General features: G+C 42.4%; 2 protein-coding genes across 7 annotated transcripts; one reads left to right on the top strand and one right to left on the bottom strand.

The window, feature by feature from the left end:
• Positions 1-31,840: 31,840 nt before the first annotated feature.
• Positions 31,841-37,253, bottom strand: LOC105453657 (potassium/sodium hyperpolarization-activated cyclic nucleotide-gated channel 1-like). Of its 5 annotated transcripts, XM_011695794.1 has the most exons (7): positions 37,077-37,253; positions 36,353-36,505; positions 36,145-36,273; positions 34,772-35,283; positions 34,498-34,662; positions 33,131-34,333; positions 31,841-31,939 (listed from the first exon to the last, which is right to left on the bottom strand). In XM_011695794.1, exons 4-6 carry the CDS (start codon positions 35,002-35,004, stop codon positions 33,142-33,144), a joined length of 1,590 nt encoding a protein of 529 aa, XP_011694096.1. In that variant the 5' UTR covers positions 35,005-35,283; positions 36,145-36,273; positions 36,353-36,505; positions 37,077-37,253; the 3' UTR covers positions 31,841-31,939; positions 33,131-33,141. The 5 variants fall into 5 exon arrangements, with proteins under 5 accessions (XP_011694096.1, XP_011694099.1, XP_011694095.1 ...); XM_011695797.1 differs by lacking the exon at positions 31,841-31,939 and having other exon boundaries at positions 32,866-34,333; positions 37,112-37,253; XM_011695793.1 differs by lacking the exon at positions 31,841-31,939 and having other exon boundaries at positions 32,866-34,333.
• A 96-nt stretch (positions 37,254-37,349) lies between these two features.
• Positions 37,350-38,897, top strand: LOC105453659. Of its 2 annotated transcripts, none has more exons than XM_011695798.1 (2): positions 37,350-37,726; positions 37,877-38,897. In XM_011695798.1, exons 1-2 carry the CDS (start codon positions 37,703-37,705, stop codon positions 38,186-38,188), a joined length of 336 nt encoding a protein of 111 aa, XP_011694100.1. In that variant the 5' UTR covers positions 37,350-37,702; the 3' UTR covers positions 38,189-38,897. The 2 variants fall into 2 exon arrangements, with proteins under 2 accessions (XP_011694100.1, XP_011694101.1); XM_011695799.1 differs by having other exon boundaries at positions 37,350-37,511.
• Positions 38,898-72,089: the final 33,192 nt, after the last annotated feature.

Consider the following 72,089-nt stretch of genomic DNA (forward strand, 5'->3'; position numbering starts at 1 on the left):
CGGAAATCCAATTTTCCTCGGTTTTCTCGTAACTCGCGATATCCTTAATGTTCTCGCGACGTGCGTATACAGGATAGATGCGTTCGCGCCCAGGCTTACACGCACCGTCGTGGTGCATCGCGCGTATCGGTCGGAGGCAGAGATAGGTGAGTGTAATTCGCGCGTGTTGCACCGCGCCGTATATGCGTGTGTATGCAACGCGATGGGGGGGCAAAGCAGTCACTGGGCGGGTTTGCGAAGGGAGGGGTGCACGGGGGAGGAGGAGGACTCGAGGTGGTGTAATCTACGTACCGAGTAGGTAGGATGGGCGCTGGATACACCGGGTACGTATAGGTATAATGACTGGCACTTCTATGCATTATCATACCGCTGGGGCTGGGGCTCCGTTGGTGCCGGAGAGACCGTGTGCGGCGCGGTGTGCGCCTGGGATCAGCCGTGGTCGGGGAGATGAATAATTTCAGGACGGGCACGCAATTACGTGCGCGTACGTCTCGCGTACCAAGTAGCCGGTCGACGGACCACGCACGCACGCACACGCCGACACGAAGGTGCGCACCGACGACGCCGTGGCGCGCCCGCGTAACCCCCCCCCCTCCTCCTACCGCCCAAACCCCGTCTCCCCGCGTCTCCCCCCGTGGGTTCGCTCATCCTGGACGATCCACAATCTTGGTATCATTTATATTTCACTGCGGGCAATTATTTCGGGCCCCGGCCGTGCCCATCGGGTGTCCGATAAGTTCGAACCGCGCGCCGAAGCCACCGCTCGCGGTGATGCTGCGCGCCGCCGCCGATCTCGGGAACGATACGAGGTGGACCTCGTCCTATCTCGGTCGACGGGCCTCGTCGACGAGTGACGCGCTCGTGAGATATCTTGGAATTTTTGCGATGGGTAGCTCTTGGGGAGGAAGATAGAGACGCTTTTTTATGAACCGCGTGGCGACGGTCGGGCCCCTGTGCGCCTTAACGCCCGGGAGCACCCGTAGCCTTTAATCTCTCTCTTTCTCTCTCTCTCTCACTTTCTCTCTGTCTCTCTTGATCCTCTCGGGAAGTCTAAAATTGAAGGTGCATCCGTTGCCGGATGATCGATCGCGAAGACTCGGAAATAAGCGGCCGAGAGTTGCTGCGAGCGAGAGACGAAATATTAGGATCTTGTGTGCGCGCGCGCGTGCTCTCTGACGCGCGGTATTGCATTGCATAAGCGGTAATAACTCCGGTTCTCTCTGCCGGCGCGCGCTGCTCACCTTAACATCGGGATATTAATTATCGGTCTATGCGACGGTCTCGCCCGATCTGCTAATAGCGGACGCGCGAGCGAGCGATCTCGGGCGGCGCGGCGCGGCGGCAGCGGCGGCGGCAGCGACGACGGCGCGTCTCGCTCTCGGTTTTAAATGTACGACCGGTGCGCTCACGTACGCGCGGGCGGGGCCGATAGTCAAAGTTCGTTAATTTCCGGTAGTAAAGTTATATCCGGCGGCGGACTCGAATGCAATTAAACGTTAGATGTTATCGCGGGGACGAGTCAAAGTGCCATCCACTCGGCTAAAACGGGAGGGACACTTTGAATATCAACTCGCTCGTGAGCACGACGAGAGGAGCGATACCGCCCTGGCGGAGGGGAAGAATACTTGCACGGTTCCTTTAATGATTTTATATCGTCGGTCTCTATACACGAGCGTCTCTCGAGGGTTTTCTTCATTATAAGTTTCCGAGGGCGACGTCTGGTATGCGTCTTGTGGAAACGCCGGAGACGGCGGAGAAGATCCGGAGGAGGGCAGGTCCTAAGACACTTTTACGTGAACGCGATTACCCGCGCTCGTTTTCGAGTGGTTGCGCGTCAATTTCACTTGGCGCTCGTATAGCATGCATGACTTACCAACATGTCCTTTAACAAATTGCCAAGAAGGGGAATCGTCGGTTACAGTCTTGCTGACACTCCGCAACGCGAATGAAAGTTTTTTCCTCACGCAAAAACATGTACCTCTCTTCCTCGAGTTGCGCCGTTTAAAAATATTTCCAGTGGCACCAAATAACGATATAATGAATTTATCCAAAGTCAATCATAAATCTATATTATTATTGTCATTAAGTCACTGAATATAGATTATTATCATTGAATCTTTGCTGTACTTTTTCGTGTCAGATTTAATTATTATTACAGACAATTATATATTGTTCTGTAAGTTTTCAAAAATCGCGAATGATTATCACTTCTTATGTGAGCGTTCCATCTCTACGAAGAATCTTTTCGGTAAACTCCTTGAATTTTACACACATACACACAAGTCGCGACTACCGATTCCTCAAATCGTTATCAGATATATATCGAGCGAAATGTCTGGCTCCCGCTAACCGTACTCCCTAACTGGCTGACCGAACAATGTCGGCAGATTGTTACATTCGTATCTCTCTCCGTCCCCATTCTTCCTCAGCATATACCTCTCCCTCGCTGTTCGCTCCGATCTCGTTGTCACGTCGCACGCGGTGATATCGGTGTAGCGTGGAGGATATATGTATAATATATATTATAATAATGCGAGCCACAATGGATTCGCGTCATATCCTGGCTCTGTCCCCAACTCCGGGCATCAATTAGATCAACGCGCCCTAGCCACAAGCGCAGATATCTCTCACACCCACCCACCCGCCTGACGCTTCGACCGCGTTTCTCTTGCTCTCCCGCGTGCTCCTCGAGTCATCGCTCTCATCGTCTCTCTCCCTGGATCACCGCTGTCTCTCTTACTTTTGTTCTCTTTCTCCTTCGCATTCGAGTGGCGTGCAATAGAGCTATTACGGGCAGACAAGCGAGAAACTCAATTTAAATTATGACTTCTTGCTGTTGTTACGACCGTTATTATAACGTTAGCGTTTCACGGCGATTCCCGTGCACACGTGCATGCAGCCGACGCGCCGATATGTCGTATCACGTTCGACGTTCACGGAACGGTCTTCCTTACGAGATATTTCTCCGTCTATTGTTAGACATGTCGATTGATAACTAAAAACCGTTGTGGTTGGTACAATCAAGCGCGTTAATAAGTGTTAATAAAGTTTAAAGTTACTTTACGATGAGCGGGGGATTCCATTCTCGTAATAACTGCCCATCAATTTCTTTTTATCTCAGAGAATTTCATGATAATAAATTCTATCAGCATGCCGATTGGTCAATCCATTAATTTGACTTCAGTGTATCACATTTGTCTAAAGATTTCAATATAATATTAACTTTTTTGATATGTATTGCTTTTTAAGATGTTGTTGAGAAACTGTATTGTACGCAATCGACACATGTAAAAGTGAGGAATGATCAGATAAAACGTTTCTTCCACGTAAGCAAACGCTTGTATGTAATTTGATTTAGCTGCGTGTTGCCGCCCATTCGTCTGTGGCATCACAATGTCTTATTAAATCCTCTACGTAAAAAGATAAGGTCATCTAGACAAGATGCCGATCATTTAATAATGATGCATCGTTTTTTTCTGGCTTTATAATAATAATAATAATAATACACTACTCTAGTAATATTTATTACTATATAAATGTAAAAAATTTTATTAGGAAGATATTCATAATAATAAAATCCGAGATGAACATTTTTATGTATTTATGTGCGAACATTTTTCGCACGTTCTTTAAATTTACATTAACAGTTAACGCTGTTTACCTACTTTCGAAAGAAGTCAAGGTATAATTTGCATACCTTTTCGGACACTCAGTTTTCAGTTTAATATTCTAAATAGTTGAAAATAACAAGTAACAAATATCAAATTTTATTTTTATCTTCTTATAACGACTCATGAAATAGATATTGTATGCACAAGTCATGTCTCATTCATTGTCAAATCTCATTGTGAATCTGGTGGACCATTCTTCTCGGCGCAATATACTTGCGGCAACAATACACTTGCGATAGCGGGTGGTAGCGGTGTATGGATATTTTGGTGCATTATAATGGCGACTACCTGACAGAGGTACGGGGGAAAAAATGGCCAAAGAGAAAGGATGCTGCCGCGAAGGAAACGGAGGTGGAGAAGAGATGGTTAGGCGGGCGAAGAAGAAGATGATGATGAAAAAGAAGAAGAAAATGGTTACGCGGAAGGAAAAGAGAGAATATGAAGAGGAAGAACAAGAAGAAGAAGCGCGCGAGGAGATTGACCCTCTGCTCCTCTGCTCGTCGCACGCAGCCAACACGCACGCGACCGGTTTGTTTCACCCCGATGCGATGCTAAACGAAGTTTTAGCTGGCGGCAGCTCAGCCGAACCGCTTTACTGCGTTCTTATCGTCAGGTTTTCTTTAAGAATTGACAATCTCCTTTATATCACCAAGCACTCGCGGCAAAATGACGTCGATCCGCATCGGAAGAGATGATTTTATGCAATAAAACATGAAATTCGGATTTCTTGTGAATTCGATAACATGTGTTATCATGATGTGATTCTTTGAGAAATCATATCATCACGTTATCTCATAGATCACAATATATAAGTAGTGCTAAAATTAAATGACGTTAAACGTGTGAAATTGCATATTCATATAAGTAGATCATTTACACACAGCAGTGTATATTACAAAAATTAATATCTTATCATTGAATACGCGGCAATTTTCAGTTAAAAGTAACTGGTATATGTAAAAATTTTAAATGCGGTAAAACTAGTTCTGTTTCACCTTGTTAAAATCAATTGAAAGCTCCAACATTGAATTACAAAAGAAACTGACAAACTGAAGTGTCATTGATTCTAGATCAGATAAAATATTCATTCGTATATGATGTTAATGACATTTGTTGATATTATCAATCATTTATTTTAGTGTAACTAATTAGCATTATAATAGCTCGTATTTGACGTGATGTCGATAATTCAATTTACTGATTGAAGTATATAACTTTCTACATAAATAATTTATACATCTTTGACATTCACCTTTAATCGTGATTCTAATCACAAGAAGCAATGAAGAAGACGATGTATCTAATTAAAATATGTACTTATTATAATTATTACATTCAATTTTATCTCATAACAACTCATCCTCGTCTAACAACCCCCTTTCCATTGTCGCGGAAAATGCTCTTATTATTTGGGATGCTTTTAGTAGCCGAATAATTATAAAATGCACACATCACAAGACATTTTATTACAGAAAATGAAATTTTATTTGAAAGTTTTATGGTATTAACGAAAGTCTTGTGGCATCTTGGCAGCCACCTGTTTCTGACGTTCGATCATTTTTTTCGCATCCATTTGTAGTTTATAGCGTGAGAGATATTCGGCTACTAAAAGCATCCCCAAACAATAAGAGCGTCTTCCGCGACAATGGAAAGGGGGTTGTTAGGCGAGGATGAGTTGTGCTTGCGTGTCACCCTGTCGAGTAAGCCCTAAGTGATGTCTAAAAATATTCTTTATTCAATCGCACAATGAGCGCACAATACGGGATGGCATAATGCCTCCGAGCGGCACAATCTGGATCCTCGGGCTACTGAGCATTTGGGTTAGCGATTCATCGTGAATCGGAAAAACTCCCCGGAGTCTACGTGGGAACGGCACACGCTTTGAATTCTAACCGAATATTCCTGCGGGACCGCTGCCCCTTCCTGATCGTCGTAGATAAAGGATGATCGGATTTAACGTGGGTTAATCCTCGCAAAAGTTGTTGCTGTTTATTGATATATATAATATTTTTTTCCATTTATCGCCAATCGAAAGACCAGTAGATCTTAATGATGTGCGATTTTAGGTAATATTATTAACGAATAATTAATCTATTATTATTAAGATTTAAAAAATTGTAATAAAGTTTAGAAAAAAATGTTCACACAATCATCATGTCGCTTCAAAAACCTTGGTACGAATAATTATATAGTACGTAAAAACTGCAGCAAAGTGTTGCTTATACGTGTGATATAATTTTTATTGTATTATTAATTGTGCCTGCACAATTTCAGTCTAATTGACATACAGTAAGTGCAACGAAAGGATATATTATGAAAGAAGCTGAGCATGCGAATAATATATTCGTCATTACTACGCGCGAGTTTAATAATACATCATTATTATCTCTGCCACGGGATGATGTAAGACGTCCCATTTTGTTAGGCGCAAGACTATCTATATATCATTCAATAATGACTTGAATTGCATTGACGTCCATGCTGTGACGTATAACTTATATTGAGGATTGCGTCATGCGTAACAAGTGCTTTATAACGAGTTTCCACCTGTATACACGGGGACAATAACTATATGTTCTTTCATGTCGCAATTCTTAATGACGGCTTCTAAGATCTCGCTTTGCTCGCACGCTTGTAAGGATGCACACGGCACACATAGACAAATCGGGACTTGTATGTTTTAATTAGTTTGGACGAGCATTTGTTCGCGCAGAACGCGGTCTTACTTTTCTTGATTGATTGTGTGAATAAAGCACACCACTTCACGACGATGCGAATACATTGATTGATCGAACGATGATGAGGTCTTCTCGCGGGGGGAGAAAAAAATACATTTCATTTTTCTTCAATCGACGCATCCTTCGGCGTTTTGTCCACCGTTTTGTCCACCGCAACTAATGCCAATGTTTAAGACGTTATTGACTACCAGGATTACATGCCGCGGAACTTGTAAGGCGATTAGAAGTACCTACAAATAATGTAACATTGGTTACGTACCACCGTCCGCAGGCAGGTATATGAACGGTAGCGTGCGATCAGGTGGTTTCTGATCGGGAGATTGAATGGAGAGCGAGCATGAATGAGCTATGTGGACCGGCCGAGGGATGACGGTGCTGCTTTAAATATCGACGGCAGCCACCGGTGTGCTGACTGCTTGACAGTGACAACGGTGACTACGCTGAAAGTCATCGTTATCGTATGCGAAGACGTACCCGTCTGCGTTTAGTAGCGTTAATGATGGGAGAGACGGAGAGAAAAAGACTCAGGGGAGGAGAAAAAGTTTTTACAGGCAAAGTTACAGCACTTAGTGCCAATTATCGAGTTGCACTTAAAATGATTAACGCAGTAGTTAAAAGAGATGATACTTTTCAAATGTCGCACGGTGTCGATTTCCAATTAGCGATCATAAAATATAGCTTTGCCGAGCTGTAATTGCCTCCGGAATAAATTACGGGTAATGTAGAAAGCACGGTCGTTTAAATAGTGTACACCCGTACCGATGATGCGCGCAACGCCGGCATTATCGCCATTATTTACATTAAGTGCATATACAATCTGAGAAACGCGTAATGTATTCACGAGAACCGATTCTCCCTTCACAGGATCGACACTATCAGCAGAATGAGAATTGCAAATTCTCGCGAGACGTTCGCACGACGCGATTCGACGCAGCGGAAGTGCGAATAATCAAATGCGCGGCAGCTGTAACCAGCAAAATGCCATTCTGTCGTGCCGTCGTTTCGAGTTCTTCGTCGTGGATACGCGTCTAAATCACTGACGTTACCAATTTGTCACCGTGCGTCCAAACAGAACCGTTTTCATAAGTATCTTTCTACGTATCTTTCTACCAATCTTTCGTATCATTAACCAGCGTACGTGTTCGTAATTAATTATTATGAGTAATGACAGTAAAAAATATTAATTTATTATTCGAGATATCTTTCCCGTTCAAAAATATTTCGCATACTTATATCTATAGAATTCGCACAGTCATAACGCTGGTGTGCAAGTCAGCTTCGGGAAAATTATCTTACAACAAAATTTCGTTTATCTGCCATGTAGACATAAATTGAATATCCTTTATTATTGATACAAAAAATCGTATTTATTATTACTAATTGATTCGAGAAATAATTGTTTATCACAATTGCAATATAAGCTTTTCGCACATTATTATGTTGATGTTGGCCATCGCTCGGAGAGTTCCTGAAGAAATGATAAATGAGAAACAGATAGTGACAAATGTGTTGCGCCGAACGATAGACCTCTGTAAGACAGGTGGATGCAGGCAGTGCGACTTCCGTGGCGCCGCTCGGGACTGCGAGAGAGATACCCGGCCACGATGCTGGCGCCGGAAGCATAAGCAACCGGGCGTGTCAGCGCTGACCAGCGCAACGCTACTTCTTTCGCCGCTGCTCCGTTGCGCTGCACCTGCAGTCTGCAATGCACTGTGCTCGCGCTACTACATCCGCTCCACCCACGCGCGGTCTCCGTGCCGGAACAAGTCCTCAGGGTCCAGGGGGCACCTGAAACCGCGCGCGCCTCAGCCCGGACCTTGACCTCGTGGAAACGTTTATCACTGCAATGACAACCTACGATTATCTGTCTCAATTATCCGTCGCAGCAATGTCGATGCTTTATCTAAATCAGAATTGCTCTCGTGACCTCGTGTCAATTTTTTTCGCTAAAGGAATGCGAGGAAAAAGAGAAAGAGAATATGGTGTAAATAAGAGACAATTGCAAAAATTATTGAACGCGCAGCCTCTAGACTTAATGCTAAAATGACAGGTCGCATAGACTAGATGTAATCGATAACTGTAATTACTCTTTCTATAAAATAACTGCTGTATCAGATATATAAATGTTTCCTTTTACAATTCGTCCGTAAGATAGAAGTACCTAAGTAGAAGGAAACCGAGACACAAGACGGTATGTCGATACCTACAACGTCGGAGGGGTAGCTAGTGAGTTAGGAGGAAAGGGTGGTGGGAGGGTAGGTAAGAGCGCGAGCGAGCGAGGGAGAGAGAGAGAGAGAGAGAGAGAGAGAGAGAGAGAGAGAGAGAGGGGGGGGGAGAGAAGGGAGTCACCGGAGGAGGGAGGCGAAGACAGGGTTGCAAGGGGTACGGATCGAAGTACGTCGGACAGCAAGGAGGCGCCGGCACTGCGCGCCACACCCCAATGCAGTAACTCCATTGATTATTGTTGCTGGTGCACTTTCCTCCCCGCCTTGACGTACGACAAGCATGCCCCGATTCCGGGTGCTCGCCGTCCCAGCCGTCTACCCGGCAGAATCGATCAACCTCAGGCAAGATTTTAGCTTGAAAATCGTTGTCATTCCAGATTGTGCGCCATATTGTTTTATTTTTATACATATCAACGCGAAGAGAACGCATAGAGATATACGAAAGAGATAGTGAGAATATAAGTGTAGATATAAAATGTGCACTTTTTTTTTTAACAGATACGTGAATTGATGCTCGATTTTCAAGTCTTAACAAGTTAGCAGGGAAATTTTCTAAAACCAGTCTGCTAATAATGATAATTTTATGATGGAGTACTTTCTAATCAACATGTCCAATACTATGACTTACCGTTAAAAGCAATTGACGATAACGGTATTCAAAAATGTCATATGACATTCCGCGAAGTATTAACGCTTTTATTAAAAAGAAAAAAAAAAGGCCAAACCGGTACATACGATTATGCGGTGTTTTTCGCGTCAGAATGGGGAGGCGAGGATCGCGCAGCGCGGCTTGAAGCGTGTCAAGCTGCGCTTCTGTTCCTGTTGAGTTAATTCCGATAATTAGAAAGCGTATCACCTACTCGTTGCACGCTCCGTCGACTTCGAGTGTTTCGCTTCATTCGCCTCATTCACCAAACTCGCGTTATCCGCCCACGGGAGTCGCATACCTCACTCACGCTACTCCCTAAACCTTCCTCCTCTCATTTCCTCCTCTTCTCTCTCTGTCTCTCTCTCCTCCGCACTCCTTTCCACCTTCGTCACCGCCACTGCTACATGCCACCAGTCATTCACTTCGTGTGGCACCTGCTCTCCGCGGCGCACCTATCCAACCTGCGTAACTGCAAGTACAGCGTTATACACCGAGTGTCGCTGATGTAACGCCCGAATACGTTCGCCAGAGTGTCGTGTCAAGAAAATGCACTACCCGAAGCTTGAAAATTGAAGGATAATCCTACTCGGAGGAGGTCTCGAGGGAATCGTCGCTCTTAAGCTCCCCCCAAGAACGGCTGTTCGTTTTCTGCTCACCCAATCGCCTCTCCATAGAAATACATGGATCACCTCGTAAAGACTTGCGCTCAGAATTACTTGAGAGAACTTGTAATTATATTAGAGAATGAAATTTCACGAAAATCCAAATTGTGAAGAAGAAAGCTATATAAAAAAAACTGTCAACGATATTCATCAATAATAAGTAAAAGAATTACAAAGTTTATTATTGTGAGGGAAAATATTTTAATACATTTTCATAGCATTGTAAAATTAATAGCAAGATTTTTTTTATTATAAAATCAGTAAGGGAAGCAAAACTGTCCTTGCAGCCAAATATGCGATCAAACGCGGTCTGCCCGAGTTGTGTATCCAGAGCATCGTGTCGTTGCGTGGTACGAACGAGAACGACGAATGCCGATTCTTCTCTCCGGAGAAGGCGCCGCTCGGAGTTCCGAGAATTCCAGGATCGTCACTCGAACCATTGTGCCGAGGCAGACGAGCGCACGAGCGGCAATTACGGCCAGACTAGCGATATTATCAGGTGGAGGCGTGCACGTACGTTTGTACTTGCACACTTGCACACTTGCGTACCGAACTGTCATTACACCGCGCGGGTAACGGCGGCCAGATCGGGTGTCGGGGTATGTACACGACGCCGAGGCCGGAAGGGTCGCGACTTAGAGCGCGTCAGGACAGAGAGATAGGGAAAACGTGTAAGGGGTGTGTGCGAGAGAGGTGTAGGCGAGATGAACGGGGAGGGGAAGAAGGGGCGGGGGGGGAGAGGGAAAGGGGATACGACGGAACGGACGAGAGAAACGCGTGAGAGCGGAGAAGGGGGAAGTAGTCCGAGAGAAAGAGAGAGGCCCCCTGAAAATTACAAGCTATACGTTGTTCCAAACCGACCATCTAAGATAATACCTGCTCACCCTGCAGCTATAATGAATATGTAAGACAGATTGTAGGCTAAGAGGGAGCCTCCGCTGCTACCGCAGCGCGATACGGTTGTCCATGCGCAGATTATATTCCAAACCGATTACGCACGGCCGCCCCGATAATTTATTATTTGCCGCGAGTAAAAATCAGCCGTGGAAACGACCTGCGGTGCGTGCGCGCTCGCGTTGATTTGCTTACATGAAGGGCGTATTCATGAAAGTACGCATACGCGAACGTGCGTACATCCTGCGAGTATACGATCTGTATAAGCGTGCTCAGCCGTGCCGGGGATAGAGTACGAGATCGCGGTAGCCCCGGCATGCCAACCGCGATTAGATAATACCGAATCGGAACGCACCACCGTGATGCTGATATACTCACGATCGAGACTCGCAGGCGGGCACTGTGAGACCGATATACCGACGGGCCGAGAGCCGTTGCCAGAGCATCGCGCCGGGCCCGGGATACTGGAGTATAAAACGCGAGATCGATGAATGAAGCGCGCACCACACCGGGTGTACGGTAGCGCCGGAATGCTGCGCGAGATCTCGAATTATCGTTATTGCTATCGTACGTTAATTATTGTGCACGCCCGGCCGTGCCCCGTGGGGAACCGGTATTTCATGATCATCAAGAATAAATAACGCGCCATATAATGATCTGCCGTCGGAAACGCATTTGTTTTTCTACGGGTTAGGGGAGGGGGGAGGGGGTTTGCGTAACTTATCACCCCATGGCTCGATGCTATCTCGGCGTTGAAACTTAGTTCGGGTGGAGGATGCAGCATGGAGAGAAGGAGGGAGGGAAAGGAAGAGTTGGTTGAAGAAATTACCGACCGTTTTTAATTGCTGCGAAAATACCGTCTACTCGCGAACGCGAGGCACCGTGAAAATCTTCATTTACTCGACCGCGTTGCTCAAATTTTATATATCAACGACGATCGCACTTACTCGCTGGACGTGTCTCCGTACTAACGAACGCGTATAGAGGAAAACTGTTTCCTCTTTTCCACCGTCAGATATTTCTTATGACATTTTTCAAGGCGTACTTTAAATACGTATGCGATTAACGCGCGGAATATCGGCATGTATGATCTCGTCAACAGATTTTCGCTGAACAAATAATTATTCAGTATATCCTATTTTTTTGCATAAGTTATTTTTTTTCATCAAATTCATTATGGTATCATAGCATTTCAACGTTCCGATTGATCGAAACGATCGCACTAGCGCATTATCCTGTAACATGAGCCGCGCGTGCAACAAAAGGAACGATGGCCCCGCTCACACGAGAGACAAGCCAATGGGAATCTTTTTTTAGTCATATTCGTGGAGTCGGATGTCGTTCTCTCAAACGACAAGAAAGAGAAGAGAGAAAGAGAGAGAGAAAGAAAGGCGGCGAGGTTCAAGGGATGGCAGGTGACAAAGTCGGGTGTTTAGGCGTCTTTCCAGGCTAAAATTGGGACTCGAGCGGTTGACAGGTGGGGCCGACCGGCGAGGCGGGTGGGGAAGGTTTAAAGGAGTCAGGGTAGCAAAGGAGAGAGGACGCACGGCGATACAAAGGGGCGGGAGAGAGAGAGGGGCCGATAAGAAGAATGAAGAGACGACTCGCTCGGTGGAAGGAATGCCGTCGGACGAGCGCCGGAGGGCAGCCGCGCGCGGCTCCTCTCTCGCATCCAGAAGGCCCTCCCGCCCCGCTGTCTTTGCCCTCGCGGTATAAGAGAGAATACCCTGTCTCCCTTCCCCGGTTGACTGTCTCAGTCGCTCCCTCTTCTCCCTTCCCTTGCACACCGAGCCCGCTCGTCTCCTCACCATCGTCGTCGTCGTCGTCGTCGTCGTCGTCGTCGTCTTCGTCGTCGTCGTCGGTCGATCGCTCTCCGTCCGTTGCTCGCCACGTACGGGCGCATGAGTGAGTCCACGCGATTGTGGTGGTTGCTGATACCTCCTGGGGCCTCACTTGTCACACACGCAGCGCGGGTCTCACCCGTGCCTCCTTCCCGATCCTCTTGTGCTCCTCATCGGAGTCTATCCTCGCGTCAGGCCCACGCTGCCCCTACCATCGACTTGGGATTCCCTTTTCCCCCTTTCCCTCTCCCTCCTTCTCTTTCTCTCCTCCCGCTTCCTCCGTCCCGCAACGCTATACCGGCACGCCAGCGGCGATACCCGTGGGCCGACACAGGTGATGCACGGGCCTCCTTACATCTTCGATCCACTCTTCGGGCTCTTCTTTCCCACCGGCTCGAACGTACGATGCCTCTCCCGTCCCCGCCGGCTCTCTTACCACCCCTACCCCCCTCCGCGCGCCCTCGCTCTTACTCCTCGCGCTGTCGCGCGCTGGAAAGATCACGATTGTCCCCGTCTCTCTTTTGCGCGCGCTCTCGGTTTCTCCTCCCCCGCCCCTCACATCCCTTTCATCCTCATCTCGGCCGTGTGTGCAACACGCCGTGCCTTCGAGCGAACATCTTTGGTGCACATCGGTAACGCCTGTTATTGTCCGCCTTCTTACAGGTATGTACGCGAGCGACATGCTGGGGTCTTCGCGGCGTGACGGCCCGGCGTGTGTGCACGTGTTTAATCGGGCGCTACGCGTGACCCGGGGTCGTGTCGGAAGCCTCCTCCGCCCGACGGCCACGTCGAAATCGGCCCTTTCCGCGGACGGCATTGAGGCTCGCATGACGCCGCGCCGCGCCGCGCCGGCATGCGCGCGCGCAAGCGTCGTTTATGCCGCCAGTTAATCGTGAGCTTGGCAGAAACGGGGAAGTGAAATCAGAATTGCGCTCGCCTCGCGACATTGATTTCTTAATTCTCTTCTCGAAAATTCCAATTTTAATTTATGCGACACATATAACACAGTTGAAACTCTTCTTTTGCAGATTTTGCGTGTTGTTTTTATATTAACATCACATGTAACGCTTAGCGAAAGGCGGCATACTATCGAGCATTACCATTAAACGTTACGACATGTGCATACTTTCGTTTTGCCATACGATGGAAGAACCGGAAGCGTTGCGCAAAACGTACCGGTGATTTATTTATCAAATCGCGGATGCCATCTTTTCGAATATCATCTTTCTAAATAAAGCACGTAGTTAATTTTCTTAATTGATAATTTAATTGATACACCAAATTCGATACGCAAAGATCGTGACATTTCACGACTGCATCTCGCGTTTGCAATCAAAATGGAATACGCGAGATTAGTTTAATGCTTTCTCGGCTTTAAAAGGAAAAGCGGGAATATAATGAAATAATGAAAGGCAATTGGTTAAAGAAAATTATTGTTATTAAGAGATAATGTAACTGGAAGTGCGCAAGTGTAAGTAACAATTTATTTAAAGAGATTAGCGAAAGTTGCGGCGCATTGCCAGAGAGACAGGATAGCATTCGTTGCATCGTCGCTTCGACGAATTGACGATTAGCGAATTACGAACTGCTCTCGGAGCGAGAGAGCTTTGTGAGCGTGTAAACGTCCACGTCCCGCGCGCGGCGGCGGCGGCAACTAATAATTATCCGCGCGATTGCGGGAGAGGACGCCGGAGAGAGTTTTAGAAAGTAACGTGAAAATTCCGTGAATGTGCATACGCGCAAAGCGCATCCAAATAAACGCTGCACACACCAACGCTCCAAATGAGCGCTTTGCAAAATCTCCTATAAATCACGCGCGACGAAGACGCGGCCAATGCGACATCGAGGGGATCGATGACGTAGATTTATGCAGTCGTAAAGCAATCGATGGTATCGCACGGCGGTATCACACGGTGATTTAGATAGTAGCAAGGATATACCAGCATTAATCAGCTTCCGTGCAATATATATCGCATTCCAGATACGCGTGCGGGCAATATTATACATATACCTTTTGTGTACGTCAACGCTAACATGTATATATACATATCGTAGACGCTTTCCTCTAGTCGAAGTGGTTATTCGCGCTTGAAAATTACAACTTCGGTAGTCGCAATTGCGGTAATGCGATAACACCTGCCGGTACATCTGCGTGCGTACTGGTCGGCCCGACGCATTTTACTCGCCTGTACACGGACTTGGCACGAATTTTCATCCCGGTAGGAGCCAGTATGTGTGTCAGGAGATATAGCGGCCCCGGTGGTATTGGGCTATCGGTATTTTCTCCGTTGTCGTACAACGGGATTATCTTCTGACGGAGAAATATTGTGCGACGTGAGAGACACAGGCGAACCGATAGCCGATCTTATTCCGTTGCAACGGCGAAGTATGCGAGCTTGACAAACGTCATCTCTGTCACTGGTGTTTTGTCATTCTAGCGAAATCTCGGCGTGCTTTCCAATTGTGTAAGAAGCGTAACTCACATGTGCTGCTGTAATAAAAATTGTTTGGATATTTACTGATTTTATATAGATTTATATTTTGTACAGATTAAGAAATTTAAATGTTTATACAGCGCATAATAATCATTTATATCGATGTAATGAAATGAATTACCAATTAGGGAATTACTGTGGACAGGATAATTGCGGAATTTAAAAAAATTCACTTATTGAAACAAGGATTGTCTACACGACGGTCCTATAAAAAGACCGTGTTGCGTCAACTGACAACTGTGAACCGAGTTAGAGATGCTATATGGACGGCGGCGATTGTGTAAAGCCCCTCATTCGTAATGCAGTACATTATCGGCGGAGAGGACTTATACAAGTAGCTTCTGTCGCGGCTCTTTCATAGCGGTCGAAAATTAATTGGTCTTCTTGCGGCCCGTGCATACCTCTATGCGGTTATCGTACATTGCATCACACAAAATCTTCGTGATCTTATACCTATTAGCATCGCGAAAACGCAGCTATTGATAGCCAAAGCCACGCGCGCAAAGTGGTAACAAAAAGTCGCCAACAAATCTGTTAGCGAGAGCTGCTTTTTTGCTATCTCATTATGAAACGTCATTGCGTTACTTTTTACTGCAATGTATTTTAACCAGCAAATACATAAATATCTTTAGCTTACGTATATAATATGATAGTGCTAAAACATTTTAGGCAAAAAATATGAGAGAAAAAAAAACGGAATGAGAAGAATAAATCACACGTCAAATTTAAAATTATATCGTTAAGAGAACGAGAGATGGTTTCTTTTCGGAATTATTACAATTCTTTTATATCCCCTCGCGATGAAAGCGGAATGGTGAATTCCGGTAGCGTGTGCTCTCGGATTTCAATCGTTCCCGCGGATATCATTCCGCAAAGCTACTTGTTACATTATTACAATACAACGGCGACGGACAAACGTCAGTTGCGTGAAGAGCGCTTCCGGAACGTACCGCGCGAACGTTCCGGGCGCGTGAGAGGAAACCTCCGCTCAGATTCCGCGGCATCATCGGGGATGATGTCTCCATTCTCGACCGGCGCGGCGACGGCGGCGGCGGCGGTACGGAGCGTCGTAACGAGGGGGCCTCGCTCTCTCACTCGCTCGATCGCGCGCGCTTGGTGTGCGCGCGTATTCCCAAGGCACAGGCGTGGACTAGCGAGAGACATTGGATCGCGCGGGACAGATAGCCTGGTCCTGACGGGCAGGTGGACGACCTTGATCCAGGACCCTGGTCGCATCTCATTGACACCGATAAACCAATCATTCTCTTTCGAACCTGTCGCGCGCTTGCTTTAGCTATAAGTATGGTTTAGGTGGACATCGACTGGAATGGTCAACACCATGGAATTCCGTGATAAGGAGTTAATTTTAATTTTCTATCATGTCGTAATTGAGTGCGATTACTTAAAGTAATTGTCACTTACTATATGTGATACATTGATACGTGAATTTTCATTGCTTTTAATCTTTCTCATTTCTTTATTCCAGCTCATTTTATTCTTTGGCTTTAATTTTCTGATGATTTTATCTTTTCGTGTATCACGATTATATCGCATCGTGTACTACATTATGCCAGGAAAAAAAACGCATATTGGTAATATCAGTGTTAAAATAATTCGACATTATCGTAACGCTGGAATGACGTTAATTGGTCGTGCTTCGCTAAGCAACGCGCATTAGAGCCGCGAACGTTTCCGGTTTTACGGAGTGCAAAAAAGCACCGAGGAGAATAAATCCGATCTATATCGCGCGCGCAGCCGAAGGTATCTCTCTCGCTGAGAAAAAAGAGAGAATTATTATATGATGCGCATAAAAATGCCGCTCATGGTCGCTCGCGAGAGGGTTCCGACAGTCGAGGAAGGACCGGCCGCCCCATCCCCAGCGTGTCTCCGGCGAAATTTACCACACGGATCACCGGGGATCGTTTTCTGTCGCGGCAGCTGCCCGGCAAGGCGTTGCTTTTCGGGATCTCAATTAACGATAATTGCCGGCTACCGTGGCGTAGCCGCGTAAAATCGGTACCAGTCGACGTGAACCACTCGCTCGGATCTTTCGACGGCAAGTCGATTGACGCGCACGCAAATACGACTCCGACTTTGCTCTCCACGTGTGCAAACAAAGTCCACCACCAGCTGCTGCTACCGCCGCCCGTATTCGTACGGCCCGCACACGCATCGCGACCGTTTTCGGACTAACCGTGAGTCGCGCGACGAATCTTGAGTAATTGTGACTTCATATCTTATAAGTAGAAGCCGCTTGTGCTGACGGGATACCTTCGTGACAATCCACACAAAGAACAAATCGGGCCCTGGTTTGTCCGGCCTTTATACGAAAGTCCATTTAGGCAAATGACCGAAATTGGGAATGTCACTGAAGCGTGTGTCAACTTAATCAAGGACATTTGTTTAACGGAATCACCGAGGGGATTGACGTCGCTATATATTTTTACGACGATGTATACCATTACAGTAAACTACATAAAAATTATATTTTAATATACACAAATAATATATTTTATAAAAATAAATAATGATAAATAATGCAGAATCTTCTTTGATAAAAACAATCAGAATTAGATTGTAAATTAAATCAAAAGATCTTTTGGTAGTAATTACAATGATCATTTATTATTTGACACTAAAAGGATTTTCACCGTCGACATCAATCAACTTCAGTACATATGTCACACTTGGAATTAATTCTTTTATGTTTCCTAATCTAGAATTAGATAAAAATGAAAAGTATGTTAACTACCTACTCTGAAAAAAAAAGAGACGTTGATGAAATCGGCTCTAAATACATTTCAACAGGGCCCGACCGGCCGAGAAACGGCCGTTGCCAGTCGGACAAACAACGCACATTATACCGGAGGGAATAACGAGGTAACGCATGCGACCGCGAGCGAGCGTCCAGCGCGCTAGCTCGCCGTACGCGGCGTATGTACCTATACGATGCAGCAATCTAGCCGCGTTGATTAGAGTCGTATGTAGAATCGAGAACCGGATTCCAAGAACCTGTTTCCATGTTCACGTAAGATCCCCGGAGTAATCGACTGACGGATCGGCGACCGTTCGAGTCAGCGACCCCGACCGACCGACCGACCGGCCGGCCGCCGGCCGGCCGACCAGCCGATGCGAGACGCGGCGCTCGCCACTCCGCGCGAGGATCCTCTCCGCAGCGTCCGAGTTGTTGACGGCGCGCTCTCCGTATTCTCTCCTCACGCTGTACCGTTTCCGCTCTAATCGGCTCGCCGCGATGTCGCTCCGACGACAGGCGCTTGTAATCGAGAGGATATCGGCCGATATTCCGGCAGATTCTTTTATTTACTTCTGGTTCATCCGCTCGTTTCGCCGATCATTAGCCTCTTAAGGAAATTTAATATGACATTTTTTCTCGAAGAAAAAGAAACATTTTTATTTTAATGCGACACAACATTTGAAAATAGGAAAGCCATTTTTGTTGACTATTGATACGTCAGCAGTGCATTAGCTTATGTTTATGATTATTTATATTTATTTCGTACATATTTCATACGTTATATATTATAAGTAACAGAGTAATAAATTGCACTTGAAATTACTTCCCGTCAACGTAATTAAATCTAGACAGACTGCAGCTTTTAGACTTGTCCTCTATAAGTTTACGTTAATTATCGATATAGGCTTACACTTGGATTTTTCTAATATATATTTCATATACATATATAGATTTGTGTAAAAGATTTTTCTTAAGAATATGCGCTTTTATTATTTTAATTTTGTTTATTAAAACAACGTCTGGTACAGATAAAAGACGCATAAAGTTATCTTAAAGAAACTCTCTTTGCCTAATTTTGCTTAATTTTACGAAGATCCGATTGACATGAAATAGACCCTGTTGACGTACTTCTCGCTGCAGCCTTCAACCTGTCCCGAACGTCCTTCCAGAGGTAGATTTCATTCGTCCTGTCACGCGGCGAGATTCCATTTCCAAGCGTGCACGTGCGCGCGTGTGTTGGTGCGCGTGTACTCGCTCCTAAACGGATAGCATCGCTGTTAAACGCTGTACCGACTAATAGATTTTCATTATTTTGAGCCACATCCGTAATTACCGGCTCGTACCGAGCGCCTATCTGTTTGTGAAGTACGTGCAAATATGTGGTAGCGTGGCAGTACGCCGCCGCGGGCTGGTTTCTGAAAAAGGGATAGTCGCCTTCTGGCATGTGCACTGCCTTCTCTATTAATAAGCCTTCGTTATACCCGTGCACCCGTTTGTGCCGTGAAAACGCAAATTAACGCTCGTTTCTGCCGTGATTTCTGCATTTCTTCTCGATATGCGTCTCTCCCAACGGCGCGTCCTTTACGCCAACCGGGATACGATAAAGTAACTCGCGCGATCATTACAGGAAATTCAGCATTTCTAATTAACATGCTCGAACATCGATGATTTTTAAATCGATATTCAAAAACTTTACGAGCGTGCATAATCCATTTTTCGCAAATTGAATTTTCCATGCGAATAAAGAAGTAATTATTTTATAAAGGTTGATTTCTATAATTGAATTAACGTTAACACAAGAAACTTTGAAAGATCTTACAGATATGAGCGTCGTTTCATTTTCGTAGCTGAATTAGAAAGAAGTAGACCGAGAGGAGGGATTAATCGCGTTTAACAAATCGCGTGCAAATGATCGCGCGGAATCGATCGGTAGGTCAGCACCGTTTGGGGCGATCTCGGTCGTTGACTATCGGCCAGGTACATTTTAACCGCCTGCCGACGCCACGGGGCGATCTCCCTGTTATTATCTCGATGCGAGATCGGCTTCTGGATCGACGTGCCTTTGGCTTTGGAAGCGGCGCTGGACGGCGCGTGATACTGCCGCGCGCGCGCCGCTGCCGCCGGTATCTGGTCTCGGAAAAAAATATATTCCGGCTTATAAGCTCACCTATTAATAGAGCCACTTGAGATACGCTTATTTACTCTCGGCGAATACACTTACTAGAAACCCGCGCGACTCGACTGCATCTATTAGCGTTTAACGCGTTTGCGATTCTAACGTCCGTCCGCGGATTATCATCCGGGGGAAAATAAGCGGCTTACCGGCGGGCCGGGGGTGTTAATTAATTTTCTGGAAAAATCACGCGGGGCATTTGCGTAAACACTTACGGCTCCGATCTCGTGAAAATCTCCGCCGATGCCGGATGTGAAAATGCGCGCTCGCGCGCGATTCCGCTCTAGCACGTTAATGCGTTCGCGTGGCTTAAGACGAATCGATACGGCTTAAACACATTTCGTCGTTCCCTCCCCACCACCCCCTCCGCGAATGGACGCTCGTCAAAGTCACCGCGCGTGTAAATAAGCACGGACGCGGCTGCGATTTATCGCGACGCGCTATCCCCGTCGAACGGAACAGAGCTCGAATGTTACAAAAATCTCACGCTAACAGCGTACCTCTCACGTTGATTGGTCTTTCGTGTTGCCCCGCTGATGGACGTTAGAAGGAAAACAGCATGGCAGCGGACGGGGAGCACCACGAAGGGGCGAATTTCGCGAATGAGAATAATTGCCGGCCTTTATTACGAGCCGCTTCCTCCGAATTTGGTGCAACAGCGAGCTCGTATTATGACGACGACGTCTCTTTACCTCCGTGAATAACGGAGTATCTCCTTCTCTCTCTTTCGCTCCCCTTTCCGACAGCGAGGAAGCGAGCGTTAAGCTCCTTTTCTCCAGCGAGCTGAAGAAAAAAAAAGGGCACCTTCGCTCGGAGTCGTCGGAAGCTAAGAACCGACGGACCTCAGTCTCCCGTACTTATCTTCCCCTCGCAATCGGTGCAATATATTCAGGGCGCAAACCGTCGTTGTCGTTCGCTGAATGGACGTTTTCACTTAAAGTCGCGCTCACTCGCCGGACAAAGGGATCATTACCGGGGGTAAAGAAAGGCAGCATGGCGCAACGGACACTTAAATACGCGGAATTCACGCCCCGATCACGTGAATACGGAAATGCGACAGGCAGAGGCGGAGGACGGATTCGCATGCGAATCCGTTTCTGTCTCCAATTAAGGTAACCCAATTTCGGCATCCGCCCGGGCGGTCTTCGCGAGCAATAAAATAAATCAGACGCCCTTTTTCTCGTTTGCGTGCCGAGTGTGTAATTTAATTATAATGTTAAATACGAAGGAATATAATTGGAATACGGGTCGTGTGTCGATTCCTTAAATCGCGCGTAAAAATGTCCGCGCGGATAATTAATCAGCGAAACGCCGTAATTATCATTATCGTGTGTTGCTTACCGCGGCGGTTGTTAGCTGCGCGCGCGCGTGCACGAATCGTACTATTAGCTTTTACAAGTATTCGCGTGACCGGCTCCGATAACTCATCGCCGAGGAAATCGTTGTCAATGGACGCGAAATGCTGAATATTCATTTCTAATTGACCACCCGCGGCAGCCTGTAACCAGTCCAGACTTGTCCCCTTGTCATTCCTCTCGTCATGCGTGGCAGGTTGATAGGTCAGCGGTTTGATAGAGTACCGCGTCGAACAAAACGCACCTGGTATCGCCGCGGATCGATGCGCGTATTCAATTTGCTGTCAGTGCCCATCCATTAACATTTACCTGCGCGCGTCGGCGATTACCGCGGGGGACGTCGAAATAAATGGTGATCTCTCCCATCAGTGGTGCCTATTTTCCGGGACCTCGATTTCGTGGATGGGTCGTCGCGGGTAAACGACGTTAAGAGTTTCCTGAATTACAGAATCCGCAAGGTGATCTATGAACTCTCGCCTACTGTTCGTAATTGCTCGGATGGGTTACGAGCGGAATATATAATTACAGCGTTAGGTTACTGAAAATGCATGCTTTAAGCTATTTTACCAACTTATTTCGTGTAATTAGATTCAATTTTGCAGACAGAATATATAGAATATTCAAATGCGGTATCTCTTGGAAGAAATATTCCATTTTCCTAAATAACACAATCAAGGATTTCAAGAGAGAAAGACAAGGATATATCAATTTTAGTCTTATATATATATTGAAGTTTTTATTCGAACAACTCCGAGAAGATGATCGAGCCAGTGTACCTGCGTGCAAAGACCAATGGAGAGAACGATCGGGAGGTATAGTGGCGTGGCTTCGACAAGAGAATCGCATGAGACGGCTGCATGCATCTTCCGGAGATCCGCTCATGGTTTATCGAGGTTCCACGTAGAGCATTGTGGTTGCTGCATAATATTAACATTAGTGGTGATTAGTGGCTTGCCGACCACCGATACCGGGCAATAGCTCCGAACGCACTACTCTCTTCTACACGCGACCTTCCATCCATTAACGAGACTTCCAACTCGACTCGAATTTCTGCTCCTCCCTTTCCTGTTTGCTTCACGGAACAGTGGCACAGTATTATATATGCCCTTTTCTGTTTTCTCTATTTACAATATAAGCTAGAATAGAAATAATTAATACACATACATGTATATAACAAGCGTTCCGTAGATATTGCGTGAAAGAGATAATTAGATGCAATTAATAGCGGTAGATAGAAAAATCGTTATACTAATTCATTTGGCATTTGTAATTATAAGTTTTATCTCGTTGTATTATTAATGGCATTATTAATAACTACCCGTATGGTAGTGGCTGATAAGATGCTATAAAATATAATATATTTTAAGAGGAATAATATATTCAATTTGGATTGTATGTATACGATTTAACAATCAAGCTTATCATCATAACGAGTTATTTTATCTTTTAGCAATCAGTTATACGCTAGTTTAGCTTGCATTTGGTGTATTTATGTAAATGTTTCAAAATTACCTCATACTTGCAATGTAAATATTACAAAATACTTGCACGTGGACTAAAATTTTGTCAAAATTTATTCACATTTTTATACGGTTTAAATATCAGAAAAATTGCAAGGCACTTGCATTTTTTTTTTATAAACATTTCAATCCGTCAAAGTAATTCACAGATTTTTAAAACGCAAATAAAAAAAAATTTTCAAGGTATAGCGAACATATGATGACATTAGCATCAGCATCGCGATATTTTAGACTCGCATAACTAATCAAAGCGATATACATCGAGGGGGCGGGGGAGGGGAGGAAATTCCCGAATGAAACCAACCCACCGACGATATCAGCGACGGTCAGTCGATTGCAGTTAAGATACTGGACGTATCTCGTATCAGACGCGCGTACTGCATGCCATAAACCAATCTCGCCTCGACAAAAAATATGATTCAGTGGACACGAAGAGAGTGAAATTCGCCATAAACGCCGAGAAGCAATCGACATGCTTGATTAAATCGCGCCATCGATAATCGGCGTCGCGCCGATCCCCGGCGAGCGTGCGCGATTTTCCTCGTGCTGCAGCACGGAGCGGAGTCGACGTGACTGCGACGACGGCGGCGGCGGCGGCGGCGACTCGTTAGCTCGACTCTCTCTCTTTCTCTCTCTCTCTCTCTTCTACGCGCGGTGCATGCAGCATACATATGCGTCCGAATACCTCTCTCGCCGGCGCGGCGCGGAACGCATCCATGAGGAGAGCAAAGAGATAGGGTCCCGACCGCTGTGACTTGTTTATGCGCTCGGCCCCCAACTACTTGCCCCCGTAGCGGCGAACTAAATCACACCCCGCGGATTTTATATTAAAACAAATAATTAATTCAGATGCCCGGCGCATCGGGTGGTCCGCACGGCCACGGCGCCTCGGCCCTCGATCCTCTCTCGATCCGGACGCTTTTTCGTCGCGCGGCGGGGAAACGGAGGGGAAAGCGGCGCGCAGTCACGCTACCGCTTTAACACTATCGTCGTCAGCGGGGGTCGTCGTGGAGGCTTGTTGGAAATCTGCTCGTAAAGCTCGCGATATTACAAAACGGCTCCGGCGACAGACGGGACGTGGATATGTGCGTGCGTGCGTGCGTGTTGTACCTGCGTCCTGAGAAAAAAATAGATGAATCGAAAGGGATCGGAGGAATTCACGCGTGTTGCAAATTTTAATATTCGACATAATCGATCGGATTTTACAACGTCCACAATCGATTTATTTCTTTCTATTTATTTCTATTCCTAAAATTCAAATATATCAAAATCGTGTATTTCTCGTACAAGCGATTTGCCAAATAATCTTTTTAGATTTTTTTGTAATAGATACGCATATCGAAAGTTGCATTGGCTTCGCTGAATAGTTATGAATACGGAAGTTTGCGGATGTTCTTATCCGTACATATAGCCACGTCGGGGATTAGTCGAAAGTATCCCGGCTGGAACAAGGTACGTAACCCCCTCGCGCGGGGAACATCTATAGGAGAGGACGCTTGTCTATCGCTTCGTAATGTCGGCGCCCTGTTGTGAGCCTAGGAATAAATTCCTGAGTAATGGATGTTATTTAGTAGAAACTGGCAGGGGGAAAATACGCGGGATCCGGTACGCGTTGCGTGTATTGTAAGTGATCGAGCATGTTGCGTAACAGTCGATTCGAGCATTCCTGTAGAAAATTGTCCGCGAGGATCCAAAGCCGCGCTGCGCGCACACGAATCGATATTACGCGCATTATTCGTGCGAGACTTGTCATGCGCGTCGATTAAATAATCGAGTATCCTTTCGGCTTATCGGGAGCTTCTTCATCCGTGCGAAGCGGTACGGTACGGGACCGGCAGTAATTTTCGTTGTGGTGGTTACACGAAGATACCTCGAGTGGCGCGAGGATATTTTCTAAGCTTAGGAGAAAATTCATTATCATACGGCACGATCTTTCGTAACGGTTAATTCCACGGTTCCGCGGAAACAGGTTCGTTTAGATGAACTTTGTACAATGTTGCAGTCGACCTGCCTATCGCTTCGAGCAACAAACCGAACAGGTTGTCGCACGAAAAGAACGCGGTCGATTTTTTCGAAATTACTTTATGACCTTTGCGTTTGACATTTTCAACACAATTCACGGTAATCGTTTTCGTATTTATTATTAACAACATCCATATTTCTGATTACATCGCCGAGGACGTGTTTACAGTGGCTGAAGTAATTAAGTTCGGTCATTATTGTGATAATAAATGCCTCACAACTTGACCGCGAATTTCTTTATGGAGAAATTTCGTTGGATTTCGTGCGGAGACACGATGAAATTCGCCTCGGAATCGCCTCGGATTTCGCTGACTCCTCTTTTCACCTGGAGTATCGTTATCGACACAGTCGGTATGTTCGGGTCCATTGGCGGATGATAAACCGTTCCGCTGCATGCTCTCCGAATAAAGCTACGTGATATAGGAGAGCATGCTCTGGAAAGAAATTATGAATCCGCCGGACATCGTACAACAGACCCGAAAGAAAGTGCACGCACACAGCGACGGATAAGTCAAAAAGTAATTAACTGTCCGTTGTAATATGAAAAATGCTGTTTTTAACCAATATATTTCTTTGAAATACAACCGTAACACCTATTTCGCTTTTATCTTCTCTTATTCGTGCAAAATTATTATATAATTGAGCTACGCAATTATAAGTGATATACAAATCATAAAACAAGCAGCTATAATAAATAATTGCATAAAAATTTCAATTAAATTTGCAAATTTAGTGTCGAAATAATAAATGATTGATTTCTTCTCATTTTATTTATATTTTACTTAAAAACTATCGTCTTATTCCGTTATAAAAGTTATACTTTAATAGTTCGTCGCACCGCGACGAACAGGTTCGTATCTATTACGAAACAAGCGAGGTAATCATATCTTTTAGCGGTTTTGTTTTTCTTTTTGCAAGAACACCTTGTCAAAACGTAACGAGTCGACTAGTTTAGTGAAACCGACTTCGAAGAAGTCGATAATGAGTTAAAGGAAATTCCGCTGAAACTTTGCCCATTTATAATGAACGGCGAATTATTTGTTTCGGCAGCGCGCGCTCATGTGCAAGTCATAGTTGGTAAAGAGTCCGTGAAAATCCATCTCCATAATGGAGGGCCTTTCATTATGGCGAAATACGCGACTTCTAGTCGTCGAAGAAAGGAAGCTACGCGCGTGTACCTCTGGACGTTTATGAATTTCGCGAGTGCACGGCGAGCCCAATGTTCCGGAGCTGCATGTCCCCGGCATTCGTATAGCGTTTGTTGGTCCAGACCCGGACGTCTATTGAGAACGCAGCGAAATCTAGCGCCGCGGGTAATTTCTGTCACGTCGTTTGCAACGAAACGATCTACGTGAGATGAAAGTAATCAAGATCGGGTGGTGGTAGCGGGGCCTCGATTTACGGGCACGCTTTTTCTGCGTCGCAGAAAGCATAATCGTCGATCGAATGGCTTTATTTATACGTTTGCGCGTATTTTACATTCCTCGCGGTGGCTTTAATACTACGGTTTGGCGGGCATTGCGACAGTATCCGATAGCTTAATTTCCCATTACTTGGCGTAAAAAATATGGAAAGTAAATCAATGTTACGGACGATGTTCTTTTCGTTATATTTATTATTGTGTTTTCATATGATTTTTATAACGCGATTTAATTAATTCAGATGTTGTGTATGACATATATATTGCCTATTTCTTAATCGTATACTTAATTTTTCATTCACGCACATACACACGCACACACACTCGTCGGACATTTAAAGATACCACTGTCAAACCCAAGAGCTATGATATACGAATATCCAGTCGCGAGATGCGTTCTATCCGTAAATGTCTAACCCGGAAATGGGAGGCATTAATGACGTATGATGTATATATGATTCTTTGCGATACACGCGCTCATATATTGTCGTTATTTATCGCAGACAAACACTTTGCCCACACACATTACGATCACGAGTTGACTTATGTTCTCTCTTCTTCCGTTTATTTTTTCATCCGCCGCACGAACGTATAGCACGTCGCTGATTAAACATTCATATTTTAGCAAGTTCATTGTGCCTTTTCTTAAAATATGCACATACCCAATCGTGGAATTTATTGCTAATAACGAATATCGGAATATCGTCAGAGGTAATGTGATTGCCTGATATATGAATAATTTATATCTTACCGATACGATGGTTGTACATATTGTTTTGGCGTTAATTATTGTTAGCCACGCAATTATCGCCAAAGCACACTTTGACACTGATTAATAATCGCATCCTCGCACTTTCTCTTCTTTCTAGTTAAATGAGTTTCGCAATTCATGCTATGGTCGTATTTTCCGTTTTATCTACCAGTTGCACTGAAAGCTTTAACCGTGCAAAGATAATCGTGCGTCAGTATGTAACGTCGGGCGAAAGTGAATTTGCAGAAACATCCCCCCTGCTGGGGTAGTCTCGTTAGTCAAGGGGTGATTGCAAAGGCGAAGCCAATGACGAATTATGTAAATCATCTGTCGCGTGTAGGGGATGAAAACCGTGGCTTTGTCGTCATGGAATCCTTCTGTGTCTTACAAAATAATCTGAAAAATTTTTTTGTCTGCATAAAACTTGCATACATTAATTGAGATAAATAAATATAACGATATCAGCTGTGAAATTGTATTATATGCAGAAGGCGTGACAATCTCTTCTATATATATATATATATATATATATATATATATATATATCCCCTACACGCGACAGATGATTTACATAATTCGTCTATAATATATATATATATATATATATATATAACAGTATTATAGAAGTAATCGTTGCATGAGTGTATGTACAAAATGCAAATGCCATTAGAACACATTATTTATGATTAAAAATTGGTGGAAGCTATACGAACGATCTTCGATCATGGACGCGCATAAATCGATACGTCGTTTTTTCGAGTAGCGATTTTTTGCATCGTCGCCGCGAGGGAACGGACGCCGTACGGGCTAGAGGCGTATTCAGTTTCTCTGCTCGCGTACCGTCACCCGTTGAGCGATAAACGGCGACTTTAGTTCGGACAATGACGTTCAATGTAGCGTGACGGGATGATACGTTGCGGGTGCCCGACCGCCCGCCGGGAAGCTCTTGGTTGCTGAACATGGGGGCCGCACATCATTACCCACCGTTGTTGACACTAGCTTATAAACGTCGTCATTCGGGCTCGGGGATGTGTGACGGACAGTCAACACCGTGGTGCCACGTCACGACTGGGAGCTAACGCTCGCGGGGAGGGGTTGAGAGAGTCCCGAACCTGCGACCTTGCTTTACTTCGTTAACGAATGACGTTATTAGCTTTTTTTTTTGACCGATAAAAGATATCACTACGAACGTGACAAGCGTTCGTATCGGTTCTACCATTACTGTCTGCACGATAATTTGTGAATATTTCTGTGCAGAAATAGAAGACATGATTATAGAAACATACACAGTGCTTCTCGGCACATGTTTCATATTCCGCTTGACTGAGAATTTGATGGGAGTAACGAGAGATCTAAAGTATACCGAAACAAGATACAAGAATAGTAGAAACTCGCGGAAGCGGCACAAGCGCAGTTGCTCGGGCGTGCACGGGGCGGAATATAAGCTCCGATAAATCCGGCTGCGCAGTTAAAAATTGATGTAGTAGTTTCGGAAGTGCATGGGGCCGGCGGTTAAGTCACGTATGTAGTCAACGGTAAACGGAAGCCCATATCAATAAGTATCGGCTGTGTGTATCGGGATCTCTGCGCGGCGCGAACGAGCGGGGGAGGAACTGTGAGGGAGGAAAATGGAGGAGAGAGGGAGGGGGAGATGGCGCGCCGTGTTGTATAGAGAGCTAGTCGATGGGATGGCGGGCTCCAAGGCCGGGGGTAAAATAATGGGGGCGGACGCTCGACTCGAAACATTGACGTTGCCCGGCGCGCTTACAAACACACCGACACCAATCGAGCATGGCTCTTCCTACACAAAACCGATGTAGGGGGGCTTCGTTGGCCAGGCGGCCGGTTGGCTTTACAGGGGGGAGGAGAGGAGAAAGAGAGAGAGAGAGGGGGGAGGAGAGGAAGAGGAGAGGGAGAGAAAGAGAGAGAGGTAGGAATGGAGGTAGGGAAGAGAACGGAGGGTAGAGTATCAAGAGAGGCGCGGAGGGAAGAACACGGAGAGGATGAGGGAAATACGCATATATATCCTTGTACAGCGTTCTATGCCATCGATGCGGCTCGTGTTTAACGCCCTTATAAATGTGTAATGCGTATACTTGAAAGTGGGAACGATCGGGACGCGGGACGGGAGGGCGGCAGAGGACCGGGTGTAGGACGTACCCGCAACTCGCCGGGGTGGGCCCTCTGCGTATCGATAAACGATCAATCAACCGGTACACCTATGGACGAGGCCACCGAGGGTAAAAGAGGCGGCGGTGGCAGCGGCGGGAAGGCAGAGACGGCCGGAGGAGAAGGAGGAGGAAGTGGTAACGGAGGACGACGTAGGGGTAGGAAGTACAAGGGATGAGAGAACGGTACGATGGTGGGTGAAGATGGGTATGTGAGAGGAAGGATGGAAGGGGTTGAACGGAAACAGCGGCGGTAGGGGCAAAAGACAGAGGAGGCACGAGAGTCGCGGGGTGAGGGTAGCGCGGGGGAGGGTGGTGGCTTGCAGAGTATCGACCCATCGCAGAGGAGAAGGCAGCCAGGGTCGCCGTCGCCGGGTTTTGTTGATGTAGGTGTATACGCTCCGCGTATCTGTCTATCTGGATATCTGCGCGAAGACGTTACGAGACTCAATCTCGCTGTCGCATCGGCGATACGAGTCTGAATCGTTTCCACGCTTTAATTCCGTTGAGGCATACCACTCGGGGAGTGTTCCGCGATTTCTCGAACGTATATATGCATGCTATTCAATCTTGACCCTCGGGATTTACTGCTTGTCTGACGTGACTGCAATAGAATACGTCCACGATTTTGCTTTAATATCTGAAGGTGCATATACATCGTGAATCATTAACGAGAATGTGCATATAGTAAGAAGATTTACAGAACTCCTTAAACCGTTAATGTCCCTTTAACTTAAAGTAATCTTCATTTTATGGACTTTCACATTCGCCAATACGCTCTCGAAGCGCTGCACGTTCCGCCTGAGCATCCAGGAGCAACGGGCTCAATGTCTCTATACAGCGTGTTCTCCCTCATTCTCCAACGTGTACGCGAGACGACAGGGAAGTGATTAGAGAAAGAATGTGGTCACTGAAGTAGCTCCCGAGTCAAATTATCTGCGACATCTTCGATGTATATTCTAAAAGACATATCGCGATTTCATATCACTCATGCACCGTTAAACACGTTAACGACCTCAAGCTGACTGAAACGTATCGCGTCTTCAGCGTCTTCGGCGTTGTCATCGTGTCGCGTACCGTAAATGACATGCTCAATCGGGGAGGCTCGTTTCGGATGTGTATACCATCGCGCGCATCGTCTCTTTTGTTTTTTTTACCCTCCGTGTATCTCGCCCATTCCGCGCGTTTCCGCGCTCCGTTTTAAGTGGCACGCACGCCGCTTAACTCGCACAGAGGGGGAACAATGCGCAGCTACCGAGCGTAGCTACGTGGATCTGCCCATTGTGGGGTCAGGTGGGTCGCCGGTCGGCGGAGAGCTCGTTGGCTGGCTCCGCGGGGTGTGGCCACATAACCATAGCCACAACGATTCTCTCCTCTCTCTCTCTCTCTCTCTCTCTCTCTCTCTCTCTCTCTCTTTCGTCTCTCCTCCGTTCGCTCTCGCAGTCTCACCCCCTTCGTCTCTCTGTTTCTCCTCTCGTTTCATCGTCGCGCGTTTCACTCGTTTGCCACAGGAGTGTTTCCGTCTCGCTCTCGCCAACCGAATCCACGGTCGGCCGGTGCTGATAACAATAGCGGAGCTCTTTCTCCCTCTTTCTCTCTATCTTCCGTTCGTACTATCCTGACGCTCGGCGTTCCCCTTTCTGCCCGAAGCCGCGGTGTGCGCGCGCGGCAGTAGGGATACGCCAGTGCGTGTACGCCGTCGGGAGCTACCAAGCAGGCGCATCGTCGGCCTATTACAATGGCCAGCCCTCCTAAACGTTTCATTGTCATCGGCGGTTCTCTCTGCCCATGCGTCGATGCGCGCGAACCATTGTTTCACGTCGAATGGGCGGCTCTCCACCGTCATCGGATAACGCCGCGCCGTTTCCACGGTGGAAGCCCTGCAGGCGAGGCGTGAGTTTCTGCGCGGTCGACCACCCATGACCGCCACTAGTAGAGTATATATTAATTGCCTTTATCTGTGTAATCCCCTTCCGTCGGAAAGGTGTTATACGGTATCGTAAGCATGATAGATTTGTCTCTCGGCTTGACTGTTCGGCCAATTATTATATATAAATTTCACGTCGCAAATCGTCGATTATACTTATTGCAATCGTACACGTAATATTGCGCGATTATATGATTGCAACGATAATATAATTTGTCATTAAATTTGTGCATTAAGTTATCACCAATGTGATATATACACAGTAACTTTCTCTCTTTTTCTCTTTCTCTCTCTCTCTCTCTCTTTAAGTAATTAACGTGTATTTATTATACCACTTTGTACGTCTCCGCGATTTGCACGCTTTTGCTTTGTCCTTACTACGTGCAACGATGCGGCAGCCAAAGCTCACTTTTCTCTTTTGCGGTAGTTTATACCGCTTTTTACGAACGCAGGATAATCGGAATACATATTTGTCGCGTTTAACATCAGAGAAGTGAGATATATCATCGAGGTACGAACTTGTTACCACGCTACCATGTAGCTAGATCTAATAATAAGTTCCGAGGATAGTTATTTTTTTTATTTATTTTAGCAACATGTGCATATTATTTACGCGTGCCATCGAAGTTTTCCTGCTAGACATTCCTCGCCCCGGCGAAAGAACAAGTTTGTTCTGTAACGACAAAAAACAATTATCGTGAAAACTGCATTCATTAATAACGGATAACGTATCGTTGCATCGCGTCACGCAGATATTCAGGTAGAACCGGTCGGGCTAACTCGATATGTGAATCTTTCAGATAAGCACGCATCGTCAAGTAAATCAGGCCTTCTCTCGTTACACGCGTATTCTTAATGCAATATCCCGGGACACCGACTACAATCAACTACGGATCTTACAACCAGCGCTAAAAGATAATGATCCCACCGTCCGATAAGTATTAATAGCGTGAGCTAGTTGCGTCGATGCGCGGTTATACAAAGCGAGAGAGGGAGAGAGAGAGAGAAAGAAGAGACGTCCTTCCGTTTCTCGTTCCATTATATTAAGTGCCCCGCTTGCCGATTCGAAGCTCGATACATTTGATACGCGCGATGCATTTCGAATCGATATACTTGATTTTTGACGTTCGCAAAAACAACGAGTCCGAGTTCCGGTCGTGGTTGCGGCGGCGCTAAACTGTAATTATCACGAATTCATCTTAAGAAGTGATCACGCATTCTTCTCTTGCTACATGATATTACCGATGATCTACAGTACATTGAAAATTGTAGTCTTCCGCGGCGCACGATCGCGATCTTCTTGATCCACGTCCCAGGGTAATAAATCTGCCCTAATGTTGGGTTACGGAGAAACAGTTATCGGAGTCTTGAAATTTATCGGTTCCTTAACAATTTTCCGCTATTATCGTCAACGATCATTAACAATTCTTTCAATCGTAACAATTCAACGGCAGTTCTTATAACCTGATATTAGCGCGATGCAATAAGTTTAGAACATATTATACCTTTTAAAGAACTATACGGATGAAGCACGTGAATTGCAAACGTATTGTTCGAAAATATGATTTCCATACGCTAATGCTACGTTGCGACGGCAGATAATTGGAGCTTTAAAATTTATTGCCCGCTCGATAGTCTCAATGTTGCATTCGGTTTGTATAATTATAACGATCGTAGATAAAAGATCAATTTTTAACTTGTTCTCCATATAACGCGTCGCTAAATATCACTTTTAATCGTTTAATATCGATATCAATATTGCCTTTAATATCGTAACTAAGTTGCACACAAATAAGATTTTTTTGCCGTTTCCAATAGGTACACCGTAATAACGAGACGATATATATTTTTTTAAATAAAATACTTTTGCGATGTTTAATGCATTTCCAGTATGGTCGTTCTCTCGTGCCTCTCGATAGCTATTTTCTTAATTTGCTCCCACAGCATGGGATAGGGATGAATCGTTCTGGCGAAATCTGCGCGATCCAGGCGATACAACTCGCAGATGTCAACAGCGACGACACTGGCCACTCTCCGCGAGTCCGGCATCACCAGCGCGATCTCCCCGAAGTGCGCGCCGTCCTCCAAGTGGCATACTTCCTTTCCGGAAACGGTATAAATAGCCACCGTACCGTTGGCGATGAAGTACATGCAGTCACCTGGTTGATTGGCCCGCACAATCACGTCGTTCGGCAAAAATATCTCGGACTTCAGTAGGGCGACGATGCGCGTCAGTAACAAGAGGGGTAGATTGCTGAAAAATGTGACGTTCTCCACGAGTTTGCGACAGACGTGCATACCGATCTCCTGGCGCATTTGCGGCGACAGAGTGTTGAGGATCTCGACCTCGTAGAAGTATCGATGTTGAAAGCAAAACTCGTAGTAGTCTACAATACGGTCTCGAGTCAAATACGGTAACTGACGACGCTTCATATACTCCTTGACCTGCGCCATGATGTCTTGATACTTTATCCTGGAGCTGTTAGTGCTCCTGTAGAGCTGATTTACGCGAGCTATCAGGATCCAGATAACTAGACTCCCTAAGATCTGCAAGAGGATCACCAGCGTGAGATCCGCCTCGTTTCTCGGCTTCCTGTGTAAAAAGCCCGACGACAAGAAAATGGTAACAGCGCGTAAGAGACTGTGCAGATACTGCAGAGCTCTGGATTCTTCCCAGAGATTAAACTCGTGTATCCAGAAGTCGTCGTCCGGTTGCCTCGGTAGGTGCATGGAGGTCGTCGCTATTGGCACTATCCAGTACAGACAAGACTGCCACTGAAACGCTAACATTAGCCAAAATATCATGACGCAGACTTCATAGAGGGTAACCGGTACGTCGTATGCGTGAACAATCTTTGTCATGTAGGAACTGAGAGAGAACATGCGAAATCCGCACATCAAAGACACCAACTCGCGCGTGACTGTAGCCTCCTGCCACGTTATAACAAACGCGATGTCAGTTGGTAGAGAGCCCAGCAAGTCTGGTAAGAAAGTACCGTATATTACGTAGTTCTTCATTATTTTTTTCGGTTCCATCACAACACTCTGAAGTAGCTTGTCAAAATATCTGCCCGACAATGAATTAAAAAAAATTTTAATTTTATAGAAACTTCAATAAATTTGATTATCATAAGAACGTTAGAATACAACACAGAAATTACATTCCCGTGTTGCGTTCTTCGAAAATTGCGGATATATTAGCGCAGTAAAATAAATTTGATTAAACTGTACCCTGTCATAAAATTAACGATTATGTCCATGCAACAAAGGAAAAGTAAGAGATTTTTACAAACTGTCCAATAAGGTGAACGCTTCTTTATTTTAAAGGCAGCGTAATACGGAGTAGCCAATAGTAAGCACGTTATCGTTAAAATCATTACGATATCCCAGAAAAATCTGCGTTATAAAAGATTTGATTTAGTTTAAAAAATATCTGATTTGATAATGTAAATGCATACTAATACATACATAGAAAGATTATACGAATTTGTCAAGGAAATATTACCTAAAAGTACTGAAGGGATGAAGAATATGCTTGTAGTATTGAAAATGCCGTCGTTTTTCCGAAATTATGGAAGCGTGGCTGCGTAAATACTTGCGGGCACCTGGATTTCTTTCTGATGCCATCAGCGAAGAGCGAAAGGCGTTAAACGCTTTTCGGAAGAAATTGCGATCGAGAAGAAAGAATACATCTTCCTGGTCGGTCTCGACTTCGCATTCATGAGCCACATGAAGCATCGTGGAATCGTTAAGTGACGGATTAAAGACAATGTAAAAAAGGGAGTTTTATTATAAATGTCTATTTCTAATTACAGAAATATCATTATAAGCCATGAAACAAGCGTAAATCGCTGGCCATGGCGGCATCTCTTTGAATGAGAGGAGAGCTCGTCCTTTCACGGCAGACTCGATAGAGTGAATGCAGTCGGTAATATCGTTGCCAGTGGATGATCAAGCTTGTGTTCAGAGCTGGTTTCTCTTAGGATCTCTCTTTCGATATAGTATCGGCCACATTATCTTGAAAGCAAAGAGAAGCTTGGGAGTGGATATACTCGCATTAACAAAAAAAAATAAACGCTAAGGCCAGCCTTGAAACTTAAACGAAACATTTAATGTTTTGTAAAATATTCAATGTAAATTTTACATTGAATAAAATTTTGTTCCTTATAACTAAAAATTACGTGCAATCTATCCTGGATTTTGCGGACTAGATTTGATGACGAGATGTGTTATATCGAAACTCGGATTTTTAATTTGATTGGCAAGCCATAGTCAGACAAACGAAGAAATTAAAACGCAATATACGGTTTATTTTAATTCAAATTTTTGTCGAGAATTGACAATTTCGCACGAATATTTTGTAACTAAATGATTTATAATTTCTACATTCGCATTTAATAAATAGAAAAAAGTTGCGTTAAAAATTACTTCGCAAAATGCCGCTATATCATCAAGACAAATTTATTAATTAAGAATGAATTTGCCAAATTGATAAGTATTCATTGAAGCCGTTTTCTGTTAAGCGTTTCGTTAAAGCGAACAGTGACATACTGTTAACTCGAGTCATGTCCCTTCTACTAACAATGAGAATAATGTATTTTTAATCTAACGGTTTTGACAAGAAAACCTATGCCAAGGTTTAAAAAAAAATCACACATGGAAAAAAATATTTTTATATGTTGACTTGTTCTTATTAAATTAAACTTTTTATGAATTTTTAAATTATAAGTTTTGTATAGAAAAATTTTAAATTTAATCAAGGATTTTATTTTAATTATATTTGCTCAAAACCTAATATAGCTTAAAATGTTAGGACTGCTTGTAGATTTTTTTTATAATAAATATGTTTAATAGCATTATATTTAATCTTTTCTGTACCTTATGTTTGATATATGTTTTGCATAAATATCCTATTAAAATACTTGACATTTTTTTTACGTTTTTGTCTTTTTTAAACTTAAATTATTTCAATTTGTAGTTATTATTTTTATATTGCATTGTTATATTCTGTGGACATAGAATGGAATAGAATCAATCAAATGTACATACATAATATATAAAACAAATTTCAGAAGATCATGGTTACCCATCGAAAATATCCGTGACTACATAGTTCAACGTGCGCGCTTTGTATATATAGAGGCGCCAGTAAACGGGTTTCATTTAATACGCGGGTATATCCACTTTCAGATTGCTCTCTGTTGAAACTGTCCGAATGAAGAAAGGCATTCGTTGTAATCTATAAATGGTAAACGGTTTCCGTAGTGAGGTAATTTCTATTTGAAACATAGATAAAGCCTAGCAGCTGGTAACACTTGATCGATTTTGTTGTTTGCGGTTGTTGTGCAATTATTTTCCTGACGAGGACAGCACTTTATTTTTAGTTAATCGCATTGACAACAAAAATTGCTTGAAAATATCTGCAATTATTTCTTAAAAAAATATCCAATTCATGCACTTTTTGTTTTTGTCTAATTTAAATTATTTGTATATGTATAAATTATTTCAATTTACTTTGCAACTATCTTTTTTACATGACGTTCCACATTCCTTCACATTTATATTGTATAATTTGCAAAATATTCTGTATAAATATGTTTTAATTGTTAATTTAATATATTTTACATATTTACTATTTTTGGTAAAATTTATCAAATTTATATTAAGATCTTGAATTAGATTCAGAAAATTAAATTTGCTTAAAAATCTGAACGTGTGTATCGTGGAAAAAATTTATTAAATTTAAATTTCACATCTACGATTCGTGTGAACGCGTTTACTAATATGCGTGTCCATCTCGAAATTAATACCATCCAATATACGAAATGCATCATATTTTTCATACGTTCCAGTTCACGGAGACGTGAATAATTGCCGGTATGATTTGCGAGTCGCGTACATCACAGCCAGTGAATTTTGGTGCGGTCAGTTTATTTTTAGTGCAACTGACAGTTGGTTTCCGCGAGATATAAAAATATCGGACTGACTGTACGAATGAAGAAACGAGTTTTTCCTAGCGAGTGACAAATGAACGGGTACATATGACAATGTTTCGTTATGTAATGCCGTTATGTATCCGAAAATATTACACGTGTATCGACGATTGTTTTTTGCGGAATCGACATTTTTGTTGTATTGTACATACGTGTTCGCGAATCCTTCCCGGCTTGGATTATCATGGTAAATACGAGTATGTCTACCAACGGAGATCGCAGATCGCTTTCAGGATGGATGATCTGTTCACGGTACATTTAAGTAACGCTTTATACAAGTCGGCTTTATGAGGGCTCAGACCTTCGTTGCGTGCACCGCATATAAAGACAACTTTCTGGTATATATTCTACGCGTTGAATTCTCAATGTAACGACGAGATTTTATGGACGATTTTATTCGTTTCCTATACACGAATAAATGTGTATATCCATGAATAAACTCCATGACCATAACCATGTCTATTCGAGTGAGTAAAAATGATACAAGTATCTTGCTACGCACAGAGAAAATGTTTAACATTTATATTTTTATATTGATACGCTCTCGATTATCGTCGTAAAACAAAATGCGAAAAGAGCGTCTTTGAAAGTTTTTGGGTGTTTCTCACGTTACGCAGATATCGTGGCCGGGACTAAAGGGGTATCAGGAAACATTTTATCCCGGACACGGGAAAATCTACCGGTTAAGCGGTGTACGCAATTTAAAGTCGCTACTTCTGTCCGTCCCGGGGGAATTAAGGGTCAGACGCGGAGGCAAGTATATCGCCAGGAAGTCGGGTTCTCCGCAGCTTTTTTCCTCTCCTATCCTGGTAATAAATTTTCAAGTCGTCCAGCAACGTCCTGGAACTCAGGAACGATGTTATAGACGGTGCTCGAGAACAAGAAGGGTGGTTACTCAGGCTACGCTCACAACCCTCCGCACATACTAACGTGGATTTACCGAGGCCCATCCTCCGCGTAACGACGAGTGACTGCGGAAGAGTCTATATACGCGGTTCTGGGGTGGAAAGTTATGGGTGGTCTCGTTGCTGTATCAATATCTCGTTAGGCGCTACGACGGAAATAAAATCGGAATGTTCGTCTTTCGCGGGGGCTTGACCGAGCCAGCAAAATTGTAATGCGTCCTGCAGGCGCCAGTCGCTCGTTACACGTTACAACTTTGAATGTAGGAATTGTGTACTACAATAGGAATTGAATTATTGTGTCATGTTTTATGAGAACTGCAATCGATCATTGCAACACACAGAAATGTTGCCGTGTATCACAAAATCGGCTTACTGCATCAATATCAACTAACTGGGAAATGACGGAAGCGTTAAATAGGATCTCTAATACGCGCATGTATTTGCTAGTTATCCATTGATATTTACGTCATGCCTCTCATTAGGAAGAAAGATGGATTATTTCACACACACACACACACACATACAAGTGCGTGTAACGAGTTCCGTTTCGCACTACTAAAATTGCATCAAAATTTTATCGAACTTTATATAAAATAGAGCTTTTCATGTAAGTATATATATGTATGAAAATCTCTATTCCTCCACTCATAGATACATATATATCTCCTATTTCTATAATCATACCAATTACATTTGTCTAAAATATATTAATATTATCATTATATTGCACACGTTTCATCCCGATACATATGCTAATATAGAGGTTTCACGGATCACTGCACGTGGCTGTTACACATATTCAATAACGAACAAATGGTTATGATCGATACCTAGTTATTCAAATAGCATTACCAATACCTTGCGGTACGAAATAGTTATTTTACACTATTTGACACGACAGTAACACGATTGTGTTTAATATGTGTATAGATATAAAAGTCTTGCAAAAATTACGTACAAGGAGAAGGTATAATAACATTTTAAGATTAAATGATGTAAAGAAATGATGTATTTTCTACTATATTTATGGATGACGTTTTACTTTTTTTTTTTAAATAAACATTCACTCATATATTGTTTTCTTTTTATTAACGCGGTAGGTCATATCTCAACGCAATTGTCAGGACCGAGATGTTTCTTTTATATTTACGACGTAAGGGCGCGAACGAAGGTAATTCTTGCTTCCGCCGCAATGATCAATAAACCATCCCGTCCACGCTGCTGAACGACGCTTTATACTTCGATGGATGTAACACCAGGGAAAGAGGCGGCAACTGGTGGTCGTAAGTACTTACGTACGTGTAGGTTCGCCGCGTATATACGCAGTGAGCTGCCAACGATATAGCCAGCGAGACGAAAACACTCGTCCGCAAAGTCTAGTACTGGCGTAAATATACCGAATGGTAAGAGACGTAGCAGCAGTTACCCAAAAGCCATCGCTACCGGTCGCTTATGGAAACACGGCTCCGTAAATATTTTCGAGCACTCTGGTCTTTTTTTGCGCGATGTTACGATCGAACCGGCATTCTATATACTCTCAAAAGTGCCTTCTAAATCTATTAAAATAATTAGTAGTTATAATATAAACGTAGAGTCTGAAATTAAGATTTTCATATTGGAACAGCTAGCAATAATAGCTGCAGTCTATAACGATTACTGCTACACAGTCATACTCATCATTTAGCAAGTAGCATGTTTGTTTGAATTTTCGCTAAAATTAAGACATCGATTTTGTATTCACATTCGGCTATGGAATAGCGCGGAGTAACTTTCAAAACGATTTAAGGATTTTCGTTTTATATTTTTGACAAAATAACGCAATAACCGTGAAAGCATTTGTTTTTTTTTCCCTCAAAATAGTGCTTGGAGCAATTTTCCGATTATTTTTCCGATATGATCCGCACTATGTTTCGCCGTAGTGATAAAGTTGCTGGAGGTATAACGCGTAATCTATTATTATGAGCTGGGAAGAGAGAGGAGGCAACTGGTGGCCGTATGTACTTACGCTCGCTCTCGCGTGTTCTCCACGCGCCGCATCGCGCGCATATACGCGTCGCGGCCACGGCAAGTTACCAGTGATATAGTTTGCAGCTGAAACAACCGTTTCTACTGTCTAGCAGTTGGCGTTTAGCCAATCCCTGGTGCCGATGCGCCTCTCTTCACCCGTTATACGAGGATTAGAGTATATTGCGCTACCGCTCCTGTACACCGTGCAATTTTCTCCTCTCTCCTTCTTTCTCTTCCCCTCCCTCCCTTCTTTCTCTTATTCCATCTCTCTCCTTTTATTCCCCGACATCTCTCGTGTATTCCACTCTTTATTGTCCGACTGGACCCGCGCGCGGACGTACCACCGCTCTGCATTTGCATCCCGTTAAACGTCGTAAACTTGTCAAAGCGCGGGCCGTTATGTGCAGGAGCGCAAGCTGTATTGCAGGCGGGCAGCGTTTGCGGTATCCTCCATGCAGCGGGTGCCCGAAAGACAAAGCACCGGGGAGACCCGGAGGGGAAGGGGGCACTGCCGCGCCGTTATTCCGAACGAATCGACGAACTTGAGTGCACTTAACGGAGATTAACGTTCTTATATCTCTATCTCTGCTTCGGAGACGATATGTTAATGAGTTGATAATACCGAAATTTGGCTAACGAGGGCCCGCTGTATTTCACTGTCGCAGCGGCAAACAGACTTCCGCGACGGTTCTTGCATGTCTTAATTCGAACCGAATCGCCGAACGTGGGAGTGCACTTAAGGCAGATTAAGGCCGCCGTAACAGAAGATAAGTATACGTCGATGTTGCAATTAGAGTTACGAAAGCGGAGGCAGTGCACATTTACGAATATCTTTGTAATTTATCAACGATTCGATATTGGATTTTTCTCTCTTATGCGAAAAAAATTACTAACAATAAGTACAAAGCATACGCGGCTTGTTGCTAAACTATTAGAAAGTAAATGTTGTTACTTACTGATTTATACATAGTTCGCAAGTACGGTAAGTTCCTATTACGATTAATATGTAAAGGCACAATATCATGCGATGTTAATTAATGTCATGTTAATTAAAGATTATTAGTTATACCAGTAAACATTTAGTAACGGTATAGCAATATCAAATTTTATGGAAGGACATATCTAATTACTGCTAAACTTAGACGCAAACGATAAATAATAATCTAATTCGGGGTGATCGGTGTAATGCTATTTCCCAACGCGCAATTCATAATTTATTTCATTACGCCTGGTATGTTGTGCAGCCGGAATACTCAAGTTTTCTCCGATAAACATTTACATTTGTAATGATCGCTGTGTCATTTTATTTATGTGTATAAACTGGAGTATTTAACGATTAAGATAAAACAAGGGATGAAGGAGAGTCACTTATAAAAAAAATGCAACTTCTATTATTATAAAATCTGACGCCTTAACTCCAATTCGATTGCTCGTCGCACGATAACGATGCATGGTCACTGCAATTTTTCATTTATGCCTTACGCCGATTTACGAGTCTATTAGCCGATAATGGTGAAAAATACGGCTGCGGGAATAACGATCTTAGCTTATAGTGATCATAAATGTAGAATAAAATGTCGCGCAACGCGCGAGGGGTAATGCCGGCGATGCGGCCAGGCTGAGCATATATTCACGGTAAGTGGCGTGAGTTATGAAAACTTCATGATATATCCAGGATACTTTATGCCTTCATGAAGAACCGCTGAAATAACGTACAAGCGTAATGCTTTTCGCATACTCACATAATTAAAAACTATCCACCGAGACGCATTCGCTATACAATGCGAATGGTCGAAAAGCTGAAAAGGGTCAGCTTTTGCTGAAAATAGTTTTAAATTAGAGCCAGAATGTTAAAATTAATTAAAAAACGAATTAATTTATTAATCCATTTATTATATCTATAACAGTAAAATATTTTAAATAGCAATTCAGAGAATTGAGATAATATATTTTATAAAAATATATTAATATATACCTTCCCTTGATTTTTAATTAATTAATCCAAAAATCTTTATATTTCAAAAAAAACATTGATCTCGATACTGAAATAGATAATATATAATTTAGCCGGCAATCGAGAGCAAACGGGCAATACTCGGGACATCCGTATAATTTACAGTGCATCAGTATCCGTATCGATATCGGAATTCTCACTAGTCGTATATTGATTCTAGTACAGATTTCAATAACACCATCCGCATTGTAATCAGATATCTATTGCATTATGTCACGACGAAATCCATGCAGCAGAGAATTTATTCTGCACAAATTTGGACAAAGGAATTTACTTCGTTCGATTAAACAGATGAAGCCGGACTAAATTTTATATTTAGACGTGTCCTCTAAACATTGTGCTAGCAATTCGAGTGATTTGAAACGCGTAAATTGATAATTATAAATGAGTACAGTTTGCCTGGAAATAGATCGTGATATCGAAATTTCTCAGAATGAAACCGCTATATATAAGTTACATTATGTAATTTATACTATCTCTCGCAAAACGTTACATCTCTTCCAACTTAACTATGTCACGTATGTCTAATGTGTCTAGTTGGAAAAGTTTAGCACGAGTGTTATCTCTAGTTGATCTGGGCTAAGTTGGACAACGCCTTAAAGATGTTATACGCTTGGCCAATTTGATGAATATTAACGGGTGTGTATTGAGTTAGAATCTGCAGTTGTAGTCATAGATAGCAAATTGGGAAAGTTGTAGTGCTGCCGACGTTGCCAGAGCGCGTTTGCGTCTTGTTGTATTATCTTAGAAACTTTCTGACGTCTTATAAGTTCCCAACTTTTGTTATATACGTATGCAAAGTTGTGTCGCGAGTTCCGCCATGACAGGTTGTTATTGAATATGAGTAGAAACGCGTAAGATTTATTTATATTTTATCGACATACGTACGATGTAAATATCCTTTTGCGGAGTAGGAATTCGTCGATCTATAATGCAGCATATGTAAAAATGATGCAGAAAATAAAATTTCGTTACGGCGCATACGTTAAGCCTGTTTTCCACAATCTACAGTATGCGAGAATAACTTTGTTATTATTGGTGAAGAAAAAACGTAAAGTTTATATTCCATTATGTATAATCTATGGACTTCGGAAAGAAATATTTTCTGGTTATTATTGTGATTGAAAGAAGATATAAAAGCGGAGTTCACGAAGAGGAGCGTAATATAGAATACAATTTTCATCTTGTGAAAATGTTTATTGTTTACACTAGAAGAGGAACATTCAGTCGACATTTAATCAGAGTATTTCAAGCGGGCGGTGGTAGGTCATGCCGTAAAACTCTGCGGATGGATAGTACACACTTGATGTATTCTTTGCTAAAGTTAGAGTAAACAAACTTAAAATGCTAAAGGAAAAATACGAAGAGCACCAGTACCACCAAGTAATTACAACGAATCGCCACGTATTTCATTTAATTTCATACTTCATTTAATTTCATTTTAATATCGTGTCAGAATCTATAAATGCATACGTATTTAGCTTCCAAATGTTCAATTAATTAGTTATTATTTACACATATCGATATGCATAATATATTTATTGTGAGAAAATTGAGTGTTTGTTATATTTAAGCTAATCGGGTATTCGATGCCATACGATCGATACACTTTATATTTTATCTGCACTAATCGCGCGAGCAGTGTTAGAAAGTTTGTGCATCGCTAGTATGGCCTCTTCGTTATATCGATATATAAATTCTGTGAAGCATCGTCAAATGCATGTAACGACCATTCCGCACGCAAATTGTAGAATGGGCTTGTACTTGTTTGCCTTGATTTACTCACGCGGCATAACTAATGTCATTTGACCGCAATATACTATTTCAGTAGAAGTTATCCGAGTTAAACGCGACTACACGCGGTGCCGCCGAGCTATTTCTACTTGTTAACCATTCAAACGAGTAGGCAATAATTTGTGGTATATTTCTTAAGTTATGCGCTACTCGATGGCGGAGCGTTATTTTCATTATGGGTTTACATATAGGTACTTAACCGGGTGTTCTATGATTTTAACGTTTATACGCCGAGAGCTTATATCCCGAGAGATAAGAACTGTGTTATTCTCAATATTCGCATAATAGAGCGCGCTATCGCACGATGAGAAGATATGAACAGGGATATAACGAAGACACGTAGAAAGCATGCCGCAATATATCATGCATAACAAGTGACTAGTCCAACTCTATGCCATGCACGAGTTGTCTAAGGGATGTTATTGCGCCAGACGCAATCACAATCATATTTCTTAACTATAGCGAGAGAACACACATTGGCCAATTTCTTTTCTCTTATTGGTAGCTATTCTTCCTGGTTATGCTTACGCACAATGCTTTTTCCGCGCTTGCATAATTAAACATAAACCTCTTATACACATGACGTATTGCATCTCGTAAAACTCGATGTATCCTCTGTCATTTGAAGCTCTTAAAATTCGCTCCGCAGCATCACGATCTAAATAGGAATATTATGGAAATGTCAGATCAGATGTGTGCTCATTCGAATATTATAAGTTCTTTCCGCCATACGTACAGATAATCCGAAGACAGATGGATTATTCCGCGAATATAATAAACACGTCGCTTTGCAGTACGTGCTGCGGAATTTAACGAAGATAGCAGATTCAGCGAACAGAGAGTATTGAATACCGTGTGTACTGAACATTACAAAGCACACTCTTTGATTAATTATCGTACCAACATGTTCGTCCGATTCAATTTATTATAAAATTCGTCTTCCGACATGTTTGCGGCTTAACAAAAAGAAGCATTTTTTGCAATGATGTAATTAACCTGCATTTTTATATGAATTCTTATATTTAATATTATAAATGCGTATTATTACTTTGTGCGCGTGTGTATGATGTTGCTTATGAAAATTTTTATGAAATTCCTTGAATCGTATGATCTTAAAAGAAAGTATACATCAATACTTTCATTGAAGCCTTATAAAATACCGAAATTATTTTATAATATAAGTATATTACGCTATTTTGTGTTTTTACATAACTGCAAAGACTGCTGTAATTATCAACTGTTCGCTGCCTTAACGATTCTCTTAAAGAATTATAGGATACTTTACTTACCCTCCTTTCGTAAAAACCGAGTCGTAAATGCTCAAGACATTTCACGTTAATTTTAGTCGATAATTCGGATGAGGCAACATTGAGGCAAATTATCGGGGGTAAAACAGAAATAACGGTTAATGCATACGAACATACAGTTGTAACAAATACTCGCAAAGAATACATTGCAAATAGAGCGATAAATAATTGCAATGTAAAATAATGCGATCTCTTGTCGAAATTAAATATCGAGATTGATATAGAGATCCGGGAAAATTATAAAACTGCACGATTTCAGATCTCTTAATTTGAATTCTTGTTCGAGTGTCAGCCGAAACGATACCTATCTCATATCAGAAAAATTAAGTATCTTCTTTATTATTAAGAATTATTTAAACATCTTCTAAATTATTATTAAGATATAGTAAAATTGAGATATGATATAAGGTAATTTGATTATACACAAGAAAAACATATACGAATCTGACATATATTATCGGATTACACGATAACAAGGGAAATTTAATAGAGAATAATCTTGCGGTATCATTAGTTAAAGATTAAATCTTGCATTAATAAACAGGAATAAATGTAATAAGAAGATTAAAGATGGTTAAAATTATACATAAAATAAAATTTTTACACTAAAATCTGACATTATAAGTTCAATATTAATAACAATATTGAAATATCTGTAAATTAGTAATATCAGAAGTAATAATTAAACCGCTTGGCACGTTATTAATATGCGAAAGTTAAGACAACCGTCGTGCTCGTGTAGAAACATTTATCGGCACGGTTTAATCCTACAGTCACACCAGGACATCAGCATTACCATTAGTCATGTTGTTTACTCTCGGCTCTCGGGGAAACGCTGACAGCGTAGGGATGTTTTCTTCCGTGCAACCTAGAATTGGCTCCGGCCTGGTGGAACGTGAGCTTATCGAGTAATTCCATACGTCCTCGAGGCGGGTTATCACGACGAACACGTCTGTTCCTGTTACGCACGGAGGCTGCTACGCGCGCACGTGTACGGGGGTCTCGATGCATCGGAATGACGCCCGGCGCTCCGTTTACATTGTGCGGATCCGTGGAATACGGTTCGGCGAAACAGCAAAGGCGCAAAGCTAACGGGATAGCAATGGCGGAATTAACGTATTCGCGTTACGCGAGGGGGCTCGCCATATCAGCCGCGTCTAGATGAATGCTAATTAGGGGAAGATATATGCCGCATCTCGCGCTTGTTAGAGAGCGCTATCTTCTCTTACTACCGTAGCAGATATTATCCGCCAGTCGACGATCTTAGTTCTCTCGCAGTAGTGCGAGCTGTTTACAAGCGCGACGGAGACTCTTAGAATGCAACAACATCACCCCCGTTCGTTGTATAATTCTACGTAAAAATATACGTACGCTATTGAGTATTGAGCGTGGGGCACGGACGATTGAATGAAGAATTACGTTCGTTTATTCATGACCGACACAGCTCTGCCTTCGGGAATCGAATGAGCACCTGCGCGAGAGCGTAGCACATACTATGTTTCTTGCTCTGCGTCGAGCGAACTCGCGAAAAAGCGTGGGACGTACGTCTACGTAATGTTAACACGTAACGTATAATGAGCTGATATCCTATTTCAAGTTTAATAATATCCTCGCGTTCTGTAGCTATAATAAGAAGCGCAGATTGTACCAACATTATACATGATACATTGCAATCAGTGTTATTTTTGAATATTATTTTAGATAGCTTAAGTGATTTAATGAAATGTTTACAAAGAGAAAAAAATATTAACGAAACTCGAATGGCGACGGCGAATATTAGTGCAACAGCCTGCGAACACGGTAGGTATATGAATACACGACGTGTTATGTACAGCGTCACAGTGGGGAGCAGTTTAGTTATTCCACAATCCGCAAACATATGAATTCTTCGTTGCCATTAACTAATGGTAATGGCCCAACAGAAATAGTTTCCCCACATCTACTTTGTCGAGCGACAAACTGTAATAGTGATGCAAGCCGAGTAATTTAATATAGCGTATAATTCAGACGAAATCGGGACCTGAAACCTGTTACCGCGTCTGGTTAAAGCAGCCGTGAAAACGGATCTACGAGCGGCTATAATAGCCGCTGCCAAGTTTTCGGCTATGTTAGGATAATGTTCGAATCACCGGCTGGCCCGACTAATGAGTAATTAGACTACCAAGAGATGCGCCCAATTTTAAGACTCCGCGTCATGGCCGCGTTAAGATAATGGGCTTTGCTGCAAGCTTTCGCGAAACTACCTCTCCTGTTATGAATAACAATATAACTTTGTATCACCGAAGATGCCTCGAAATCCCCTTAATCAGAAGAGATTGGAATAAAGCTTTGCACCGTATAATACCGTTGGTCGCGAATTTAATTATATGAAAATAATATATATGAGATAAAGAACTGCCATCTTACATTTGGCTCCAAAAATGCCGGAACGTAATGGAAATCAATATTTTAATAATCTACAACCAAGTTTAATTAAATAACTGTCGATGGAACATGGATTTAATTACACACAAATAAAGTAACGATATTGTTATGTAACTTAATTCAAAAATGTGGAGCGTACTGAAAATCAATCTGGCAGTTAATATAAGGGAGCTGAAAAAATATCTGTTGATGTCTGTCAAAACGATGATAACGGTATATTAACATAATTATGTGGATTTTATACCTACATACAATCAGAAGATACAGAATCGTATCAAATTGCTGTGATTCCCGCGGGGTTTTTAATTAATTACGAGTAGTATAGCAAATAACAAATGTCATTAACATAGTAAACCACACTGCCATAATTCGCGTAATGACACGCAGTACGTGGTTCGCCATCACATCTCGTTGGCTGATGTGTTTTATCTAGTTGTTTCGAAATCGTTACTCCTTCATTGGAAATATTGCGGGAATAACGCAACGATGTAACTGACGGCCTTAACCGCGAAATGACGTAAAAGTTCTCACGTCCAGAAATATTGCTGTATAACGGCGTAACTATGCCGTTTCAGGCCATAACTGCGCATTTATAAACGCAATCGTACAATGTAAGAGTGTACACCATTTCAGACGAGACCAATTGCTTCTCGGAGAAGCGTAAACGTTTACAATCTTTACGTTCACGGTCAATTAAAAAGGAATGCAGTAGATATTGCTCGCATATATACTTTTATTTATATGTACATAATATGTACATGTATTATACATTGTCGTTATATAAGTACGCGGCGCTACTAAATCGATATACCGTTTAAGCGCGAGGTAATTCCCCGTGAAGAAACAAGCGTGCAATTAGTCTCTAAACAAGCGATGTAGATTTCAGACTTAAAATACGTAACCAGGAAGCATTCGCCGAATTTAATCAGTTTCACTGCAATCGCGTGTGCATTATGCAGTTTGTGCCTGATAAATCTGTGAAATCTACGGTGAACAAAAAAATGTACACACATAACGTAGAGAAAAAAAAAATGTCACATTTACGCGACAATGGCGCCCGACAAGTCAGCTTAATGTCGTTAGTACTACTCTCGCAAGACAACGCAATTTCAGTACCCATTTAATGCGTACCTTGGATTAAGACAAATATTCGCCTTTATGTTCCCACCAGAAACGGCGTCCGTTTTTTGCACGCGGAGAGCACCTTGAGGTTTCATCAGCAGCTACAGCGTAGCAGCAACAGCATATCGGCGCCGCTGCGGTAGCTGCGATACGAGATGCATAGCCACGAATGAAGGAACTAGAGAGGAAGACAGAGAGAAAAGGAGGCGAGTGGTAAGAGCGAGAGAGGCGTAGATATGAGAGAGCGCAGAGACAGAAAGGGAAGACCGATGGAGGAAGAGGGAATATGAAGCGGGTAGCGGACGAACGTGGGGTGGAAGAAGGAGAGAGAAAGACTACCGGTACAGTGAGTGAAAATAGAATAAGAGGAGAGCAGGTAACGGGAGGACGAGACCCCCGGTGGGGGAAGGGTGGCAGGGGGAGGGGGAGGAGAGTTTCCTCCTTTTCAACCCCCGTGTTGCCGCGCGTACCGCGCGCAGAGCGGCGCGTAGGTATACGTACACACTAGGCGTCTATATTTTATATCCGGTGTACCCGAGTTGTCGCTAGGGCGCAGACTCGAGCCAATCGGGGTCGGCCGGCTCGCCAGTTACTTTTCGCGATTCACCGTGGCCGCTGTTCCGCGGCGCAGGTAGACGGACGGACAACAGTCAGTCAGTCAGTCAGTCAGTTAGTGAGACGGTAGGGAGAAAGGATGTAAGAGGCTTGTCGGCGTAATAAAGAAAGAGGAAAAGGCAGGGTAGAGAGAGAGAGAGGAGGGAAGGAAAACGCGGCGGGGAGCGAAAAGGGGTGGAAAACTGTGGCGTACGAAGGAGAGCAAAATAGAAGGCAGGAGGGTGGAAAACACGAAAAGTGCAGACAGATAAGAAGAGAGGGGGAGGGAGAGGGAGATCATAGGTGCTGGCCCCCGTACCGCATTCGCCGCACAAAAGCACAACTTGCGCACTGTTGCGCCGCGTTACCAAGCTACTGCGCGGAGCAACCGAACTGTGCCGCTCGGCCACCCCTGCCGAGCAGTCGAGTGCTTTCGTGCGGAGTGTTTACGTCGTCGCGCGGGTAAACACACACGTTGTCGTGGCTCGCGCCCCCGTACAGCTCCGTGTCCCACGCACCTCTTTCTCTTTCTATCGGCGTGAATCAGCTGGGAACGTCGACATCTCGGCGTCATTCGCCTTCGCGTAGCTCGAGTGAATGTCCCGCGCTCCTGTGAATGTGAGAAGAGCAACTTTTCACAGAGTTCGCCGCTCGCAGCACGCTGAAAATTACGAGTGCGTTCGATACGATCCAAAACGTCTAATCCGAGCTATTGAACACCTCGACTGCGATGCCTATTTTCGTGTAATAGAGACAAGATTGGCTCTTACCCACGTCAATTCGTGACTCACCTCGAACTGCCGTCTCGGAATTTACGTTTGAATTCGTTTCGTGAGTTCGTAAATCTCGCGTTTCGGACTTTATCGCGTCGCGATAGTCACGCCGGTGTGCGCGCTCGCGAGGAATTGGGAGATTAGGATCGCTCTGGCTCGGGGGATTCGCTAAATCGACGGGGTAGCGAAGCGGCGCCGGGGCACACCGTGACAGTGCAGCAGTGTGCGACGAAGGGCTTGCAACGATACGTGACTGTCTTAACCCCCGCGCTCGTTCCGTATATGTATATATACGTCGATCCGCTCCGAGCGGAACTCTCACGTCGCCGCGCGAATTGAACCTGCGTGAGTGGAGAGCACGGCACGGGGTGGGAGACAGAGAAAGACGTTGATCTCGTCATCGCGAAGCGCTGGATGTCACTACGTCATCGCGAAGCGAGGCGTACGTGTGCGGACGTACGTAGTCGTCGTCGTCGTCGTCGTCGTTTGTGCCTGGCGTAAACTCGCGCGGCAAAGTGACTACCCCGAAGTGCAGCGGTGATAAGAAGATACAGCCACGCGACGTGATCGTTAGCATAGATGACAAGCGGAGTCAAGGCATCGAACTGAGGTGAGTGGAGTCGTCTCGTTTGAGCCATATAAACCGCACTCCTATATACCTATACACGTATCGAATACCTTCGGTCAGTGATTTTTATACGATTCTGGAATCGCACGTGATACCTTGGCTGGTACATAGGATTTAATTAGAGGGAATAGGTCGGCACCGTCGCATTAATCGTGCGAGCTACCGGCAAATGAAATTATAATCGAACGGCGGGCCGGGGGCTCGAATTACGCGCCGCAGAGATAGAACCTGAGGCGCTTGTGCTTCTGGTGTTATCGTGTGGCTCCCCTCTAGAGACCTTTCCGCCCTGCTCCCGGAACGTACGTAATGAAAATTCAAGAAAACTTGGAAACTTTTCATACTTTAAAATCCAACTCTTGTTGGATATGTACGGATGCTTTCTATATTATGTGAAGCTACGATTATACACAGCTACTCCACGCAACCCTCTTTCTAATTCATATATAACCCATGTTTACGTGAGGCAAAAATATTTATGTGTGTATCTCTCTAGCTGTAATATAAAATAAACAGTGGTTGTTCGAAAAGTATATAATTAAAATTTAAAAAAATGAATGCCTATATATATATATATATATATATATATATATATGTATATATAGCTTGTAGAAAAGGCAATAAAGTTCGTATAAATTTAATCAATTACTTCCATTGCGTAATAAAAACGTTTTATTCTTCATAATCAGTAGGTCATTGCGTAACTGGAGTACATAATTGGTAGCGTACTTCTTTTTACTTGTTCCAGCGATCAAAGAAGTTTTAATGAAACTTTTTATGTCTTTGATCAAACACTTTAGCTTGAACGATATTACTTTATGAATTGTTTCTCAAACTGAGAACAAGCTACACAAGTCAAAGAGTAAAAATCCATTCCATTTACAAAGGGACTTTGTTCGATTTGTCGTCGATGATCTTTGATAATAACGGCGAGTTTTAATCTTGCGTTGAATCTTACGCAGTGACATAATGCGGTATTTTTATCAAGATAAAAAAGTCCGGTAATATATATTATATGTATAAAACGATGCGCAATATTGCTTCAGCCGCAGGGAATATGTATGTATATTCACGATACTGATAAATTTCTCTCCGATTGCGGCATCAGATCGGCGATTAGCATTCATGCCACATGCTTGTCATAAGCCGATGAACGGAGGAGGTCTGATCCTCATCGCTTCAGGGATTGCCAGGCCCGTTCTACATCCGCCGCGATCCGCGCTGCGAGCGCGCGCGTCTTGCCCGGGCGCATTCGAAGATGCGCGCTCCCACGTGCATAGGCGTACTGTCGTAATCGGAATACCAGATTGTTAAGTATCCCGGCTATCCCGGGTATGCGTGACGGTAGCGCTCTGTCATTTTGCGTAGCTACGTAAGCGTTCGGCAGGTGCTCGCGTACCACGGGTGGCTGCCATCGCGCGCGTACGCGCCACCGAGCAGAATCCTATGCAAATATGCTGAAAGCATAGCCGGGACGCTCGCGGGGTTTTAACGCGCTACTTAGCCGTGCGTTACGTGCGCTCGACAGATCGATTTGCCTAGCCTACCTTCTTGTCTCGCCACGAACCTCATATTCCCGCCGTCAGCGGCCGCGAAAGCTGGCCACGAAATGTCATTACGGTAACGCGATCTATCGCGCCCGCAAGGATAGGTCGATGATAGATTGGCGATTGAAGCGGTTTGGCGAGCAAGCCCCGGTGTATTCGCGGCCCTCTCCTGATGCCCGTTCGTTCGCCCAAGAGCGCATTTTCCTCTCGTCGCCGTCGTCCCTGGAAAAAAGAAGACGGAAATTTTTATGCGGTTATTTTGCCGCCGCTGGTAGGTAATGCGATTCTGAGTCGCGTGTACCGCGATAAGGGCGTCGTAAGCGGGGCGTGTAAACAGGGAAATTGGCAGATAGTAACGCCACGGCCTAATCTTACTTTTAATTCGCTTTTGTGAACTGGGTCGATTATACCAGTAATACGATTTATTTCCGTAAGATGGTTAATCGCAAGCGATTACTGCACGCTCGACCAGCAGATTCTTAGCCGGTTAATATGACGCCTCGGAATATATTGCGAGAAGTACAGAGATTCTGATAAAAATAACTACCGCAAGCCATGCAGCGTATACCGAGCGTATAAATATCGCAGATGATTGGCTTAACAACATAATGGTAATTTGATAACGAGACATTCACGATGTGTCTCGATATAAAAAAAATGATTCATTAAATTTAGTATTGGAATATTCTGAATACCTGTCGCGCATTAACTCGAGCACTCTAATCGGAATGTTATATTGATCGCTTTAATAATAATGCCGCACATTGTAACGTACGAATTATTATAATGCGATCGCTGAATTGCGCGCATTGTTTCTTTGTGAATGATGCATCATTTCACTTCGCGTTTAGTATCAGGCATGACTATCTCCGCTATCCGAAACCCCATTAATTTTAATGGATGCCGGGCCGCAGACTTAACACTCATCCGCACAATAGACACCAGAAGCAATTACAGAACGCATGAAAATGCACGTGTAACTGCTCTTACTGCACGCGCCGACATCGTCACTCCGAGGAGCGCGCTGATTAACATAAATTTATAATTAAGTTTCCAAGCGTGAGAAAGTTTTACATAAAAAAAAAATCCCGTACATAAAAGTTACAAAAATAAATCTATTATCTACATCGAACGTTTCTCAGTTAATGTTATCAAAGATAAAAAAAAATACAAATATGAACGAAATCAATATTTCATGTTGTTCTCGACAACTGTTATCACGAAATACTGCAAAATATCGGGCCACGATATTAACAACATCTTCCTTGGCCATCGAGCTTACCGACGCTTTCGGTCATTTCTGCCTCTCCTTCCGCTTACCGTGGGCAGTATCCAATACCCATTAATTTTAATGATGAACGCGGTCAGTTTAACACGTACCGCAGTCATTGTAGCAAGCTTGTAGGCAATAAATCATATCCCCTTGTCACACACTGAAAAGTGCATGGTTCAGATAAGTACGTACGTTATTTGGTACACCCTGCCTATCGGGCTTATCCTCACCCTCCGGGCATATACATATTTATACACGGGTGGTATACACGGGTAGTTAAAGAACATGATACCATTCTTAAATGCGATTGGGATGGCTAGCGATTATTCGTTCTGTTAAAAAGGATAATGGCTTATATATAATACATATATGATCTGCTTTCTTCGTAATTACTTATTAAATTCTTTAATACATTTTTTTTATTTAAAAAGTTCATGTCTTTTGCAACAATTTCAGTTTTATATCTAAAATAAATTTTCACAAATTTATCGACTTGAAATTTGTTTAAAATAATAAATACACCAATTTCGAAGTACCACAATTTTTCTCCCAGAATTACATCGCAATATTGTTCGCCTGCCAGTAAAGTCGAAAAATTACTACGCATTAGCGACACCACGAGAAATTACGTGGCCATATCGTGGCCCACTGAAAATCGAGAACGAAAGGCTGCTGTGTAACCGGAAATTATCATAAATTTTATAGGACTGCCACGGAGAAAGGAAAGGTTGGTGACCCCTCGGCGAGGAGAAAAAAGGAGAGAGAGGTGCGCTAATATCGCTAATATCCCGGCTTATCGATTAGGGTAACCGTGCTCGTACACAATGGCCGCATTTCCCAGCGACGAGGAACACGCGATAAGACGGAACGTGCCACGAAAAAATAATGCGTCTTTTAAATACCGAAATTACGCTAATTGTCGACGACTAACTAAAATTACAAATGTCACCCCCGCCGTATACAGAGGGGATTCATTTGTCACCTTTGGACATTCCTGACGCGGCAAAAGATCGTATATAGAACGAGAAAACGCAGACGAAGATTTTCTTTGAAAACAAGTACGTCTGTTAATGAGACGATGAGTCTCTCGTTATCTCATTCGCTCGTCGCCTACCGCCAGTTGAATATAAACGCATGTCCTCCTTTCTGGCTCTCCTTAAAATTACACACTTCGCATGCGGCAGTCATTATAATAATCGTTATTTTCACACCGGTTAAGAACTTAATAGTGATTATAAATGTCTATTAACTTTGTAAATTTATTATAAATTTACGTGAGATGGGTTATAGATACCCAAAGGAAATTTTCATTAAATAATGATTACAAAGGAAAAAGATTTTTACGCTAAATCTATTATCTGTTTTGCATATTCAAATATATATTTAGCTCTAATGTTATTACCGCTTATCGGACTTATCGACTTTTTATTTAATAAGCTCAGCAATGATTCTGAAAATTTCTTAATCAGCTTTCCAATTTAGATTTTCTCCAAATGCGTATACATATATAGATATATGTGTGAAGATTTTCGCACCTGTCTTGGTGTAAATATAGTTTTTCGTGATGCAGCATTGTTGCGCTGCGCTCACCCTTTGACCGTTAAATTATTATAGCTGTCAAGTAAGAACGCGAACTGTTGAATGTAGGACACATCCGCGCCATCAAACTAAAATATCTCATCGTTAAGATTGTACGTACATAGTAAGCGTGCATGGATTAAGGTTGTCGCATACTGTCTCATGAGGGACGACTATAGGTATTTAGCATACTACGACATTTTAAGCCGAGCACTGCTAACAAGTATTAAACACGTACGTACTACTAGAGGGGCTCACACAACGAATATTTATTTCCTCGCCAACCACGCTGCAGCACTAGAATAGCCGTAATAAAAGCGCACGTTAAAATCACTCGGCTAGAACCGAAAATGTTTGCGCTCCGATACAGGTATATTCTCCGATATATCCTATAAAAAACTACTGCGATATTTCTGATAGGCGGGAGAGAGAGAGAGAGAGAGGGCGCCGTTATTAGTATTGTATTTTATTTCTGATCTCAATGCATACGTTGCAGTACAAACGGAAATCGAGTGTTATAGCTGCCACAGGAATATTTTCGCCCGGCGCGAAAGCGATGCTTGTTTCGTATACCTTCAACAGCCGCGCGCCGCCCGCCCGCAGTGCTCGGGCGAAGGCGATGCTCCCTATTTCCTTATATGTCTCACGGAGACTTCGTGCGGTTGTATGACACGGCTGCGGCCATAACTCTCGGTATGTAGGCCAAACGGGGGTGGAGGTTCTGACTTCGTGGAGGATAGATCACCATACAAACATTCACGCGATAAGCTGCGGCTGCTTTGCATCCGCCGTAAAAGTTTTGGGGCTCATTTTCCGCGACCTCGGTCCATTTTTATTTTCTCAACCTCCACCGCTTCGGCGATTCATTACTCGTCAAGCGTAATGGCGCTATCAGAGAGTGCGAAAATAACGCGCCATTATTCGCATTTGCAGCATTTGCGAATATCTTGCAGCGGTAGACTTTCTGATAACGTTGTCTTATACCGATTCAAAAGTCGTTTCTCACTTATGATACAAATGAAAACATGATTCCGACGTTAATATAGCGTTAATATAGCGTCGATTTTCGAAATCCACATTCGCGCTATTCGCGTGCGAAGAAATATACGGGCTAATTAAACAAGCGTGAAAGTATCAATCACAACTGAAATTTGTGCACTAAAGCTATTGACATACATAGCAGTTTCAAGCAGTTATTATATGTCGTACGGGACAATCAAGGATAACGAGTGAAACTGTCGCAATAATTATATTAGTACGTTCGCGTGTGTCATTAAAAGTGCGCGAGAACGGGAAAATGAGTTTGCGAAATGTTTGCCGCTTGACTCTCTAGCAAATGCTGTTTCGACAGGTAATGACATTAATCCCTAACTGGTAACGGTGATTTTTCATAACGCAACTGTTACGATGCAAATCAATGCAATTCGCTTTTTAATAACGTTTCAAAGCGAAAACAATATTTTTAATTATGCGACAATTTCTAATAAGTCATTTATTTAATAAGTATTGCAATTTATAAATCATATACATCGATATACGTAAAACAAAAATTCATCTTTGTATTGGATACAAAAGATTAATTGATGTATCGGGTAATCCCCACCTCGTCTCTTCTCGCTTAATATATATTTTCTATAATCTATTTAAATCAATTCAAAGTATTTTAAAAATACAATAACAATTCAACAAATTGGCAATGTGGATAAGAAGTGTTTGTCATCAGCCAGAGTTTTTAAATGAATATTCACAGTTTTGGACGATTTTGAACCTGTTTTTGAAATGGGTTGTATACGTATTGACAACGGGCAATCATTCTTGGTAATTACCCGACCAACCGTCGGTTTTACCGGAGATTAAATGTAAATGCGCCAGGCACATTTGTGGAGTTGCCATGGAGCCTGCAATATTCAATATTACTAAAAGCTCTTTAGCTTACTTTTTGTACTTCATTGCAAATCTAGCTATTTTTTTTTGTATTGAAGCCGAAATTGATCATTTTATTTCTCACTGTAGTTCAGTTAAATAATGTTAATTATAACTTACTAAATCTTTTTATTTTTAATCTGTTTAAGTCTGTTTTAAATCTGTTTTTAATCTGTATAAATAATATTATATAAAAAAAATAAACTCTCTCACCGTTATTTTTTTTTCCAGTAAAAAAAAAAGTATATTTTTGCCAACTTCCGTAATGTCGATTTTAACGAACTGTAAATTTTTATTAGTAGAAAATTTCGATATCTCAAATAGAGATACAGCAAATTCCCATAGCCAATGTTTGCAAACGTTTACGTAATGAAACAGTATTCCTCAGCATATATCTACCACTGGCTGAATTGTCTATTTAGTCACAATACGGAAGACATTCTCAACATTCTGGAATTAACCGTCGCTGCCTCGAGTACGAAGTCATTTGACGTCTATCATTATTCACATTCCATTACCGCTTGTTTCACGATGTATGATGATATGAATTAAACAGAACGCTATCATATAGTACTCGACGACGGTTTCATTTTTCAAGAGAATTACGTCTGTCTTTTCCATTGTGACAGAAAAATTCTTCGCGTGGTTGCCGGCCGCGTGGAGGATGAACCCGAAGACATCATTCTACACGGGTCGATATATAGATTCTCGGTGTCATTGGTGCAGCCGTAATGCGACGGGAGATCGAGCGGCGACGCGAAATCGCGCAAACAGGAATCGCATTAACGTTGCCCGCGCGATAGAATGTCCGACAGGTCGGACTTTGCGAAGGCTTACTCTCGTTATTCGAGTCACACACGGCAAGATAACGCTTTCTCCTCCTTCCCCCTTTCGAAAACGAGCGACGTGCGCCCCTTTCCCCTTGGCATCCTTGTCCACCGGGACCTCGTAAACCCGCTGCCGTAACAATTCCTGCCCACTTTCGTGCTGCCTTCCCGTCTCTTCTCTTTCTTCCACGGTTTTCCTTCCGTCGCATTTCTGCGGCACCCGCGAGTTCTTTCCTTCTCTCCGAGACCCTCCCGCGCGAAAAGCCCCTGTCCGCATGCGACCCGAAAAATTTTTCTCTTCCGCGTCCATTTGCGAAAGTTCTCTCTTGCATCTACACCGCGAGTAAATTTCACACACACACACACACACACACACGGCATATTTGCTCACACGTACACATACATACACAAACACACAGATGAAAGACCGATGCAGAGATCGCGTATTCATTTTTGCGCATTTCTGTACGCGACTATAAGGACGTGGTATGTAAAAATCCAACGCACGTAGGGCTACTCTCCCTCGAGATGAGGGTATACCTTAAGAGCGATGGGAAACTGCGTCGGCGAAAGTTTCGCGTATACGACCTGTCCGTCTGGACAGGACGATCTTTGAAGTTGCGGGCAACGTCCGTCTGAAAAATCTTCTGGCACGGAGGAAAGCTGACTGCGAAGCGAAGGGTCTCTGTCCGGACGAGCTCGTTTACGATGCAACGACGGTTCCGTTGACCCGAGAACGGCGTGGGCGAAATTCTCTCGCTGCATGCGCGAGAAACTGTTGGCGGTTATCGCGCGCGGATATTTCATTCCGCGGTGTCTCTCGCGTAGTTAAGATTATTGGCTGTTCCGTCGCGTTGCCTCGCGGAAAAGTGTATAGCGTTTAATAAAGGGGGAGAGGGAGACCACCATCTCTCGCGATCGTGTTTGCCGGCGTGTAAGCGCGATCAAGTCAAATTAATTGATACGTAGCGACTTACATGAAGCTTCTGAGCTCCGGTCGTAAACGCTGCGCGTGAAGAAAAGTTCGGAAAGAAAGTTACGACCGTTTAGTTGTTGCCGGGAGATATATTTGTCCGTTTCCGGACCCCGGCAAGTTTGGAAAGTTATGACGCATAGGAGCAAAGTGAGACTGAAATTAAGAATGAATGAATCTTGCTTGACTCTAACTGGTATGATAATTCACGTTCGGGTCACGCGCGCGCGCGCGTGCTCACTTCTATACTGTCGTCGTGCAAATATTTGTCATGTAGTAACTTGGGCTGTCAAAGCGACATTTGGAAAAGGGTAATTAAACTAGACGGTATGCTTTATATGTATGAAGGGTTCTTATCTCAACAGACGGCTATTATTAGATAAACCTTAGAAACTGCGCCGCTACAAGTTTGAGTACACTCTCCGCTCGTCGACATTAATTTGACAATACAAATGTGCAATGGCGTCGACGCTGTGGTATCACGTGGGATGGATTAACAATTTCGGATAACGCTGACAACGAGCGTGCGAATATAACGCTCGAATAATTAGAGAAATGTGTGTAGATGCGTATTTCAACTACAAACAAATGTCAAAACGCACCCGCGCTGGGCGCGAGCCAAAGCGATAGAGGCGATATATATGTGTATATATATATATATATATATATATATATATGGTAAGCTATGCGTTACCCCTAACGCGTCGGGTCCATTTTCCATTATATCCCGATGAAATATAAACCGTGCCGTAAATAACAATCCTTTATATTGAACCATGCGCGGCGCATGCATTACGCCCTGCGACGTTTATGCCAGCGTGATCGAGAGATACGTGAACCGGTTCGCGGACGATGCATTAGGTCACAGCTATTTCGCCGAAAATTTTCACGGCATCGCCGTCTCGTGTGTGTCGCCGTTAACATTAGAATATATGCCCCACAGATCGATCTATTACAATTGTTTCTCTCGCGATCGAACCCGTCGACGAGCGCGACCAAGTCGACGTGCAAATAGAATCGAATTTACGAGTAATTATGTCGATTGTGGATTACCAAGGCACGCGTGATCTCTTTATGATAACGGTCGTTTATATTGCGTCCCATCGTCAAGCACAGTCGAATGGCCCCGATTGGCCACAGTATATCAGCGATTGTCAGCCGTATTAAAGAGACCGTGTACGCGAGTACTCGCAATCATTTATTAAACTAACCGTCGACGCACGGAATTCGGAATTGACTCAAAGGTCTCGGCAGGTACATTGAACTGGTATCCCTAATGCTCGGGTTAAGCAAAGCTTGTGCCTGTAAATTGAGTTGCGACCATATCTAGTTAAATGTTAGGTTCGCATCGCTGACACTACCGTCGTATCGTGTCCCCGCGGACGCTTTCGAATAAACGAAGTTTCGAGTTATGGCGCGCGCGTACCGTCCCCTTGCCGTAAGTTACTATAGCATATATATAGTATTCTATTATGTGCCGACATACAATCGTGCATTTGTGTTATATGACCTCGAAAACATCCTGACCCTCATTATCACAGATGTGCTTCAAAAGCGCTCAGTCATATGTGCCACAAACTTCTTGCAGATAAATGATTCCTTATAAGTTGAAATGTAATCAGTGAATAATAAATAGCAGATATTTTAAAGATTAAAAGGCCATAAATTAACACAATGTATCTGGTATATAGTTATACCATATCAATAATACATCATGCTATTGAATATCAATAATGATACATTTTTAATATTTTAAATGTTTTTTTTTTCTTTATATTATATAATGGAAAGTTATACATTTGTAACAAACATTATTGAATACTCATTGAATAGTTATTAAAATATTAACGCATATTTTCGTGCTATTGAAAAACATTATCAAATTTTAAACATGTCGATTTATCGGTCATTGGCTGTGAAAGCATATTTCTATTCAAGAGTGAAAAAATATATGTGAGGTAACGATGGGAAAGCCGATTTGCATAATTACGAAACGGCTGCTGGTTGAGATGCCCTATCGATCGATTTCTGATAGAATTTTTCACAGGCAGCCGATCGTAAGAAAAAACAACTTACTTTGTTGACGGAATAAAAATCTAGCTACCTATACTGAACGTTTGTTTTCACTCTCTTCCCGTAATCTCAATTTCTATCGATTGCAAAATAAAGAACACGACTGCTATTTGTCTATCATATCGAGTGAAAAACTATGTTTATTCGAGATAAATTTTCACTCGGTGATGATATTAATTTAGACGCGTTCCTTATGGTATGAATAATAATTTCTGACGCTTGGGATATCAAACTTGATGTTGACATTATATAATCTATGATTATAAATAAACATCAGCCTCAATCACTTGTAAAGCATATCAAATGAATATATGCTAAATATTATAAGTTGTAGTAGTCACTTAGATTATTCCACAGCGTATAGGGAGTTCAAGAGGGCGCATTAGTTAAAACAGCGCTTGACTGCCTGGCGATGATGGCAGTACATCGTGCGCCAACTTTTTCGGATATATGAGAGTTTTTCTCGGTTTAATGGGAGAAAATAAATATGCGTGAAAAAGTTCTCTTTTCTCATTTTTTTCATTTCGAGTTTTCCCATAGTGAGTATCATCGTATATTTCTGCAAAACATCTGAGAAAATATAGAAATCGAGGAATGTTGGAATTGGAATTCATTCCTTAATATTTTTTGACGTATTTAATTAAGCAAAAATTATTAAAACATTATTAGTGATAGAATAAAGTTAACGGCCAGAGAAACAAACAAGTAAAGATGTAGCAGTATAATAAAAATAATATTGTATTCATATAAAATTGAACGTTTCTTATATACTACATATATACAATATTTAATAATATATGTATATACGTGTACATACATATGTTATATAATACATGTATTATTATATAATATATCATTAACAACACATTTTATTTTATAATTAAAAAATATATTATAGATACTAATTAAAAATAGGCATCTATGTATTTGCCTAGTAAAAATCATGATATTATTAAAAATTTTAAATATAAAATAGTTTTCTGGATTCTAAGGATGTCTACAAAATTTTAAGATATCTCCTAATTGTCATAATCTTCTAATTGTCTAATTGTCTAATGTATCTGTCTAATTGTCATAACTGATGAGATTAACAAGATGCCAAGAATTCTCAATCAATAATAATTAAATTTAAATATATCTCATCTTGAATAAGTTAACACAAAGTTATAACAAGAAATTGATTTGAATATATCATGATTTCTGCTTTAAATAATGCATCGATTTTATTTTCGCAAATAACCCACAGTATCTCGCAAATTAATCGACTCAGAGAAGCAGTTTTATACTCGTTGGAAGAGTTAAAGTTTTAGCGTTCGAAAGAGATCAAGTTTATCTTGCTGCAATTTTTCTACGCAAAGATATTAGCGATAATATCAATTCACGATCTCAATAAAAAACGTCTGTCAGAACGAAGATCTTCGCACGAAATCAATTTTATTTTTCGTGATTAATCAGATGATATCTCGTAAACTAGTCAACCGAGATAAGCAATCTCGCACTCATTGGAAGGGCTAGAAATCTTAGCTTTTAAACAAGATCTAAATCATCTCGTTGCGATTCTTTTGTACGGAGATATCGAAGATCATATCGACTCGTAAATTCGATCTAATAGAGGAATTGACAAGTGCGCGTGTACGCGTTTCTCAACAACGTATCATGTTTCAAAATACTTGTTCTATACGTTTTTTACTTGTTTTTTTAACGTATCTACCGATTTATATGAAAAAAATACACGTTTTCTTTCATGAATGGTGCGCGCGTGCCAAATTTTTAAAACGCTATAACTTCACAAAAAATACACATAGCGACATACAACCAAAACTAGTCTTCAACGTTTTGCCGTTCGCGTTACGTAAATATCTCTGTTGAATACGAATGCTCTCATTATGATGCATTATTTGTATAGATGAGGACTGTTAAAGAATCAAACGCTGATTTATAAAATATAAAAAAGTGCGATTAATAAAAATATTGGAGTATCTAAAAAGATATATCAAAAATGTAAAGAAATAGCGTCAATCATATCTATCTTCATTATGATAAATATTGTTGCTGAAGTTATATGTCTTGTTTGGAAATAATATTCAGTAAAAATATCAGATAAATCAGAAAAATGGCAATAAAAGTGAAGAGAATACAAGCAATAAAAATTGGAGAAATGAGTGAAATATTCAAAATATTTAACAAGTATATTTACTTGATCGTTGTAACTGATAATTTCTAGATTGAAATCGGTAAACTGATAGCAAAATATCCATTTTATACTGAGGAATCCCTGTTGCCGCTTCGTCGAACTTAGTGGAAGCTGCCCGAGAATCTTTTATGTCCGAACTTGGGTGCATTGCCGCGCCACCTTAAAGTCCACGAACGAACGTTCTCTCCTCGGAGAAATGTCACTGAAGCACATCGGATGCACGTGTACTCTCCGGTATTTGCGTTGGCATTTAACTAAAACCCGTGAGAGCGCACAATATCGGTACCCGCGGTGCGGCTGTCTGGGCGATGATATTCGTGCGTGGTGTCCGAAGTTTCCATATAGTGCCCGGGACCAATCTGTGCTTTTCCCTCAGCTGGTCGGGGACCAACGTGGGCGTATATATATATATAGGTGCCGACGCGGGATTCGACTTTGTCCGACTCGACTCGACTTTCCCCGCGACAGAAGGATTATATCTTCTCGGTCGGGTGAACGGATTCTCTCTTTGGCAGCAGCTTGAGGGTCGTCCGGGTGCATAACGAAACTTTCGGTTCGATGTCAAGTCCGCTGCTCCAGTTATTATGAATGTTGATATGATTATCGTTGACTTATGAAATTTATGACTCATCGAGTTCTCTGCGTGATTTTATATCGTGACAGCTCACTGGAGAATATTTCATAATTGAAGCGAGCGGTAAAAATGGCGACAGAAAATTATCGATTAATTAAATGAAAGAATAATTGATCACCATCTGATTGCTGACAAAATATTAACGCGAAGATAAGATACAACTTTCATTTACGAATATGTAAAAATTGTATGTTAAGATATATATATATATATATATATATATATATATCGGAAATAAAATTTTAAGTGCGTAAACGAAATCGATACGCAATCGATTGAATCCACAAAAAGCAATTCTATCGTTAGGAAAAAATTACTTTTTGTTTCTTTCTCCGGAATACGTTACGGGTTCTGAATATGCGAGTATCACTTCGAAATAAAATAAAAAATAATTATAATAGTGAGATATAATTTACTACTATTTCTACAATACAGTTAATATACGGGTGCTTGCGCATCGTCTATATCCAATAAAATTTCCGATAAATGCTGTCTCATATAATAATATATCTCAATTAAAAGCAAAGAAAAATATGTGCAGACGCCGTGTGTGGCAAACGTGTTTTGCATTATACCCTCGTGCGCTCTTGCTTATTGGCACGATCGTGAATGTCCATGACGCTGGAGATTTGATTTACATTTTAATACAACGTGCAGATAAGTCACTTTCAATTAGTGGCACATTATAATCAATGCAAATCTCACAGTTTTAATTAATACCAATCTCGCCGTATAAGCGCATTTTAATTTATTATATTAAGCCAGCGTTATATGTAAATTCTGTTTTCCGTACGAAAAGCGCGTACAAAAGTGCAATTTGCGTAGTGTATAGAGACACGTTTGTGATATCATCAAGAGTCTCGTTTGTATTAAGGTACACCGAACGATGATGGATTACTCTAGGACAGTCTAGGAATGTGAAATTTGATATTTTGTTTGATATATTTTGTTATGAGCTATTTCGTTCAGAATATTAAAACGACAATTGTCATATTTTTGTACACTAAATCCACATAAAAAATCATATAATAGAAAAATAAGACCTACAAGCTTTATATAAATCAATGTACAAAAAATTCTGTATGATATTAATAATAATTAAAAACACAATTGTAATACAGTTAAAATATATATTTCTATAGTATTTAAATTAAAGAATTCTTTGAAGAAATCAAGGTATTATTTTATTCACGCGAATTCACGTCGTTTAAAAGCTTACATTTCAGTAATTATTAATTATGTAATATCTACTAATTAGTTCAATTTATGGCAAGAGTAAATGTATGTATATTAAAAAAAAATTGTAATACCTGAGTTCGATATCGTGGCGGTTTTTCATTTCTAGTTTTTTCTCATCGAAGTTATAATACGTCGTCAGAGATAGAAAAGGAATGCCACTAAACCCCGTAAAGGAAAAAACCTTTTTATCGTTTCTTGCGCGGCTCGACGGAATAGTAAAATCTTTACGAGCAAATGAATTCACGGATCGATGAGCTGACGCCGATAACGCGAAATCAAAGCGAATATCCGCACTCGAAGGCGCAAATATCCCATATTTGATCGTATGAATCCGCCGCTCTGCAACCCGAAGTAATGCGCGGAGCGCAAATAAAGAGTATACGGGATCCTCCCTCTTTTACATTTAATCTCGGGAGGTGACGTGGGAAAAGCAGAAAGAGTCCTCCATTGGAAATAAGATAAGATGAAATGAATGACGATCGAATGCTGGATATTTGAGGGTATATATTGGCTTGATGGTACCTATCATATGGTAATTTCCTTTAATGGAAGATTTATCCCCGTGTTCAACGATTTCTTTCTGTTTTTCACGTCGTGATGCGACGATATTGACCCACAATTTTACCGCGGTAAAATAATTTACGTTTGCGTGTTCCGTTTTATTCGCTTTGACTTATTCAAGGAAGACGTGGATGTAAATTATTTTGTCCCGCTGCTTATATATGTAATTACGTGACGCGTAAGCGATTCATGCATAAGTCGCACGTCCGTCGATTACCTTAATTTATGTACGATTACACTTCAATCGCGGCATATAGCGCACAACAATTCGCAGTGTATCCATTCATTCGAAATCTACGCTATTCGCGGGATCCTTTGTCCGTTATCGAGTGCTTTCGCAAAACGATGTCCTTTGTTCGATGTTGGAAGCTTTCACAAACGAATTGACGGAGAACTGCCGGCGGGTCTATCTATAGCAATATACGCATGTATTATTATTCTCTAATAGAATGATTGGATTGCTACCGGCGCATGTACTGATTCTGACAGCCGCGCATTATGCGCATTAAAAACAAATGAGGTAGCACTAATGATCTGACGTAAGGTTCAATTTTTCTAACTCCCGATGATAACAAAAAATTTACTAAACATTTCCTTGGACATGCCTCAACTCAAGAATTGATCCTATCGATCTAGAAATAATTAAATTATTTTAAGTGACGAACACTCGTAATAACTGCAATATTCCGTCTGTTTAATGGCAGTAATAATCAGTTACAACTCAAGGCTTGGATATTGTCTTCTGCACGCGTCTAGAACTAGCTCGATTATACGCTAGCGCTATTAGATTTCTCATGAAAGCTCGAAGCAGAGTTCCGCGAGCCGTTAAAAAGTTTCCCCCGGCAGTATGGATGAGCATAACTTGAGAGGATTGTGCAGGCATCGAGACTCTCGTGCCGAATAAGGTGCAAACTATTTTGTTAGTAGCGCCATTTAACTTGAAATGCGTCGGTATTCACATAAAGGTATGGTTGAATCATCGAATGATAGCCCGATCTTGCACGAACTTTCATAACTTCTCGGATTATATGGCAGCATACCGAATAACGTTGCATATAGCACTTTGAAAGTAAGTTTTCAAATCACATATGGATCCCCGTGCACGCAACGTCTCCGGCAATTATCCTCTGTATGATGGTCGCAAGCAATTTGCTACCGCTGGCGCGTATATTCCATATCTTATGGTCCCAGAAGCATACACCTGTGTTTTCAGGACAATTAACAAACATAATATTTGAAGAATAAACTATTTCTTTTCAGTCTTAATTCTCGGAAAATTCGAAATAGATGATAAATATATTCTAGCTTGTAATCGCAAAAGATTAAATAACTAAATTATCTGATAACATAAAAGGAATGAGTACACGTAATAAGCGTGACGTTTTGCAATTAATTTCAGTTCCTACTATTACGACAATACACGCTCAAAAAGTAAACGCCCCGTGGCGCAATTGAAAAAACTAATAATCAATACCGAGTTTCACACGCGTTTTCTCCTGACCGTTGTATTAAGCGTAAAATTTCAATCACATTTCCGACGCAAGAGAAACTTATCGATATAGCGCCGCATAAAGCCGGGTTCATCTTCTCGCTGCCGTTTGCCGCAAATCTCGAGAGGCACCGGCGACGCGGTAGTCGCGTACGTAAATGGGGGTGACGCGGAAATACATACGCGGCCGTATCTACGTGCCGTCGGAAAAGTGCTTTCAAATTTGCGATTTGCACGAGGCGCGTCACGACGCGCTCGCGTCGGTTCTTCGGTTGAAATGGAACGGACGGACGCTGTGTGGGAGGACATTTCCAATACGCATATTTACAGGAGAACTCCGAGCGTGTTATATTTTCAGAGGGAGGGGAAGAGAGAGAGAGAGAGAGAGAGGGGAGAGGGAAAGGGAGAGAGAGAGAGAGAGAGAGAGAGTGAACGTCGTACAAATGGGACGGCGGGGCGTTGCAAATTTTATCGAGTGTGAATTCGCACGACCCACACTCTTTCCGGTCATTAATCTTGTCGCGCGTGGCACGATGAATTCGCGTAGAAGACGTATGCCTCGATGTCGTCGTGTCATCGTTGTACCGGAGTTCATATCTGCTACACGTCTCACTTCGCACGATACCAGAGCGTCAACATAGAGAGATTCATACTAACCGTAATGAACTATAGCGGTTTGACGGAGGAAACCCTGCTTCTCTTGTTTCAAAGAGAGCAGTAGTAATACACGCAACGAGCATTAATATAATATTCCGAACTAAACTTTCATGTCAAAGAAATTCGGTTTTATTTGGAATAAAAATAAGAGCAATTTTTTAAATGTCATCATAATTCATTATCGAAAAATCGTATTAACAATATATGTCTTTGTAATAATAACGGTATATTTTGTTGTCAAAAAATAAATAATGTACACGCGGATTGTAGCTTTCCTTCTTGCGAAAATTGTACGTAACAAATCGCCGGAATATAACGCAGTCTTGCACCAGTTTCCGCGTCGTGTGTAGCCCGTGGAAGCATGCGCGATGCAGCGTGACCTCTGCTAATGGACTGTTAACTTGGGATGTCGCGAGCTCCCATTTAAAATGAGTATAAGGCGATTAACGCTCATGTCAAGATTACTACATATTGAAATAATGTGTACTAACGTATACGTATATATATACCATACTCCTTTAACTTCAACATTACTGGCTGCGCCAGCTCTACATTTACGAACGCATAAAATATTCAAGTTTCGCAACATGCGAATATTACAAGCTACACAAATTATTAACCGAATTATATAAATTACAGAATTAATTTTTAAATCTTCGTTCCGCTCGGAATTTATTCTTTGACTTAACGCTTATAACGTGTTTGATAATAAAAAGAGTGCACGATTCGATATATACAGCCAGATTAAAAGATCAAGAGAGATATAAATACATGGCGTAAAAAGTTGTCGAGTTTACGAATGTTTGCCGTTCTTCCGTAAGTTTCGCGGCAGCGCAACCTTCATAAGTTAAACGAGACGTATCGAGAACCTCGAAGTCGACTTCGTTAGCTCGGAAACTGCGCGCGAGACTCCGGCAAAAACGAATACTGTTAATCGTGCAGAACTCCGAAGCGTTAGTTTATTGAGCTGTCCCTTATTTTGCTTCAGTTCGTTTAATAGTCCGTGGAATATATATACCTACTTCTTCAATCTGTCGACGCGAAGACGTAGGTATACATCACCATTATCTTGCGAAATGTATAACATTGTACGTTTTCCCCAAGTGTGATGCAGCAAAATATTTTTCCGTCTTCGTATATGATAGCCTCTTGAGTTTCGCGAGATTCGCGAGACGGGACGCCAGACTGCAAAAGAGGGAAAAGGCATTTCTGTAAGCCGCGGTAAGCCTACGTATGGCCGCGCTTACGAAGGATTCCCTTTCGGGCTCTATCAGTATTCGGATAAGCCGCGTTCGGTATTATGTTCTTCTTAGGTTGCCAACATTGTGCTCGCATTTCGGCAAAAACTGCATTCGGCCGAAAGACCGACGTGCTCGCGAAGCGAAAACCATAATGTAATGGCGAACAACATTATAAAGATAGAGATTATAAGGCTAGATAGAGAAATGTCATAATTGCCAAAAAGTTTCCTACAACTCCAAAAGCAGAATTAAAATTCTAATGCAAGTCGTATGTTTGTGTATTGAAAACTTGTTGTACAAATCGATATAAACGGCGTATAAATATAATATGAATTCCAAAGAGACCGTATATGCGCAACCAGAATTTCCACATTTTTGAATCAAAATAGCAGCTTGTTGTTATTTTATCTGTTGTGATAGAGTTATTTTTATGTGCTCTTTGTATCGTTAAATATTAATGCAAATTTGCGAATAACGCGGCGCAGATAAGTTAATGACCTCGCGCACCGCACCGTTCGGTACGTCTCAAGCATTTTCGTCAATCGAGTTACCGGGCATGCTTCCGTTGTCGGCGGAGAAATCGATACGTGATTGACGTTGGATTAGTCGTTGAGAATGTATCCACTGTGTCGAGCCCTAGAGGAAATAACGATCGGTGATTGGACCGGGCTGAGTCGAGTTTTAAAGCTTGTCGGGATCCCGCCGCGTGTGTACTGGTAGATTTCATCCGTGAAACGTTTGCACCACTTTTACCAGTTCAACGTTCTGAATCAGCGAGTCGCGGCAAGATTGGTATTTCATCACCGATCGAGAGACGACATGTTTCGCAATATTATTTCCTATAATATATTAGTTATTGAGAACTACACAATATTTCTCGGATATTGCGTTGTATTTTCGTAATAATAAAGATTTCTCAAGATGCGATTGCCATTGAGGAAATATATCACAATACGTGATGCTATTTTATTCAGGCTCTTATTTAATAATCTAGAGACCGTATTTTTACGAAGTAAAAGTTTTTCTTGACATAATAGAAACGTATTTATTTAGATTCTTTTCTATTTTCTATGGTTCATTTAATCAATTCCATATGTTCTCTCTCGCTCTCTCTATTCTTAATGCGTCCAATAATGGAGTATGTGTGTTTCGGAGCATATCGCATTTGCTTTCGACACACATGAATGAGGAAGTTTCTGTAACAGATCTCCAGTGGAATAGAATCGCATTTATCGCGAACATTTACTGGAACATCTCTGATAGCTCACATCAAGACGATCTCTTTCTTTCAGAAATACGCGTGTAGCAAATGACAAATCCCAACAATCTTGTGCAGGGAATAAATTTATTGTTCTTATTGATCGTGTCTTTATTTTCTTTTTACACATTCACATTATCATGAAAATTACAGCGGGGAAGTAATTTTGTAAATGACAATGAATTTCTTTTATTTTGTCGCCAACGTGATGAGGTAATAGCGTTTTATCTGCTATAATTTCTGATTTTTGATTACAGTATTATCGTGTCAAAATCGTCTGTGTAACCGAAATTATCTTATACAAACGCGATAATTAATAGCGGAACGATTTTAATTGCATTACGTTGATTAAACGCGTTTTAATGAAGATTTCGAGCGAGTAAACAGGCTTCGCTTCGGCGTGAAGTTACAGGAGTCCTGGGGAAAGGAAAAACGTAAAATACGACGATGCACGTGGCGCGCAAACTATTTAAATCTGTAGCGCAGGATTGTAGACACGTCGTGGGCGGACAGGGTGCTATAGCTCACCGGGACAGGAACACGGCCTCGATTTTAGGGACACACTAGATTTCACAATCTAGTTACACGAGTGCAGTTTCCCACGTAGTCTGAATGCGGCTAAGCAGATTAAAGCTTGTTGCGGCGAATGGAACCGCAGAAAGAGAATAGTTTCCGATAGCGAAAGGTGCCGGATGATTCGGCAAAGCGATGGCGCAATTTAGGGGCAGAGTGACGTGATTGTGACGGGGTATTTTGTTTAATTAAAAATTTATACACAAGACTGTCTGTTCCCGTATCGTTACGGATAATCGAACCGGAGCGTCGCGATGACACAACAACTTGATGATATCCACGCAAGCCTATGTTGTATCCTCTAATATATAAAGACTCTTTTTTTCTCGTCGAAGAGCTGACAGAATAATGAAAATTGAAGATTTGTAATGCAGGATAATATGTGGAAAACTCCGCGTTGTTTGTGTTGCAAGTGTAGCCGGGGGATAATGCGATACGTCGCGTTATATGATATTAAACATTAATTTAATACACAGCTGGGGAAACGAGTTTACGTATTAGCTATAATAACGGGAAAATAAAATTCCGTGCCCGAGACTTCGCGTAAAATATCGCATTGCACGCTATGCCGCGTGCACGCGGTGTGTGAGCCCGTCCAGTACGGTTTCAATAAAAAGTAATCCTCTACATACGTAGCCGTCTGTTAGAGGCACGTGCACACCCCGTATGAATATATGTATACTCCCGCGCCATTGTAACGGTCAAAGCTTTCTTTTTATCGCTCGTTATTGCACGTTAATAGAAAGAAGTAAAATTCGACGCGACATAATTACTGCACGCGTATCTTTACGCACGCATGTAACGGCGAGGAGGAGGGGGGGGGGGCTTAATATCGCTGATATCGTAAAATTTACTGCGTTTAATCAAGACAATTTTTCGAACGAATTAACATTATCATTTTTAATTAAACGGTTTATACGACGCTTTTATATATTTTCGTGTATCCGTGTCTCCTTCCACATCGCGCGTCGTATCTCGTTCTGGTCGGCACGATTACGTTCCAATTTGCGAATCGATAAAGAAGTAGCTCTCTCGAATTATGTGCGCACGGTACCAGTTCCATCGTTTCAACCTGTTTTAAGATATATGTCACTACAATTCGCAGCGGGACTATTAATAGCCTCCGCCTCAGAGCGGAAAATTGATGAAAATAACATAATGAGAAATTAATTAGTAACGGTAATGGGCCCGGTCATAGATTTAACCAGATTTAATCAAACTCATT

Source organism: Wasmannia auropunctata, unplaced genomic scaffold (assembly GCF_000956235.1).
Source record: "Wasmannia auropunctata unplaced genomic scaffold, wasmannia.A_1.0 LD335996.1, whole genome shotgun sequence".
Taxonomy (NCBI): Eukaryota; Metazoa; Arthropoda; class Insecta; order Hymenoptera; family Formicidae; genus Wasmannia; species Wasmannia auropunctata.

What these genes read in the sequence shown, in the direction of transcription:
- LOC105453657 (XM_011695794.1), bottom strand. Translation starts at nt 35,004, where the DNA reads ATGCTTCATGTGGCTCATGAATGCGAAGTCGAGACCGACCAGGAAGAT. An exon ending in CATCCCTTCAGTACTTTTAG is followed by an intron (nt 34,663 to 34,771) that starts GTAATATTTCCT and finishes TTTATAACGCAG; the next exon opens with ATTTTTCTGGGATATCGTAA. An exon ending in ATCGTTAATTTTATGACAGG is followed by an intron (nt 34,334 to 34,497) that starts GTACAGTTTAAT and finishes ATTGTCGGGCAG; the next exon opens with ATATTTTGACAAGCTACTTC.
- LOC105453659 (XM_011695798.1), top strand. Translation starts at nt 37,703, where the DNA reads ATGACCATAACCATGTCTATTCGA. An exon ending in CCATAACCATGTCTATTCGA is followed by an intron (nt 37,727 to 37,876) that starts GTGAGTAAAAAT and finishes CACGTTACGCAG; the next exon opens with ATATCGTGGCCGGGACTAAA.